Below are 60948 nucleotides of genomic sequence, written 5' to 3' on the forward strand. Positions count from 1 at the left end.
ACAGGATGGCTGGTTAGATATGAAACAGACAGGATTCAAGATGCTATAGCAAGTAAGTGTGTGCGTGCTTGTGTGTGTATGCCTGCGTGCAGGTGTACAGACCTTCCACGTCATTGAGGGGGGTCGAATCCAGGGGAGAGGATGAAGAACATGGGAGTAGACAAGCTGCTCTCCTCAAATTATTGTCAAGCAATGCATGCGTTACTTTCAGAATCATATCTCTACCGGGCATGTGTTTCCATGATCCGATCTCGACTTGTTTTCTCATTTAGTTCTCGTGCAAGCTCACCTCTGATATTTGCCATTGATCGCTTCTGTGATAGCAAATCCCATGTGGTCCTCTGTAGCTCAGCTGGTAGAGCACGGCGCTTGTAACGCCAAGGTAGTGGGTTCGACCCCCGGGACCACCCATACACAAAAATGTATGCACACATGACTGTAAGTCACTTTGGAAAAAAGCGTCTGCTAAATGGCATATTATTATTATAGAAGGCTTTTCCATCTAGTGGCAAGTGTGCTCTCTGTACATCTCTATGGGTCAGTGTCAGTGGAGACCCGTCATTTTTTTGGGGTGCCTGTTTTGCATGTTATTTTGGCATTAATACGTGTCACATATCAGTTTGCAAACAATGTAAAAAATAAATACAATAATTGAGTTAATAAAGCTGCATACAAACATGGTCTCTCCAAAATGTAGGTGGTTCAGCCTAGCTCAGTGCTTTCTGTGGTGATGGGGCAGCAGCGGAAAATACGGAGCGTAGGGGTTGGTAATGTTCTCTAGTTGCGCCGTGATTTGCTCAGTGTTCTGTCACTCATGGGGACACTACGTCACCGCAAAATCTACGGGGAGAGCTCGAACATTCAAGCCCCTTGGGTGCTGCCATAGTTACATTAGAAGTGCCCATCCAAGAAGGCTCAAGGTCATTGGCCATAGATAAAATGACGTCAAATCATGTTATATCTACCGTAGCTTTGAATGGACTGATCATGTCAACATCATACTTTCAAAATCTTAGCTAGCAAGCTAGTGTAACCGGTGCTGTACTGCACGGCTGCATCTCTGGCAGCAGTGTACATACTCCTTGATGTGTCTCTCCATTGCAGGCCAGAAAAACCTCTGTCTGGTCAGGGCTAGAGTTCTAGCCTGGCCTTGATGTCCTGCAAGGTCATGAATGCCGGTCATTGCTTTGAGTCGTAACACCTCTGGTAAGACACTTTCTCCGGTTTGTGTGACTCTCCTTAATGACACGATACAGAACTCCCTCTCTTAGGATCAAGCGGTCCCACTGCTTCATCAGCAACAACACTTCAGAAGAAACATCATATCGGTCTCGTCTGGTGGGCCGTTTCTTATTGAAGACGAAAGGGATGACCTTGGAAATCACAGAGTCTTGCAGCTGGAGACCTAGAAGTTCCTCATGCGAGAGTTCAGGCAAAGTGTCAGAACCAGGAGAAAGCAGCTGTTGGATGTTGGAACCAAGCTGGATTGCTTGCATCTCCGTTGAACATTCCCAGTCAATATGGAGCTGACATATAGCTTTCACTTCAGCAGTGGTCAAGGAGGTTATCTCCTGGGGATAAGAAGCCCACCGGAAGGCATCTTGGACATCATCATTCAGCGTCCCAAAAGCCTCAGACAGAAGTGCTAGGTAGGACCCTCATCAGTCTCTGCACGACAGTCACTGCTGTCTGGGATACGCTTCAAATCGAAGTTGTACGGTGCAGGCTTGGCAACCCATCTTTGCTTGCAAACGTCCAGCTTGGGTTTTGTCATGATGTACGTTAACGGGTTACTATCTGTCCAGACAGTGAACTCGTGCCCCTTAAGCCAGTGACTGAATTTCTCACACACGCTCCATTTCAGTGCTAGAAATTCAAGTCTGTGTGCTGGATACCTTCTCTGCGACTTACTCAGGGTCTTGCTCGCGAATGCTATGTGCCTTGCTTTATCTTCACCTTCAGGCACTTGACAAAGCACAGCCCCGAGACCATCCAAAGAAGCGTCAGTGAAGAGAATGAACGGCCTCTCAAAATCAGGGTGAGCCAGCACGACACAATTCAGAAGAGCATCCTTCAGCTTCTGGAATGCAACGACACACTCCTCAGTCCAATCCGATAGCGTCAGCTTCTGGAAAATCCCACTGTTGCCCTTCTTCCTCCCATCTCTTCCTCTTCTCTTTTGACCCCCAGTGAGTGCAAACAAAGGCTTGGCTATGGAGGAACAATCAGGAATGAAGTGCTGGTAATATAATACCATATCCAAGAAGGATTTCAGCCTCAGAGCAGAGGGAGTGCATCCGTCTGCCTCCATCAGCTGAGCTTGGCTCATCTTGGCAATGGCCTCCACCTTCTCAGCATCCACTGACACACCGTCCTCTTTAATGATATGTCAGACGAATTTCACTGTTCTTCGTAGGAAGTGGCATTTCTTGGGTGCTAGTTTGAGATTGTTGGCACTTAGATGGCTAAACACAACTTCAAGTCGCTGCAGAGCCAGTTCCTCGTGGGTGCAAAGACCAACAAGTCATCTAGGTAACAAAGGAGATTTGAGAAATGTAGGTCCCCAAATATACTTAACATAATTCTCATGAAAGAGGCCGGGCTGTTACACAGACCCTGTGGCATTCAATTGTACTCATAAAGTCCCATCGGTGTGGTAAAGGCTGTGTACTTCTTGTCCTCTTCATGAAATGGAATGTTATAAAATCCTAAGGTCAAGTCCATGGTGCTGAAAAATGCACTGCCACCAAGGGCTGCGAGGCAATCTGCTTGATGAGGAAGGGGATGAGCGTCCTTCACCGTTCGTGCATTCATCCACCTGAAGTCAGTGCATAACCTCAGACTCCCGTCTTTCTTCCATACCATGACTAAAGGGGAGGCATACTCACTAACCGACTTGCGTATAAGGCCTACTTCTTCCAGATCTGTTAATACCTTCCTCAGCTTCAGGTAATGAGCAGGCGGAATCCTTCTGTATGGTAGGCGGAAGGGTCTGTCATCAACCAGGTGGATACGGTGAACATAACCCCTGGCTTCTCCGCAGTCCAGATTATGTCTTGTGAAGATGTCTTCATATTTTGTATTCACAAGCTTCTCCTTCCACTGGTCAGTCACTTGGCATCCATCAATGTCGATGTATCCTAATCCTAGATCAAACAGTCTTTGTTTCAGGTTGTGGCAGCCATTGTCATCCTGCTTCTGTTCCACTGGGGTTTTCCTCACCTCATGAAGGCCCTGGACATTTGTTGCATCCTCAACAGCCAAGCATGTAGACACATCGGCCAGCTTCATGTTACGTCTTAGAGTGAGATGTTTATCTGAACAGTTTACTACCTTTAAAAGGACCCAGCCATCTCCCCACATGGGTGTAATAACTCTACCCACAAGTATGTTGCTGGGCATGACCTTTGACCTGGTAGGCTCGACTATTACAGTGCTGCCTGGAGACAATGCCACATTTTTAGGAAGATTACCCCAAACTAAGTGTTCAGTCTTGGGAAAAATAGTCAACTTGCTGTACCTTCCATCTTGTGACACTTGTCATCATCTGCAGAAACTGCTCACCCTCTGGTGAGTGAGTCTGGCCATCCATGTTGTTGACTAGCTTCCAATATTCGTCAGTGCCCTTCATCTCATGCAATAGATGCTTAATGACATTCAATCACAGGATAAGATCATCACACTGTCCAGGAACAACTAGGGTGGGCACTTTAACATCAATCCCATAGATTTGCATCTCCAAGTCATAGAAACACTTTGAGGCCTTCTTCCCCCCACAACCAACTAACACTAACTCTTTAGGAGGCTGATATTGCTGAGGAAGGGCACCTGCTTCCAAAAGTCTCTGCTCAGTATGTTCACTCAATGTACAGGCCATAGACCCAGTGTCAAGCATGCCCTACACTGCACTTTCCCATGTACAGACACAGAGGTGTAAAACAAATCTGAAAAAGCCTCAACCTCTTGTGAACCTAACATAACAATTTTCTCTCCTTCTTTCGCATCAGAGCACAAAATCTCATATATTTTCTCAAGATCATCAGATTCTTTCTTGGGGGTAGACAGTTGAACACCCCCATTTCCCCCCTTCACCTGTGGGCGTTAAACTGACACTCAGTTTAACGGTTGCTGCTGTGGTGGGTTTCTCTGCTGCTGTGTTGGGCGTCTCTCACCGCCGGGATTGGCATAGCGTTCCCCCTGTTTTGGACAATTTGACTTCCAATGATCTGGAGAAAAGCACCAGAAGCACAGGTTCTCATGTTTACAGTGCATCACAGTGGAGTGATCTGTTGAGCCACAAACCCTGCATTCCCTACGCCTGAAGGGCTGTGAAACCATAACAGGTGGTAAGCTCTTCTCTAAGGTACGTTCAAGCAGGTGAATGAGCCTCTCGATACTTGCACTCTGCCCATCTTGTGTCACTGCACGCACCAGCATTGGCCCCGCCTTCAAACAGAGTTGTCTGGGGATGTACTGTTACTTGCTTTGAGGATACAGCAGTAGAATGACACATAGTGGCCTTTCTGCGGCGTTCATGTTCATAGATTCTCTCCTGTACTTCACTCGCAGTCCATTTCTCAGCAGACTTGTATTGGAATACTGCTGCCAGTTTGGGGTCAGGGCAGTATGTTACAAACATCTGAGTTGGAGCTGTCAATCTTCTTACCTTGTCTCTTAAGACCCTCGTCAGCGACATCTACGGCCTTGTTCAATCGAACCCAATACTCCATAACAGCCTCTCCGGGTACAAGTTTAGTATTGTACAATTCAGCTAAAGGCATGCATGAGTAGGCCAATTCGCTGAAATTCTGTTTCAGAATGTCAAATGCAATCTCTGGCTTCTTTTTAGGATCAACAGTTGTCTCATTGCGTAAATGTATCTTTACCATGTCTCTTGCTTTGCCAGATAATCGACAAATCCTCTCATCCCATTGTTCTCCAACAGGACATCCCTTCCTCCTCAAGTATATTCTCATCAACTCCTCCCATTCATGAATGGAGCATTTGTCTGTACCATCTCCTCTATATGTAGGAGGTTCCTTCACATCTGATTGCATGATGAACTTCATTTTACTGAGGTCTACATATCCTGCTGACTCTGATTGATGATCACTTATCTTCTCTGTACTTACTGGTGGCTCATGAGTGCCGGACCTGCCACTCTGTATTTCCTCCCTAATGGAGCTCCCCTATTTCCCGGGCTAGCTGAGTGACCAGCTCAGCTAAACCATCTACAGGGGCATTTTTGATTAACACTAGATGAAGGGCTTTCATCAGTATTTTTAGTGGAGCAAAACATGGGGGAACCTACTGCATCTACACGCTTTACAGGGGTTTGATCAGGGTATGAGAAAAACCTCCCCCTCCCAGCAGTGATTTTGGGTTCATCATCACCAATATAAGATGCCATGTCACCAAACCACTGTTATGTTAACATTTCTGTTGATGAACACACTTCTATATTAGTTAACCATAAAACAGCATTCTCAATACATCGTTTTCAGAAAAAAATAAACAGGAGAGAATATAGACTGCAGATCCGCTTTTTGCCACAATGCGGCAGGAGTACCTCAATGATGTAAACAGAGTCTCTAGAGCAGCAGCGCCGTGGTGATTAAGCTGACGTCGATCAACGATGAATCCGGGTTTAGAAGGCACCAATGTAACCGGTGTTGTCCTGCCTGCTATAGCTCTGCGTTGTGTGTGATTGATTGGGACTATAGACATGGACTTCGGGATCAGGCTGTTTTAATAAATCAGAATTCTCTCTGCATCCAAAAGAAAAGACAAAACATTTGTAGAGCACAAATATGTTCTGCCCATTGTCGCAACTTTCTCTCATAGTGCATCAAAATTATTTTTAGAATACAAAAATGAGTACAGCCTCTCCTTATAATGTATCAACACACAACATACATTTTACATAGATAAAACCACATAGCTGATTCCAAAAGAAAATACAAAACATTTGTAGAGCACAAATATGTTCTGCCCATTGTCGCCTCTTTCTACAACATACATTTACGTCATTTAGCAGACGCTCTTATCCAGAGCGACTTACAGGAGCAATTAGGGTTAAGTGCCTTGCTTAAGGGCACATCGACAGATTTTTCACCTAGTCGGCTCGGGGATTAGAACCAGCGACCTTTCGGTTACTGGCACAACGCTCTTACCCACTAAGCTACCTGCCGCACAATACAAAGGACTGGGATCAGTCGAGGAGCAAGCCATCATTCGCACGCAATATCTTAGCTAGCTAGTAACCACATGTTGAATTCAGAATGTTAATATCATCCTAAAAAGTACCATTACAATTGCATCTTAACAATACCATCCACTTATGAGTAAACTCTAAATATACAACATTATTCATGAACAAAACACTGTGTGTATGACTTTGTGCTTAAAGGAATGTAACTTTCCTGAAGACGACAGAAAAAGCGTGCCTACCTCTCTATAGTATATCAAAATTATTTGAGCATGAGCACGCAGGGCAAAACGTAAGTACACACTCCCCTATTCCCAGGATGCAGGCATGCATAATAACAAATCACCATGCTATATTAATATATGAACCTGGTGATATTCTAGAAATACTTTAACAACTGTTACACTAGCAGTCATCATCATGAATCAAGTCGACAATCTACTGGCAAATCCTGTTCAATCCTTGTCATATGAAGATACATAATTAAGAGAAATTATAGATAAAACGGCCATTGGACATAAACATTACCCAATAAGTTGGAAATCACAAATTCAACAATGAGTGGTTTGGAAGGAATCAGTGGCTAACTGCAAGCATAGCAATCACTAGCCTGCTATTCAGTGGAGTGGGTGTGTGGTCCAAGTCTGGGTTTAACGGTCTCTTTTCCAAGCTTAAAAGGATAAACAGTCAACATTGGCCATGCTGTCAATCCAGCATGACTTCTACTGCATTCCAAACAACTGGAAACTCGGAACTGGGAAATCTCAGACTTCAGTGAGTTCAAGACAACTGGGAACTCGGAAAAAAGCAAGCTCCGAATGGGAAAATACGTTTTGAACGGTCATCCAACTCGGAATAGGAAGTCGGGAACTGGGCCTCTTTCTAGAGCTCCGACCTGAAGAACACTGACCTCATGATTCAACCTTGTTTTTTACTGAGTTCCCAGTTGTCTTGAAAGCACCATCAATCCAGAGAATGCCAGACTTTGATGACAAAGTTTGATGACAAATTCTGACCACGGGGCGCTGCGTAACCTTCCTGTTCAAGTGAGCACATCACAACAAGGTGAGTCCAAAATGTATTGTATGCTGCTGCATAAATGATGTAATATGCTAGGGAGATATGTATACTGTAGCCAAGAAAGTAATACTAAGTGTATGTTGTTTAGTAAGCTGTTAGTGCCCATGTGCCTCACCCTAATAATTTGGTCCCTTTTCCCCTCGTAACTTAGCCTACTGTTCTGACTTGGTGGTGCACATGTAGCCTATAGCCTGTTTTAGAGAAATGTCATCATCGAATATTGTAAGAGCTTTCATTATCTGCTTATATGCCCCCTTTATTTATCCTACGGTTCTGACTTGGTGTACAGGGAGAATACTGTAAGAACGACCCATGTCTGAATTCTGTCGCTGTACATTTCAAAAGTGCTGAACAAATAGTTATATTGAATATGTCCGTCCTAGCTCGCTCCTTAATCTATTTAATCCATTTTGAATTCACAACAAAATGTGGAATAAGTCAATGTGTATGAATAATTTCTGAAGGCACTGTAATTGTATGTGTGTGGTACAGAGATGAGGTAGTCATTCAAAAATCATGTTAAACACTAATATTGCACAAAGTGTGAGTCCATGCAACGTATTATGTGACTTGTTAAGCACATTTTTACATAATTCTACTTTGACATTATGGGGTATTGTGTGTATGCCAGTGACAAAAAGATCTCAATTTAATCCATTTTAAATTCAGGCTGTAACACAACAAAATGTGGAAAAGTCAAGGGGTGTGAATACTTTCTGAAGGCATTGTATATGTATATTAATGCAACACCATGGAGGACAGCAGTATTAATGCATTGTGTGGCTCAGAAATAGGAAATACGATTTCTTTACGTATAAGAGTAGGAAAAGTTCATTGGGAAAGTTCCTGGGAAAGTTCCAGTGGCGGGCTAAATGACCTTTTTTACAGAATAGCATTACAGAACTTGCAATTCCACATTTGGAAAAATTGTTACTGCAACATGTTCATGCCACCTTTTCCCATGTGAGGAGAATAACATTATTTCACCCCCACATGTGAACTTGCAATTCCACTTGTGAATCTGCAATTGACGTGAGGTGAAAACATGTTATTCTCTTCACATGTGAAAAGGTGGTGTTAACATGTGAACTTTACATTTAATACGTGAACATACTGTTTCACATGTGCACAACTGACCTCACATGTGCCTCTATTATATGTTGTTTTTACCCTAGCAAGTAGCAGGTCAGCAGTGCCAGGTAAAATATCACAAATAGAGCTAGATAAAGCCAGAAGAATGATTTACTTGTTGAGCATAGCTATACCCATCAGTCGTTTTCATGGTCATCACTCATTCACTGCTAAGTTTGTCAAGGTCCGGACATATTTATATTAACATATATCTGCTGCCTATTCAAAATAAACATATTAACGTGTATCTGCTGCCTTTTATAAATAAATACAAATATATGTGCTTTTTTTGTGAATTCTCAGTGTACAGCAATCAATAATTAAGCATTATCTGAAAATGTTTCAGTATATTGTAGCGATCTTAACCCAACACCTAGCGACCTTGTCAGGATGTTCAGACCTCTTGGCGTAACGGTTAAAGTGTTAGTTTGACAATTGCTAGACCAGGGTTTGAGTCCCGGTCGGGGAAACCCCCTGAATTTGCTACATTGGTGTCTGAACTGGGATGGAGGCCATCGGAGGAGGTAGAGGTTAATGTAGCAACCTTAACCCAACACCTAGGAACCTTGTCAAGAGGTTCAGGCCTCTTGGCGTTGAGGTGTTTATATATTTGTTAAGTGTCAAAATGTTATATGAATGGTGATAGTTCAAATGATATAGGAATATTTTATATCAATACATTTTCAAATATATTGTGAATAATACATGTAGAATATGGTCTCAACACTGGATATATTACCAAAAAGATATCTCAAATATATATTATTTATATATTATGTACAATATATTTTTGCATATTGTTACTCTAATATATTCCACAATACATTTAACAAAATGTAAATATATTCAAGATATACGGTACAGTGCATTCGGAAAGTATCCCTTGACTTCTTCCACATTTTGTTACTTTACAGCCTTCTAAAATGGATAAAATAAAATCCTCATCAATCTACACACAATACCCCATAATTACAAAGCGAAAAGTTGTTTAGACATTTTTGCTAAAAAATAAAACAAACAGAAATACCTTATTTACATAAGTATTTAGACCCTTTGCTATTAGACTCGAAATTGAGCTCAGTTCCATCCTGTTTCCATTGATCATCCTTGAGATGTTTCTACAACATGATTGGAGTCCACCTGTAGTAAATTCAATTGATCAGAGATTGACCAAGATTGAACACTTTGACCTGAATGCCAAGCGTCACGTCTGGAGGAAACCTTGCACCATCCCTACGGTGAAGCATGGTGGTGGCAGCATCATGCTGTGGGGATGTTTTTCAGCGGCAGGGACTGGGGGACTAGTCAGGATCGAGGGAAAGATGAACGGAGCAAAGTACAGAGAGCTCCTTGATGAAAACCTGCTCCAGAGCGCTCAGGACATCAGACTGGGGCGAAGGTTCACCTTCCAACAGGACAACGACCTAAGCACACAGCCAAAACAACGCAGGAGTGGCTTCGGGACAAGTTTCTGAATGTCCGAGTGGTCCAGCCAGAGCCCGGACTTGAACTCGATCTATCATCTCTGGAGAAATCTGAAAATAGCTGTGCAGCGACACTCCCCATCCAACCTAACAGAGCTTGAGAGGATCTGCAGAGAAGAATGGGAGAAACTCCCCAAATACAGGTGTGCCAAGCTTGTAGTGTCATACCCAAGAAGACTCAAGGCTGTAATCGCTGCCAAGGTGCTTCAACAAAGTACTGAGTAAAGGGTCTGAATACTTATGTAAATGTAATATTTCAATTTTTTATTTGTAATACATTTCTAAACATTTCTAAAAAACAGTTTTTGCTTTGTCATTATGGGGTATTGTGTGTAGATTGATAAGGGGAAAAAAAACAATTTAATCAATTTTAGAATAAGGCTGTAACATAACAAAATGTTGAAAAAGTAAAGGGGTCTGAATACTTTCCGAATGCACTGTACTGTAATATATTTAATTTCTGTAAGGTATCCCCGCAATACATTTCTGCCATTTGTCCGGCTTCAATTCTAGTGTTATTAATGTGACGTTCTGTAAAAACTCAACCCTCTTGTCTTCTCCTTCCATGTTATCTTAGTTTTTTGACAGCCACCGTCAGCTGTTTGCAAGCTAGCCAGCTAGTTATTCCCGCATTTTCGGTGGACATCAATCTTACTAGCTAGCTAAACATCCAAACTTCAACTGACAAAACGTTGTCCTAAAAATCTCAAGTTCACCCATTCCAAACGCTTTTTGTTCGGCCTGTCAATCAGCACAAAAGGCTTGCGCTATGAAACGTGGACCATACAGTGAGGGAAAGAAGTATTTGATCCCCTGCTGATTTTGTACGTTTGCCCACTGACAAAGACATGATCAGTCTATAATTTTAATGGTAGGTTTATTTGAACAGTGAGAGACAGAATAACAACAACAAAATCCAGAAAAACGCATGTAAAAAATGTTATAAATTGATTTGCATTTTAATGAGGGAAATAAGTATTTGACCCCTCCGCAAAACATGACTTAGTACTTGGTGGCAAAACCCTTGTTGGCAATCACAGAGGTCAGATGTTTCTTGTAGTTGGCCACCAGGTTTGCACACATCTCAGGAGGGATTTTGTCCCACTCCTCTTTGCAGATCTTCTCCAAGTCATTAAGGTTTCGAGGCTGACGTTTGGCAACTCGAACCTTCAGCTCCCTCCACAGATTTACTATGGGATTAAGGTCTGGAGACTGGCTAGGCCACTCCAGGACCTTAATGTGCTTCTTCTTGAGCCACTACTTTGTTGCCTTGGCCGTGTGCTTTGGGTCATTGTCATGCTGGAATACCCATCCACGACCCATTTTCAATGCCCTAGCTGAGGGAAGGAGGTTACCCAAGATTTGATGGTACATGGCCCCGTCCATCGTCCCTTTGATGCGGTGAAGTTGTCCTGTCCCCTTAGCAGAAAAACACCCCCAAAGCATAATGTTTCCACCTCCATGTTTGACGGTGGGGATGGTGTTCTTGGGGTCATAGGCAGCATTCCTTCTCCTCCAAACATGGCGAGTTGAGTTGATGCCAAAGAGCTCGATTTTGGTCTCATCTGACCACAACACTTTCACCCAGTTCTCCTCTGAATCATTCAGATGTTCATTGGCAAACTTCAGACGGGCCTGTATATGTGCTTTCTTGAGCAGGGGGACCTTGCGGGCGCTGCAGGATTTCAGTCCTTCACGGTGTAGTGTTACCAATTGTTTTCTTGGTGACTATGGTCCCAGCTGCCTTGAGATCATTGACAAGATCCTCCCGTGTAGTTCTGGGCTGATTCCTCACCGTTCTCATGATCATTGCAACTCCACGAGGTGAGATCTTGCATGGAGCCCCAGGCCGAGGGAGATTGACAGTTATTTTGTGTTTCTTCCATTTGCGAATAATCACACCAAGCTGCTTGGCGATGGTCTTGTAGCCCATTCCAGCCTTGTGTAGGTCTACAATCTTGTCCCTGACATCCTTGGAGAGCTTTTTGGTCTTGGTCATGGTGGAGAGTTTGGAATCTGAGTGATTGATTGCTTCTGTGGACAGGTGTCTTTTATACAGGTAACAAACTGAGATTAGGAGCACTCCCTTTAAGAGTGTGCTCCTAATCTCAGTTTGTTACCTGTATAAAAGACACCTGGGAGCCAGAAATCGTTCTGATTGAGAGGGGGTCAAATACTTATTTCCCTCATTAAAATGCAAATCAATTTATAACATTTTTGAGATGCGTTTTCTGGATTTTTTTGTTGTTATTCTGTCTCTCACTGTTCAAATAAACCTACCATTAAAATTATAGACTGATAATTTCTTTGTCAGTGGGCAAACGTACAAAATCAGCAGGGGATCAAATACTTTTTTCCCTCTATATCACTGTCTCTCTTTGTGTCTAGTGTGGTTATATCCAATGTAAAAAATAAAGTTTTTACTGTGTTAACCTCACTTGTCAAGTCAAATCTTAACCAAAGAAAGGAAAAATGAGACTAGCATCAGAGATTTATTTCTGGTAATCTGAAATCAAATGAAGAAAAACATGATGGCATAAGGGTATAAACAGCACAAACCTTTTTGATACAAAACCTTCACAATGAATGATATGCATTATTGGTAAATAAACTAATATAATTCAAGCTTGACTTGCGTTTCATAAATCAGTGCATTGAGAACAAAACAATTGGCGATTAATTTATTTGCCAATATAAAAACTAAAACACAGCCCTCCAAAGAGCACATTGATATGACAGAAATGCATCTCATATGATAACACATTTAACAGACAACTGTAATAAGGTATTTTATTTATTCACTTTCTCTGCAAACGTACTTTTAATTGTCACCATATCAGAATAAAACACTGAATATTTCAACCCTTGCTTTGTGTGCCATTCCTCCTCATTCCACTCTGCAGTTGTAGTAACAGAGGTATCAAAACTAAATGAAGAGCAGAACTAATACAGTGATGGCAGAGACAGGCTTTGGGCAGACAGGCTTTGGGCAGAGACAGATTTTTTCAACTATTCTGCTGACTGAGCTCCCATATCTCAAGCCCCAGATCACTGACACAGCCCAATTACTAGTGAACTCGTTTTCTCATGGCTCTCTTGTCCCTCTGCAGCAGACATTTCATGAGAAATATGTTTAGAACATCAAATCGCAATAAAATCTCAATATAGAATCATGATAATCGCAATACATATCGTATCGGCAGCTAAGTAGCGTGATATTGCATCGTGAGGTCAGTCCCTGGCAATTCCCAGCCCTGCCAATTACCCGGACACAATTTAATTTAATGTATGCACTCACTAACTATAAGTCGCTCTGGATAAGAGTATCTGCTAAATGACTAAAATGTAAATGTAAACAAACATGGAAACAAAGAAAGAAAGACAGAGAGAGAGAGAAAGGAGAAACAGTGGTGGTTTGTTATGGGAACTATTCAGAAAGAGATTATGCTCTGTAGTAACAACAGCACTATGAGAAGAACCCTCAGAAAAAGAGGTTTGTGTAAAAAAATAGATTCATGTTACCTTCCTCTGTTAATTTTGTATCAAAGCATAATATTGCATGACGTAACTTCCTGTAGAGGGCGCTGAAAAAAGGAAATCTAATCCTCTCTGCATTCCTGATCTCTGTCCCAAACCTGTGCCCCTTCATAATCCTTTCACTCCAGTGTTTGTGAATCTGAAGAAAGCAAGATCAATATGATGACAGCTTCCACCTAGACTTTCAACAGGCTTTGGGGATCTTCTGCTTTCTTGTGTACACAGTTCCATAGGTCCTTTAGTTCAGGTCCATGGGCACAAACACTGGGTTGTAGAGTGAGTGAGGCCTGCTCCTCCTGCTGAAGTGCTGGAGCCTGGGTCTTTCCTACAGGCTTGTCAGGGCAGACACCTTTTTCTTCCGGGCTGCCAGCATCTCGTAGAAGGGGTCCCTGCTGATGGCTTTTCTACATTAAGAGAGGGGAGAGCAATATGAATTTTCATTTTGGCATGATACTAGAGCAGGATCGCATAGAGGAAGGATAGGACATGACTTGGAAGTAAAAATAAGACTTTAGTCCCAAAACTCTCTCCTTTCTCCCAAAGTGTGCACTTGTTCACTTCCCCTGAATGGATTTGAAAGTAAATGACTGGTATATGGAAAGTCCCTCTAGCCCATGCCTACACCAATCCAATGTGAATGTATGTACACTTCAGGAAGAAGGAGAGGTTATTGGGACACCGCCAAGAATTCACTTGATGCTGGTGATCCACTCCTCCTTTTCCTCGGCTGTGGGGCGGAGATTCGATAGAAGGTGTGGTTGCCCTCGACAACACGTCCGTCCGCCTCGGTCTTACACGCCTTGATCACCTGATCCCTGTGGTCTGGGATGAACAGCTCAAAACAGTTCTGAGAGAGAGAGAGAGAGAGAGAGAGAGAGAGAGAGAGAGAGAGAGAGAGAGAGAGAGAGAGAGAGAGAGAGAGAGAGAGAGAGAGAGAGAGAGAGAGAGAGAGAGAGAGAGAGAGAGAGAGAGAGAGAGAGAGAGAGAGAGAGAGAGAGAGAGAGAGAGAGAGAGGAGAGAGAGAGAGAGAGAGAGAGAGAGAGAGAGAGAGAGAGAGAGAGAGAGAGAGAGAGAGAGAGAGAGGAGAGAGAGAGAGAGAGAGAGAGAGAGAGAGAGAGAGAGAGAGAGAGAGAGAGAGAGAGAGAGAGAGAGAGAGAGAGAGAGAGAGATGACTCAGAAGGCTTCTAAAAGGAAACAGGGAGAAAAGCAGGAGAAAGAGCACAGGGAAAGAGAGAGTAACTTACTGCTTTCTTGGAGTCGTCCACCTCTCTAATACTCAGATTCTCCAGAGGGATGATACCCCTAGGCTCCTTATCCTGGAGAGAGGGAGGGAGGAGAAACCAGGAGAGAGAAACCAGGAGAAAGAAACAAGGAGAGAGCATTACAGCTCACAACTGGTACATTGAATGTAATGGAGAAAAAAGCATAACAGAAAAAGAGCGAGGAATAGACAGAGAGAGAAAACAACTCACAGTAGTGTACTCAAAGTAGTACAGGCAGTTGTCTGTGAGGATGAACCATCGTCTCTTCCACGTCTTCACGCGCCCTCCTGAGGGGGTTAGAGGTTAAAGGTCAGAGTTCAATCAGGATTCATAAAATGAAAGGGTCAGAACAAGCAAAATGCACAGATTAAAAGGTGCCCCTAGACGGTCCAGACAGACAGATGGCAGCACAGACATTAGCCAGTACCAGGAAGGAGCTTATGGACGCGTTCCAAGTCGTCTTTAATGCAGTCATGCTTCTCAGAAGACACAGCATGACGGCAACAAAGTCGACCATGAATGCAATGCATTAGTTGAGATCATACAGAATGATAGAGGACTCTTCTTTGTATCTGTCCCATTATGGCGTCTGTGAGCGCACAGGCAGCGCCATTGAGGCCATCTCTATTTTGAAGTAGTACATATTCTTCTTCTACTACTTCTATGAGTTGGTAAACAAACTAAAAGTTTGCATACTGCCACCTGGAGTGTGTTACTTGAACTGGTATAAAGCCAAGGTTGGCGATTTACTGCCACCTGCAGTTATGGAACGTTTGCTCACAAGTATAATTAATTGGCTGATCCCTCCTGATGACCCGGATGGAATAGGCCATTTTCACGATGACGTCATCTAACTTCCGCCTTTCCGCGTAGCAGGTTAACTTCACTTCCGTTCGCCCGTAACCTGAGACTTCTCAACGAAAATACAACTGTTGACCACTAACTAGCAAGCTAGCTACTTGAAGAAATTCCAAAAGGTACGTTTAAGTTAAATTAGTAAAGTTAAGAGTAATAATGTTTACGTATATGCATAACTTGCTAACGTTATTGTTAATTCATAATTGTTCACTGCCTTAGTTACTTAAAAGTGGGCTAACGTTAGCTAACAACAACTTAGTACCAGATACCGATAACGTTAAAGGTAGCGTTACATTGCTGCCTGGCTGTAATGTAACAAGTTTACTTAGCTAGCTATCTAACCCTTTGTTAGGCAGTTAGTTTATTCATGAATGTATAGTAACTCACCTATTCAAATACTGTTGTGCATGATAGCTAGATAAATATTGATTCCTGGTCAAAGCTGAATGTTAAAAAAAATCTCCTCAGCTCAGCAGGGAGGACACTCTTAAGACCCCAGGCCATCGCCCGGCTGAGGATTTTAGTCGAGAGGGCCATACGGAGGGTGAAGGAGTACCATATCTGGGATGGGCTTGTTCCTCTTTCCACAGTGGGTTCAGTGAATCAGCTGTGGGCCATCTGCTGCCTCATGTCGAACTATCAGGGACCTCTTGACATTAAAGGAGACAAACCAGTCTGATGTTTTTGTCAACTGGAAGTTGTATATTTCCTGAGTAAGCTAGATGGGCTGTAAATAGAAGTACTTTTATATTACTGTATTGTATGTACAAAAAAATGTAAATATGAATTAACTTTGTTGGTAATTTAATTGATCTAATGTTATACTGTATGTTTTTGTTAAGGGTAATAACTTTTTCATAGCTATTAATGAACCTAATGTGATATATTGTAAAAATATCCAACTATTAACCATGTTATGTGCTTATGTGTCATGGCACTGATGGAACTATTAAATATATGTTTGCAAGCAACTGCTTCCAATCCTTTTGATTTTGGTAAGAGCATTTACAACATCGCAATCCTTTTCAAGATTTGTATTCAATACATAGATATACAGTATATAACACAATTAAGTTCATTTGCAGTTAAAGAAAAACATGTCGACATTTACATCACAATCCTTTTCAAAATGTGTGTTTCAGTACATAGGAGATATACAGTATATGACAAGTTAATTTGCAGTTAAAGAAAAAAATGTCAAAGGTTCACCTTCCACATTTACCTTAACACTATTTACACATAAAATTCTGCCTTATGTTTTATAACCAAGAAGACATCCATGTAGATGTTATAATAGAAATTATCAAGCTTCTGTCGCATTGAGTGGATAATCTCCTCATCCCTAAAGATTCTCTCAACTGTGAAGTCAGTGCGGGTATCTGTAATGAAGTCACACCACTGAAGTCCGCTTAAGGCGAGTTGGCCTTGAACCTGATAGTAGTATTTGTGGCTCTTCTTAAGGCAGGCCTGGCCTTTAACTGTGATCAGGTGTTTAACTTGGGTAACATTTTCAACATCGCAACTCTAACCTCAGCAAGACCAAATGGTGGTGCTTCTGTTGGGCAGAAGACTTTAGCATCCGGGCTGGCTGCAAGGTGAGGTGAATCAGGGTGGATGATGACCCCGCATTGTTTCAGAGAGACATCACAAAAATCAGAATATTGCCTCAGTATCTCAGGTTCCAGATCCAACCCTCTTCTCATAGCAGCTGTCTGAGGAGTTCCTCTCTAGAATGCGGGTTGCCAAAGCCTTGGCAGACAACTCCCCCACTGAACATGGCATATTTCACGGAATCTGCTGGCTGTCAGTCGGGGTTTGCGTACCTGGCTCCACAGCTGGCATTCTGACTGCATTCTTGTTTCTGCTTCAATAGCAGCAGACATCTCCTCTGACACAATCAGGCTGTCCAAATGACATTGTTGTATGTAGTTGGGCTCAAAATCAATGGGAAATTTAAAGTTGTAACCTTCAATAGGCAACTGAGGAAACTCACTGGCACCAGGGTGTTTAATAATATCTCTACTTAATTCTAGAGGGCACTGGTAAGAAAGCACAGACCCAAATGGCACAGGGCCAAATTTAGAGTCCACCAAATTAAGGCCCTCAAGCCCGTGCAGCAATTTGCAAATCCCCTGGTTGTGGACGGATGTCTTTCAGTTTCTCAGCACTGGCCATGACGTGAGGATCCGGAATAGGCCCTGGCATAAAAGTGAGATATGTCAAGTTTAGATTTCATTAAATGCCACCTTATCTTTTTCACTAAAAAGACAACCACACTCATCCAGTCTCGTACATGCTTCTAATACAAATAAAAAATATCCACTGAAAGTCTATATAAAAAGTAACAAATAATAATCACTTTTATGTTTGTATTATTTTAGAAAATGCACTAAAGTCTTTGTGCTCTAGTACAGGCGGGGGCTCATTCAGACTCACCATCATAGGCTCGGTACAGTGTGCACTTCACACCAGCTCTGACACTTGTTTTTTTCTTAGCCGCTGGTTTACACACCGCCATATCATTGGTGGCCTCTGGTACAATTCCCTGTGATATAATAATGATGAACAATACATTGTCAAAAGTCAATACAAACTGCAAAGTTCTGCATCAGTGTAACAAATAATGTCTGACCTGTGTCCTAGGCCGGTGCCAGGTCTGCAGTGCGCTGGTGCATGACAGAGGCAATGGCACTGTCTTAAAGCCCATGGTAACATAGTGAGCACTTTGAAAAGAAGTGCTACTATGTGATTACATAGTGCTTTCCCAGCAGAGCAGGAACATGACATGTGATTGAGTACCACAGGAACCTCTGCAGAGTCTAGTGTAACCTGTTCATAGAGACATAACAATTAGTGCTGTACTTACAAAACATTTTTTCATGCGTTTCATTATAAACTACTGTACACAATTTTCAAAACCCAATTTCTTTTTTTAATTAAGAAAAATTGGCTGTTCTGAAACCTTTGACAAGTAAGTGCCAACACTTATCGAAAATTTGAACATTTTGAGTTATCACAGAATCTTTCCCAGTCTTTATTGCCGTCAACAACCCACATCGGTTTGTAAGAATTTCGTTGTGTATTAAGTTTAATGATACAAAATCAGAGCTCAGACTGAGAAACAAACTGATCCACAGTGGAACTTTGTGGAATCATTCTTATTAAATCTGCAACCGCAGCAAAACACAACAAAAAAGAAAACTTATCTATCTTAACCTATCTTATCATAATGTTAGAGAACTGTTTATCTGAGAAACCTGAAGCCGATGAGCCTCCTCATTTTTCTTCATGGACCTGTAACATCGCCCTCTCACTGTCACCTCACCGTTAACTACACTTGAGACTGTTTCAATACAGTGATTGGGAGAAAGGGCGCAGCATTAGCCATTAATACATTACTGACTCTTATCTTACGGTCGATACAAACAGCAGTAATATTAAAAAGAGGCTGCAAAACAGAAACTTCGTCAGCTCATAACCTTCGCTAGCATAGGGCTAATTTAAGCTAAATAAAGATAAACACGTACCTTCATAATCAAACAGGTAACCTTCAACGAAGAACTTGTAGCCTTTATCAAGCTTCGATCTTGAAGTAAGGGACCACTTGTCAGCAAGTCGTTCTCACGTCGTTAAGTCGTATTGGTGGCAGATGTGAAAGGGACTGGGTGAACTCCATAATGATGTGCTACTAGCTAAGCGCGTTCTAAGCGACACCGGATGTAAACATAACCTGCATCGCGGCAGAACGGAAGTTGTCTGACGTCACGTGAAAAGGGCCTATTATGTGATCCTTCCTTAACCCATAGGAAGTCCCACCCAGTTGACTAATTCAAAATGGTAGTCCTCAATGGCGCTGCCCGCGCTGAAACTGGATTTTGAGCACTAGAGTCCTCTATATATCTCTATGGTTGAGATACTGATTGGATGGTAGGGTTAGGTTTAAAGGTTATTTGCGTTGAGGTCAATGACATCTTGCACAGATTAAAGAGCAGATAAATCCCATTTTACCAACAATTCTTTCATTCTTTATAATGAAATCATAGTTAACAGTAGATTTTCATTGGACAAAGCTTTGGGTAGCATGGCAGAGTATAGGAAGCAGTACCATGAAGCAAAGCACAGAGGCTGAGGAGGGTAACGCCTTGATCACACCGATAGTATTATTGCGCAAAATAGTATGCAGAATCATCTGGATATGTGTGCAACAAAGTTCAACATTCACCTTCTGCTACCATTTCTGTCAAGCCGTCTACGCATACAGTTTGACGCATACGTTAGATAAATCCAACGTATGCACCACACAGAACGCACTGCAACTGCCTCTGCAATGCAATGCTGCAAGGCAAACGCAGCATTCCCATCGGAAATGAATGTACTTCTGGTGTACCAAAATGCAATGATGCTGTCGGTGTGATCGAGGCGTCAGGTTTCCAATCCATACATATTTACATACCTCCTGGAGACCAAAATCACCCAAAACAAATGAGGAAGAAAAAACACAAAGTCAAACTACATTGAGTCATAAATACTTATACCCATTATATATTTTTATACTCATTATATAGGCTATATTCTTGGTATGAATGAGAAGGCCAAACAGGAGAGTGTAGTTCTACATCTGTCCACCCGAGGGAGTAGAAGCATCAATAAAACTAGCTGTCCTGTGCTCTACTAGACTTTTACAGCAAAGTTGACTCTCTCACCTCGTTTGAGTAGCCAACCCTCCCGGTCGGGGTTGAAGAAAGTGTGTGTGAGGTCATTCCCATCATCCTCTGGGATCTTAAAGGGCTCATTCTTTATACCCTCATACAGGTTCTACAGACAGACAGACAGACAGACGACAGACACAGAGAGACAGAGACAGAGAGAGAGAGAGAGAGAGAGAGATATATATATTTATATATAGAGAGAGGGGGATACGGAGAGAAAGAGATATGGAAAGAGAGAAATATGGAGAGAGAGAGATATGGAGAGAGATATGGAGAGGGAGAGATATGGAGAGAGAGATATAGATTGAGTTGAATTGAGAGAGAGAGCAATAGAGAGAGATATGGCGAGAGAGAGAGCGAGGGAGAGAGAGAGGGATAGAGATACAGTGAGATATGGAGAGAGAGAGAGGTATGGAGAGAGAGAGATATGGAGAGAGAGAGATATGGAAAGAGAGAGAGAGAGAGAGATATGGAGAAAGAGATTGAGAGAGAGAGTGAGTGAGGGAGAGATAGAAAGAGATGGAGAGAGAGAGTTTAATTGAATTGAGAAAGAGATATGGAGAGAGAGATATGGAGAGAGAGTTGAATTGAGAGAGAGCGATAGAAAGAGATATGGCGAGAGAGAGCGAGGGAGAGAGCAAGAGATATGGAGAGAGTTACAGTGAGATATGGAGAGAGAGAAAAAGATGGAGAGAGAAAGAGAGATGGGGATATGGAGAGAGAGAGATATGGAGCGAGATATGGAAAGAGAGAGCGAGAGAGAGCGAGAGAGCAAGAGAAAAAATCCAAACACTCTTAGATAGCTTTCTGGATACCACATCCACTCACAGTAAAGAAGGCATCAATCTGGCAGTAAAAAACATCAACAATATAGTCAGGCAAACGGCAAAAGAAGCACAACTGAAATTAATAAAAAACAAACCAAAAAAGACCACAGATGACAACTGTTTTGATGCAGATTGTAAAATTATAAGGAAAAAACTTAGACAACTATCCAACCAAAAGCACAGAGACCCAAATAATGGTGAATTATGCCTTCATTACTGTGAGACTTTAAAACTCTTTAAACATATACTCAGAACCAAAAAAGCCCAGTACAACAGCAAGCAGCTGACACTAATTGAGGAGTCCATAAACACAAACAACTTCTGGCAAAATTGGAAAAACTAGAGGAATTAGCAATACAAAATGGTGACATATGGACAACCCATTTTAAAACACTCTACAACACCGTTCAAACTGATGCAAACGCAGAACAATGCCAAATTCATGAGAAGTTGAATGGATTAGAAAAAACTATAAAAGAACAATCAAAATCCATTGGACACCCCAATTACTGACCAGGAGCTCTATAAGAAACTTCAGGCACTCAAATTAAAAAAAGCATGCGGACCTGATGGCATCCTAAATGAGATGCTCAAATTCACTAGTGCAAAATTTCAATTCGCTATATTAAAACTGTTTAATTTGATCCTGACTGTAGGTTATTTTCCTGACATCTGGAATCAAGGACTCATAGCCCCAATCTTTAAGAACAGGGACAGATTTGACCCTAACAATTACAGAGGCATTTCTGTGAACAGTAGCCTGAGGAAGGTTTTCTGTAGTATTATAAGAGTTCTAAACTTCCTTAATAAGCACAATGTCTTGAGTAAAAGCCAAATTGGATTTATACCAAAACGTCGCACGACCAATCATATTTACACCCTACACACCCTGATAGATAAACATGTCCACCAAAATAATACCAAAATGTACACTTGCTTTATCGACTTCAAAAATGCATTTGATTCTATTTTGCATACAGGACCGGAAGTTTTTTAAAGCGGTGTAGGGGGTAAAACATACAACATTATTAAATCAATAAATCAACTGGCAATACTACGTGCAGCATAAAAATTGGCAAGAAAATAACAATTATTTAACCAGAGGCGGGGTTGCAATCTGAACCCCACGCTCTTCAATATTTACATCAACGAATTGGCCACTATTCTAGAACAATCCTCAGCCCCTGATGTTAGTCTCCACAATTCAGAGGTTAAATGCCTGCTCTTCGCAGATGACCTGTGCCTGCTGTCACCCACAGCACATGGCCTACAGCAGAGCCTGGACCTGCTAGAGCAGTACTGCCAGACCTGGGCCCTGGCAGTATAACCAAATAGGACAAAAATAATGCATTTTCCAGAGAAGATCCAGATCTCAGGGAATTAGACCAAAGTTCTCAATTGGTACAAAATATATTGAGTACTGCACACACTAGAATTACTTAGGTTTAAAAATAAGCTCAACTGGACACCTAAATGAGGCAGTGAATGAACTGAGAGAGAAAGCACACAGGGCATTCTACGCCATTAAAAAACAAATTCAAATGTAAATACCTATTAAAATTTGGCTAAAACGAATGTAATGTGTCATTGAACCAATTGCACTTTATGGCAGCGAGGTGTGGGGTCCACTTGCAAAACAAGATTTCACCCAATGGGACAAACACCCCATTGAAACCCTGCATGCAGAGTTCTGTAAGATTGTACAGGGGAAAACTACAAACAAATAGCAATTAAGTTTTGGAAACATCTAAAATACAGTGACCCCCTCTCATATCATTACCAAGCACTGCAATGCCAAGAGCTGAGCAAAGAGTCCCCTCATCCAGCTGGTCCTGAGTTCACAAACCTGTTTTACTAACACACTGAAGCCTCAGGACCAAAGATCCAATGAATCAGAATAAACCAAATTACAACACAGTCAAAACAAAACTACATTACCTATTAGGTAAATACAAGCACAAAGCAAAATGCAGTACTATCTGGCCCTAAATCGACAGTACACCATGGCAAACTATTTGACCATGGTTACTAATCAAAACCTTAGAAAAACCTTGACAAAGTACAGGCCAACCAACCTGCACATGTCCTCTATGCCATTGTTATTGTATGTTTTTTTCCCCCTTGATTATTGTTGTTACTGATTGTCCCGTTGACAATCTTGATTCTTATTATTTTAACAATGTTAATATTGTACATTTAATCACCAAAGTATGCTTTGACAATATGTACATTGTTGCGTCATGCCAATAAAGCAAATTGAATTGAATTAAATTGAGAGAGAGAGAGAGAGATATGGAGTGAGAGATATATGGAGTGAGAAAGAGAGGGAGAGAGATATGGAGAGAGAGAGAGAGATATGGAGAGAGAGAGACTGCCCACAAAATGAGGTGGAAAGTGAGCTGCACTTCCTAACCTCCTGCCAAATGTATGACCATATTAGAGACACATATTTTCCTCAGATTACACAGACCCACAAAGAATTCAAAAACAAGTCGTGCCAGGAAAATAACCTCTCCCTCAACAAAACGAAGGAGCTGATCTTGGACTTCAGGAGACAGCACACCCCTATCCACATTGACGGGATCGCAGTGGAGGGTGAAAAGCTTCAAGTTCCTCGGAGTACAAATCACTGACAATCTGAAATGGTCCATCCACACAGACAGTGTGGTGAAGAAGGCGCAACAGCACCTCTTCAACCTCAGGAGGCTGAAGAAATGTGGCTTGGCCCCAAAGACCCTCACAAACTTTTACAAATGCACACTTGAAAGCATCCTGTCGGGCTGTATCACCGCCTGGTACGGCAACTGCACCTCCCGCAACCGCAGGGCTCTCCAGAGGGTGGTGCGGTTGGCCCAACGCATCACCGGGGGCACACTGTCTGCCCTTCAGCGCACCTACAACGGCCAAAGTCACAGGAAGGCCAAAAAGATCATCAAGGACATCAACCAACACCAACCGAGCCACGGCCTGTTCACCCCGCTATCATCCAGAAGGCGAGGTCAGTACAGGTGCATCAAAGCTGGGACCAAGAGACTGAAAAACAGCTTCTATCTCAAGGCCATCAGACTGTTAAATAGCCATCACTAGCCGACTACCACCCGGTTACTCAACCCTGCTCCTTAGAGGCTGCTGCTCTATATACATAGACATGGAATCACTGGTCACTTTAATAATCTTTAAATACTGCTTTACTCATTTCAATGTATATACTGTATTTTAGTCAATGCCACTTCGCTCATCCTAATATTTATATACAGTTGAAGTCGGAAGTTTCAAACTCGTTTTTCAACCACTCCACAAATTTCTTGTTAACAAACTATAGTTTTGGCAAGTCGGTTAGGACATCTACTTTGTCCATGACACAAGTCATTTTTCCAACAATTGTTTACAGACAGATTATTTCACTTATAATTCACTAACACAATTCCAGTGGGTCAGAAGTTTACATACACTAAGTTGACTGTGCCTTTAAACAGCTTGGAAAATTCCAGAAAATGATGTCATAGCTTTAGAAGCTTCTGGTAGGCTAATTGACATCATTTGAGTCAATTGGAGGTGTACCTGTGGATGTATTTCAAGGCCTACCTTCAAACTCAGTGCCCCTTTGCTTGACATCATGGGAAAATCACAAGAAACCAGCCAAGACCTCAGAAGAACATTTGTTGACCTCCACAAGTCTGGTTCATCCTTGGGAGCAATTTCCAAATGCCTGAAGGTATCATCTGGATATATTGAAGCAACATCTCAAGACATCAGTCAGGAAGTTAAAGCTTGGTCGCAAATGGGTCTTCTAAATGGACAATGACCCCAAGCATACTTCCAAAGTTGTGGCAAAATGTCTTAAGGACAACAAAGTCAAGGTATTGGAGTGGCCATCACAAAGCCCTGACCTCAAGCCTATAGAACATTTGTGGGCAGAACTGAAAAAGCGTGTGCGAGCAAGGAGGCCTACAAACCTGACTCAGTTACACCAGTTCTGTCAGGAGGAATGGGCCAGAATTCACCCAACTTATTGTGGGAAGCTTGTGGAAGGCTACCCGAAACGTTTGACCCAAGTTAAACAATTTAAAGTTTAAATGTATTTGGCTAAGGTGTATGTAAACCTCCGACTTCAACTGTACTTCTTAATTTAATTATTTTACTTTTAGATTTGTGTGTATTGTTGTGAATTGTTAGATACTACTGCACTGTTGGAGCTAGGAACACAAGCATTTCACTACACCCGCAATAACATCTGCTAAATATGTGCATGCCACCAATATAATTTGATTTGATTGATCTATTGGGTGCAAGATTTGTGACCTGTTGCCACAAGAAAAGGGCAACCAGTGAATAACAAACACCATTGTAAACACAACCCATATTTATGTTTATTTATTTTCCCTTTTGTACTTTAACTATTTGCACATCGTTTCAACACTGTATATAGCTATGATGACATTTGAAATGTCTCTATTCCTTTGGAACTTTTGTGAGTGTAATGTTTACTGTTCATTTTTATTGTTTATTTCACTTTCGTTTATTATCCATTTCACTTGCTTTGGCAATGTAAACATACGTTTCCCATGCCAATAAAGCCAATTGAATAGAGAGAGCGAGAGCGAGAGAGAGAGAGAGAGAGAGAGAAACGTTTGCTGCAAACAAAGGATGGTTTCTCATGTGTGACCAGGTCCTCAACCTCTAGTATAGTATGGGTGGAAGAGACAGAGATAGATAAAGGGAGGGGAAGAGAGAGAGCTTTCTAGAAGGACAGAGGGATGGAGAAAGTCATACAGATAGTATAGAGTGTGATAGTTACCCTGAGTAGGTCCTCAGGCAGGTCACCTCCATCGTTGATTCCTCTGTTCATGGCGGTGAATCTCTGGTGGGAGGGTTTGTCCTTCACATTGGGGTTATGGAGACTGGTGTTCAGCATGATTACAGCAAACGACAACACATAACACGTATCTGGAACACAGACAGGGACGGGAAGGTTAGTGTATGCGTGTGTATGCGTGTGTGTGTGACTGAATGGTGGCCTTTCTATACCGCTGTGCTGGAAGACCCCAGGGTTACAGTGACAGTATCTCTGGGCGAACGCCTCCATCATCCTGTCAATCTTCTGAGCTTCGCCTGGCAACCGGAAACTCCAAAGGAACTGCCTGGGTGAGAGGACATGCAATCATAAGAGTGTGTGTGTGTGTGTGTGTGTGTGTGTGTGGTGAGCGTGTGTGTGGTGAGCGTGTGTATGTTACCTGAGTGCCTGGACCAGGTTGAGGTCTGTGAATTCATGCAGCTCCACGAAGGCATGTAGAACCTCAAGATTGAAGTCATTTCTACAGAAAACGCATACCAACAGACAGTATTCAGGTTTATGGACATTTTAAAACCAGAAATGAGCCTTTCCTGTTCATTCTGTTTCTCCTTGTTTCAAAACATTTGTGAGATTTCTCAGAGAACAGCTCTGCAACCAGAAACCCAAATATAATCTATAATCTCCTAATACTGACCTCCTTTCTGTGGCCAATGTGTGTGTGTGTGTGTGTGTGTGTGTGTGTGTGTGTGTGTGTGTGTGTGTGTGTGTGTGTGTGTGTGTGTCTCTAGGGAAGATGGGCCAAATCAATATCACTGAGTTGAGAATGCATTAACCCACTTAAGAGGTCATCCATCAATCTCTCTCACTCTCTTCCTCACTCAATGTTGCTCACCCACCCACCCACCAGTTTCTCACCTCTCCCCCAGATAGTCTCCGATGGCGGTCTTGTTAAGCCCCTCCCCTTTGTATAGGAACTGGGCGATGTCATCGCTGGTGTTCTTCAGCAGACCGCTGTCAATCAAAAACCGGATCCCCTGATTGATGGTACACACAACCAATCAGAACACAGAACCACAACCATAGCACAGAGTGGGGGCTAGGGGCTGGTTTGCGATCGGGTTTCTCTCTCACCTTCTTGGGGTCCATGTTGAACTTCTTGCGGCCCATGGACACCTGCTTGTTTCTCTGCATGCTTTTCCTACAGCCACAACACAGTTATGAAGTCTGTTTAACACATTCATAGAGCCTACGTAAACACTACATAGGACCTTCAAACACAATTCCAATGGCCTTTATAACAGACTGAAAAATCTTTGTAAACTGTTTATAGAATCTTTGTAAACCATTTATAAAGCCTTTATACACACACTTCATACATGTTATTAAGACCATCACTCAGTTAACAGCCCCATTAACCCATTCAGGTGTCTGTAGTTTCGGGGCAACCACTGGCCCAGACCCATCACTCTTAAAGGAGATACACAGACACCACCACACACACACACCCGATCACTGACATCATTACCAATACCATGGGTGGGGGTATGGGGACTCTTCACTAAGGATGATTCTTCTCCCTCTCCCAACATTTTTTACATTTTAGTCATTTAGCAGACGCTCTTATCCAGAGCGACTAACAGTTAGTGCATTCATCTTACGATAGCTAGGTGAGACAACCACATATCACAGTAGTAGTGAGTCATTCTTTCCTCAATAAAGACGTAGGAAAAGACAAGTGGGGTGGGACGGCCCTTGAGACCAGAGGTGGCAGAACAGAGTGATTGGGTTGGGTGTAGGGTTTGACCATAGCCTGAAGATAGGGAGGGGCAGTTCCGCTACACCCAAAGCCATCACCACATAAAGGGTAGAACACACACAAAGGGTAGAACACACACAAAGGGTAGAACGCACACAAACACACACGTCAAGGGTAGAACACACACAAAGGGTAGAACGCACACATAAAGGGTAGAACGCACACATAAAGGGTAGAACGCACACAAACACACACGTCAAGGGTAGAACACACACGTCAAGGGTAGAACACACACAAAGGGTAGAACGCACACATAAAGGGTAGAACGCACACATAAAGGGTAGAACGCACACATAAAGGGTAGAACGCACATAAAGGGTAGAACGCACACAAAGGGTAGAACACGCACATAAAGGGTAGAAAAGGGTAGAGAAAAGGGTAGAACGCACACATAAAGGGTAGAACGCACACAAATAGAATGCACACATAAAGGGGCACACAAGGTAGACGCACACATAAAGGGTAGAGACAAGTACATAAATAGAAGCACCGTAGAGACACATAAAGGTAGAAGCACGTAGAACGCACATAAAGGGTAGAACGCACACAAAGGGTAGAACACACACATAAAGGGTAAAACACACAGACACAGGACATTCCTCAGTAGAGTGACACACAATCACAATAACAGACATGGAAACACACACACACAGATCATACCTCTCTTTGGTAATGCCCAGGTTGTCAATTTCATTCGTCACCTCTGCTATCTCATCCTTCAGCCTCTAGAGAGAGAGAGAAAAGTCGGTACAGTGAGATCACATTACTCCATCTGTCTCGTGATGTCTGACCATCCCTCAACCCCACAGAGCAGCTTTGATGCAGCCTCAGCTAATCCTCATACCCATGGCACTAAGGGAGGGAGGGAGGGAGGAGAATAAAGGCGGGAGAGAGAGAAGAGTGAGAGAAGTTTGTGGTGTATGTGTAATTGGTGTATAGATGGAGTGTGTGTTAACAAGAAGTAAACCAACTGAAATATCTGCCTTTGAACAAGGGGTTTCCAGGGTTCTGACAGGAGACATACTTTATATGTTGTGTGGGAGGAGTTAAGTGGAGACAGTCCTATGGGTTGTGTAGGAGGAGCTAAGTGGAGACAACTCCTCCCACACAACCCATAGGACTAAGTAGGGGAATCTTCTATAGATGGTCCCACTGGGAACTGATGCACCTGCTGCTAGCTAGGGTCAAACCAGACAACCCTCCCCCTCTCTTTCCATACCTCCCCCCCTCCCTCCAGCCTACTCTCCTTCACCTGACCCAGATCTACCCTTTACCCCCATTTATCATACTCTCTCTGTCGCTCTCTCTCTCCCTTTCACCAGAGTTGTGGACTCCAGTTACATGACTTGGACTCGAGTCTGACTCTAGTCACAAATTTGATGACTTGAGACTCGACGTGATAGAAAATAAAATAACTTGAGACTTGACTTGGAGCCTCAACATTCGGGACTCGACTTTGACTTGAGACTGATTACTTTTAATTATCTGGCCAGGTTTTGTAATGTTTCGTCACTCACTTTGTGGCACGGAGTCTATGTGGATTACTCTACAACCAGCCAGAGACAGTAGCCGCAGCATCGCCCTTGCAAAAGAAACCTGCAATAGATTGGCTAGCGAAACTGTCAATCAACACAGGTCGATGAGCTAGCGAACAGATTGCTGATTTGCTGTAGCATACAGCTGTAGGGTCGGGTGCAGCGCAAACATAAAATTGTAGGAAGAGAGGATTGCCATAATAAATAAATATGCAGCTCCAAAAATTGTTTGGTGATCAAGAATATGAACTGTTTACTTTGCAAGCTCACCAGCAATGGAGCAACAATTACTAGCATAGGCCTACTGGTCTTTTGGTATGTAACAATTGCTTGAAATTGATCATTTAGTTATGAAGCTTGCATTTGGAATTTGCTGTTAAAATAAATTATTACTGTGGCGGAGACGCACCATAGGCGAGGTTCTTCACTTGCGCTCGCCAAACTCCACCAGTGGAGAGGGCTTTTTTCTCTTGTTGAAATGTTTGCTGTTGCTTTCACACATTTAAATACATAGGCCCTATGTGGTCAATCTATATTTCATCCAATACTACAATAATTGCTAGCGTTTCATCATTCCATCCCTGTACCATTTATTGCAACACAGACATTTCTGTTTCATGTTTGATAGGCCTACAATACATTTTCATTTAGCCAACCATTTTGTACCCTACTCTGAGTGGGCGCAATGTTTACAGTGCACATGAACGTTCGCAAGATTAATGAGGTAGAAGTTCTGTTTATTTAATTCAATGTACGGTTTCCTTCGTTCATATTTTCCGGGTTATGTCGGAGTTCCGTGTGTCTGTGTCCTTTGTCTCTGCCATTATGGTTGTGCGTAATAGGAGCGCATAGTGCTCAGTGGCCTTCGCTCCACGCTTTGGAGTCAGAACATTGAATAAGAGAAAAGGATTGTTCCATGTATGCATGTTGTTGAAATATCATTAATAATCATTAAGTCTGATTAAGACGAATGTACCAATGTAACAATAGATGTGGAAATTCCCATTTACATTGTAAAACCAGTTTATTGGTTGTAATTGCCAATTGGGTAATTGTATGGTCCTGGGGGCCAAGTGCTTATATTATGTAGGCCTACCTGTTTAAGCTCCTGTTAGACAGATATATTTTCTCAAGGGGAGGCTGTACAGCGTTGCCCTCTACCTGTGTCTGTTCAAATTGTATCAGGCTTAACCTGTCCTGAGGCTATTTATTTTGGGCTATTGCCTGTGTATATTTGGTAAATCTACTTGTATGTTTTGTATGGCGCTTTCACCATTGGATCACCAAGACCTGTAAATAAATCTACGCTCTGAGCACGTCATCCTGCCTTGCCTTCTGCTGATTTCATGCCCTTATGACTGCTACAAGGTTCATATTTTACAATTACATAGGCTAGTCAAAATGTGTTGGAGACTAAATCATGAAAAGGGCTGTCTGGTAGCCTCAATAAATAGACAAAGATTTGGAGTTGAACAAGTCGTTGCATGTATAGATCTTTTTTAAACTTGATTTAAGACTTGAAAACTTCTGACTCGACTTGACTTGCTCTTAGAATGCACGACTTGGACTTGACTCGAGTCTTGACCTATTATACTTGGGACTCGGACCTTGTGACTTGAGACTTGCTTGTGACTCGGATTATAGTGACTTGGTCCCACCTCTACCTTTCACACACAAACACAGTCCCTTTCAGGGTCAGGTTAAAGGGCGGGTCAAGATCTAAGCCCCTAGCTGGCTAATCAGAGCCACTGAGATCAAAGACACAAAAACAGAGAGACGAAACAAAGAGGAGGAGGGGGGGGGGGTATTGAAAATATATTTTTATGAATGTAGAGAGAGGAGGAACAGTCAGAGGGGGGTAGAGAAACTTGAGAGCGATAAATAAGGTGGAGAGAGCAACAGAGAGAGGGAGGATGAAGGAATAAGAGAGCGAGGGTGAGATGAGATGAGACACATAGCGCCTGACTGATGTATCCTTCATCTGTGTATGGGTTACCATTTCGACAGCCCCGGCTTCTGTCCCCTCACCATGGAAACCACCACGGTCGCCAGTCTTGGTTACAGGGACATTACACACTCCATTACCCATCAGTCCCCCTGGGGCCCTACCATCCTTTATCAATAGACTCAACTCTAACACAATACTAATACTAACTAATACTAATGTTTGCACACACCCACAGGATAAGAGCGTCTGCTAAATTAATTTAATTTACTGGCTTATAAATATAAAAATGAGTAATTTAGCAGACGCTCTTATCCAGAGCAACTTACAGGAGCAATTACGGTTAAGTGCCTTGCTCAAGGGCACATCAGCAGATTTTTCACCAAGTCGGCACGGGGATTCAAACTAGCGACCTTTTGATTAGTGGCGCAACGCTCTAACCACTATTGCTACCTGCCGCTTCTGTGCTGCCAGTAATTTTCAGTAACCTACTGGCTACCGTTCCATTTAGCGTTATTGCATCAAATCTACTGAAACACAAATGTACAGCATATTACTGGAACACCTGTCTACAGCAACATGCTGTATTTCTAGAATTTACAGTGCATTACTGGAAGCACAGTGGTAAGTAAACTGTTGCAGACTTACAGTCCAGGCAACTAGTGCCAACGATGGGCAGTATTTCTGTTCCATGTATTTGATATAGGTATTTCAATAGTTTCAATAGCTATTTTGTCATTTGTATTTCACTGGCCTGAACTACAATTTATGTATTTTGTAACAGTTTAATTAGAATGCATGATTTCCTAATACAAAAATAAACTTGCAAATAGCCCACTTAACTATAACAACATTCTCGGTAACAATATTTTTACTTGCTATGACTGTGCTATGTTCTTGTTTATTTACCGGTACCTTAGTTTAATGCACTGACTGTAAGTCACTGTGGATCAGAGTGTCTGCTAAATTACCTAAATGTAAAAATGAACACTTGCAAAGAACACGCCTGGGTATCATTCTAATTAGCTCCGCCCCCGAACTAGGGCTAATTTGATCAAAATACAAATAGTCTAAGGGTGGATCTCAGAATAATACCCAGCTGTGTGCTTTGCAATTTAATTTTTACATTTAGGTAATTTAACAGGCGCTCTTGTCCAGAGCGACTTAGTCAGTGCATTAAACTAAGGTTGATAAGAAAACACGTCATAGCATGTAAAACCTTTCTGTAACCATTACTGAGAATTTTGTTGTAATTAAGGATACATTGGCCTTCAAGGTATTTTGTATTTCTAACAAGATACCTTTTGGCTAGTGCCAAGTACATTACTGTAATATTCACAGGAACTTGCCACCAGCTTCCTGTAAGTTACTGTAATATCAGAGCAACGATAGAGTACAAAACTGTAGAATTAACCTACTATACTGTAAGAAATGCTACTATACTCATAATATTGGTATTTTTCCAGTATTTTACTGTAATTACATGAGATTGGTGCAAGCAGGTTGGCTGCTAGGTATTTGTAAATTACAACATATTTATGAATATTTTGTGTTTTATATCACTTGCACCTCTAGAGGGCTAAACAAAGGCTTCCAAACTGGCCGTGACTACAGCACAAAACAGACAAAAAGGATTTGCCAAAACACGTAAAGGTTTAAGACTTGCTCCCCTATACACATTGAATTGATAGGGCACTATGACCACATATCAGTTCAATTGGTACAGCATTCTCACTAACGGGTGCAACAAATATTGCCACGACTCGAAATATGTTAATGAGGTCAGCAATTCTTTCCCTTCCTACAAAATCTTTTCACAAAACACCATAATTTACAGAATGCAGCAGTAAATATACAGCAAAACAGCAACAGTATTTTATTGTTAAACTGTACTGTAATAAAATTACAGCAATTGCTAACAGTGTAATTATTTTATTAGGTACACTACCCCATTTATGAAAATGGTTCGCTCCTACAGACAGTGAGTCAAGTGGCCGTGGCTTGCTATATAAAGCAGGCAGACAGGCATCCACTTACTGTTCAATTGAACATTAGAATGGGCAAAACGAGTGATCTAAGCGACCTTGAGCTTGGTATGATCGTTGGTGCCAGGCGTGCCGGTTCAATTATCTCAGAAACAGCCGGCCTCCTGGACTTTCCACGCGCGACAGTGTCTAGGGTTTACCGAGAATGGTGCGACAAACAAAAAACATCCAGTTAACGGCAGTCCTGTGGGCGAAAACAACTTGTTGATAAAAGGTTGAAGGAGAATGGAAAGAATCGTGCAAGCTAACAGGCGGGCCACAAACAGGCAAATAACGGAACAGTACAACAGTGGTGTGCAGAACGGTATCTCGGAACGCACAACTCGTCGGGGTCCTTGTCACGGATGGGCTATTGCAGCAGACGACCACACCGGGTTCCACTCCTATCAGCTAAAAACAAGAAGAAGCGGCTCCAACACTGGACAATTGAGGAGTGGAAAAACATGGCCTGGTCCAATGAATCCCGGTTCCTGTTGCGTCATGCTGTTGGCAGAGTCAGGATTTGGCGTAAGCATGATTCCATGGCCCCAACATGCCTGGTGTCAACGGTACAGGCTGGTGGCGTAATGGTGTGGGGAATGTTTTCCTGGCACACGTTAGTCCCTTGATACCAATTGAGCAAAAATGCCATGCCCCGAAGAATTCAGGCTGTTCTGGAGGCAAAGGGGTTCCGACCTGGTACTAGGTGTATTTAATAAACTGGCCACAGTGTATATTTTACATTTACATTTTAGTCATTTAGCAGACACTCTTATCCAGAGTGACTTACAGTTAGTGAATACATATATATATATATTTTTTTTATACTGGCCCCCCGTGGGAATCAAACCCACAACCTTGGCGTTGCGAACGCCATGCTCTATCAACTGAGCTACATCCCTGCCGGCCATTCCCTCCCCTACCCTGGACAACGCTGGGCCAATTGTGCGCCGCCCATGAGTCTCCCGGTCACGGCCGGCTGCGACAGAGCCTGGATTCGAACCAGGATCTCTAGTGGCACAGTTAGCACTGCGATGCAGTGCCTTAGACCACTGCGCCACTCAGGAGCTTATATATTACAGCATACCAATTAATATTTGGTGTTTTATATCACTTGCACTTGTAGAGGCCTTAACAAAGGGCTACAGACCAAAAGGACATGGCTAAACACTCAACCATTAAATGTTTGAGACTTGTTGCCACTCATCTGTCCCCTATACACATTCCATTTTTAGGGAACTACTACCACATTTCAGTTAAATTGGTACAGCACTCCTTGTAGCTCAGTTGGTAGAGCATGGCGCTTGCAACGCCAGGGTTGTGGGTTCGTTTCCCACGGGGGGCCAGTATGAAAAATTTATGCACTCACTAACTGTAAGTCGCTCTGGATAAGAGCGTCTGCTAAATTACTAAAATGTAAATGTAAAATGTAGTGGGTGCAACAAATATAGCCTCTTACAAGGCACGCCACAAAATATGTCAATAAGCCAGAAAAAACAATACCATGCACCCACTAGTGTTCAAAATGTATTTGGCGCTCCAAAGATACAGTATGGTACTGTATTCTGTGGGGCGGTACTGATTTACAGTAAATTACAGGCAGCACAGTAGCCAGTAAATTACTGTTGATTTACAGGAAAAGGTTTTTAGATTCCAAAATTATGGTATGGTACTGTATTCTGTGTGTACAGCTTTCTCATTAATAGGTGCAACAAATTTTGCAGGTTTTCCTACTTACAAAGCATGTAGAGGTCTGTCATTTTTATCATAGGTACACTTCAACAAAAATCCAGAAAATCACATTGTATGATTTTTAAGTAATTAATTTGCATTTTATTGCATGACATAAGTATTTGATACATCAGTAAAGCAGAACTTAATATTTGGTACAGAAACCTTTGTTTGCAATTACAGAGATCATATGTTTCCTGTAGGTCTTGACCAGGTTTGCACACACTGCAGCAGGGATTTTGGCCCACTCCTCCATACCTTCTCCAGATCCTTCAGGTTTTGGGGCTGTCGCTGGGCAATACGGACTTTCAGCTCCCTCCAAAGATTTTCTATTGGGTTCAGGTCTGGAGACTGGCTAGGCCACTCCAGGAACTTGAGATGCTTCTTACGGAGCCACTCCTTAGTTGCCCTGGCTGTGTGTTTCGGGTCGTTGTCATGCTGGAAGACCCAGCCACGACCCATCTTCAATGCTCTTACTGAGGGAAGGAGGTTGTTGGCCAAGATCTCGTGATACATGGCCCCATCCATCCTCCCCTCAATACGGTGCAGTCGTCCTGTCCCCTTTGCAGAAAAGCATCCCCAAAGAATGATGTTTCCACCTCCATGCTTCACGGTTGGGATGGTGTTCTTGGGATGCAACTCAGCATTCTTTGTCCTCCAAACACGACGAGTTGAGTTTTTACCAAAAAGTTATATTTTGGTTTCATCTGACCATATGACATTCTCCCAATCCTCTTCTGGATCATCCAAATGCACTCTAGCAAACTTCAGACGGGCCTGGACATGTACTGGCTTAAGCAGGGGGACACGTCTGGCACTGCAGGATTTGAGTCCCTGGCGGCGTAGTGTGTTACTGATGGTAGGCTTTGTTACTTTGGTCCCAGCTCTCTGCAGGTCATTCACTAGGTCCCCCTGTGTGTTTCTGGGATTTTTGCTCACCGTTCTTGTGATCATTTTGACCCCACGGGTGAGATCTTGCGTGGAGCCCCAGATCGAGGGAGATTATCAGTGGTCTTGTATGTCTTCTATTTCCTAATAATTGCTCCCACAGTTGATTTCTTCAAACCAAGCTGCTTACCTATTGCAGATTCAGTCTTCCCAGCCTGGTGCAGGTCTACAATTTTGTTTCTGGTGTCTGACAGCTCTTTGGTCTTGGCCATAGTGGAGTTTGGAGTGTGACTGTTTGAGGTTGTGGACAGGTGTCTTTTATACTGATAACAAGTTCAAACAGGTGCCATTAATAAAGGTAACGAGTGGAGGACAGAGGAGCCTCTTAAAGAAGAAGTTACAGGTCTGTGAGAGCCAGAAATCTTGTTTGTAGGTGACCAAATACTTATATTCCACCATAATTTGCAAATAAATTCATAAAAAATCCTACAATGTGATTTTCTGGAGAAAAAAATTCTCAATTTGTCTGTCATAGTTGATGTGTACCTATGATGAAAATTACAAGCCTCTCTCATCTTTTTAAGTGGGAGAACTTGCACAATTGGTGGCTGACTAAATACTTTTTTTCCCCACTGTAAATGATCATAACAAAACATATTTGGTAGTGGAATAACATTTGGGGAAATCGGTTCTAGACTGTTTTCCTTATCTATTATTATTATTATTATTATTATTATTATTATTATTATTATTATTACTTTTATTAAATAGCCTGCCTAAAATATATCACGAGTCTTGTAAAACCAGGTAGAATTGCAGGAAATTAGGTTCAAAACTCCCAGAAATGCATAGGCCCCTCAAATTAAACAAAATCAAGCTGGTGGTATATTTAATATAGGCTATCTCGATAAACAATACTACAAAAGTGAATAAGGGGGCCCTGGGGAAAACGGTTAGGAACCCCTGATCTAGAGTGTAACGCTCTATTGGACAAATGTGTTCCTTCAGCACCCTCCCTCTTCCTCTCTCCTTCTCTACCGCTTTCATGATCGGCCAGTGAAGAGGGCATACCGTGCGAGTAGAAATCAGGCCCAGCGTGGAGGAGGTCGTCCTAATTCTCAGGACATGCTCTTTCAGGTTTAAACAATTAAAACCGCAGAGAGAGAAAATTGACATTCAATAACAGAATCAGCTGCTTTGCATTTGGCAGTAATGGTTTGAGGCTCCATCGGCCGCTACTGAAGTGTATGTTACCTGTATGTCCTGCAGTAGTTCTTGTTTCCTGCGGCGTATGCTCTCCAACTCCTGTTTCTCCTCGGGACTCAGATCGTCAGGCACTGAGACAGGGAGAGGAAGAGAGATAAAGGGAGAGAGAAGTAGAGAGTGAGGATAACAGTGCTCTGGGTCACCATGGCAACGCACAGCCTACATCCATCAAATTACACCCCAAACTCCAAACATGAGTAGCAAATCCATGTGCTATTTCATCAGGGGAGGAGAAGAGAACAGAATGGATTTACATACAAGCTTATGAAGTAATCTCTCTCATGGCAGCTCCTATCAGACCACAGCGGCATAGTTTAGAGGTCAATGTGTGTAACAGGCCCCCCTTTCATAGCACTACTGCCACTGGCTGTGTGGTGGCTACACCTTCAACACTGTAGGCCTCTGCCTGTTTACAGTCCTTACACACACACACACACACACACACACACACACACAGATACAATTGAGAAATATCCACGAAATGTACAGAACCACAGGTAGGTTATTTAGGCTACTAAACAACAGTTGCAGACTTCTCAAGGTATTCTACAACATAAATTGAAATGACCTGCTAAAGTTCTCAAACGTTCTCAATTTTATCTATTGAAGACTGGTGTGACGTGTCTTTTGTACACGTAGGCCTAGTACTCAACTAAGAGGTGTGTATACAGTGCATTCGGAAAGTATTCAGACCCCTTCACTTTTTCCACATTTTGTTAAGTTACACCGTAACTCTAAAATTGATTAAATAAATAAAATCTACACACAATACCCCATAATGCCGAAGCAAAAACTGGTTTTTAGATATTTATGCACATTTATTAAAAATAAAAAACTAATACCTTATTTACATAAGTATTCAGACCCTTTGCTATGAGACACGAAATTGAGGTCAGGTGCATCCTGTTTCCATTGATCATCCTTGAGATGTTTCTACAACTTGATTGGAGTCCACCTGTGGTAAATTCAATTGATTGGACATGATTTGGAAAGGCACACACCTGTCTATATAAGGTCCCACAGTTGACAGTGCATGTCAGAGCAAAAACCAAGCCATGAGGTCAAAGGAATTGTCCGTAGACACTCAATTAGTATTCGGTAGCATTGCCTTTAAATTGTTTAACTTGGGTCAAACGTTTCGGGTAGCCTTCCACAAGCTTCCCACAATAACCTGGGTGAATTTTGGCCCATTCCTCCTGACAGAGCTGGTGTAACTGAGTCAGGTTTGTAGGCCTCCTTGCTCGCACACACTTTTTCAGTTCTGCCCACAAATGTTCTATTGGATTGAGGTCAGGGCTTTGTGATGGCCACTCCAATACCTTGACTTTGTTGTCCTTAAGCCGTTTTGCCACAACTTTGGAAGTATGCTTGGGGTCATTGTCCATTTGGAAGACCCATTTGCGACCAAGCTTTAACTTTCTGACTGATGTCTTGAGATGTTGCTTCAATATATCCACATAACGTTCTATCTATTTTGTGAAGTGCACCAGTCCCTCCTACAGCAAAGCACCCCCACAGCATGATGCTGCCACCCCCGTGCTTCACGGTTGGGATGGTGTTCTTCGGCTTGCAAGCGTCCCCCTTTTTCCTCCAAACATAACGATGGTCATTATGGCCAAACAGTTATATTTTTGTTTCATCAGACCAGAGGACATTTCTCCAAAAAGTACAATCTTTGTCCCCATGTGCAGTTGCAAACTGTAGTCAGGCTTTTTTATGGCGGTTTTGGAGCAGTGGCTTCTTCCTTGCTGAGCGGCCTTTCAGGTTATGTCGATATAGGACTCATTTTACTGTGGCTATAGATACTTTTGTACCTGTTTCCTCCAGCATCTTCACAAGGTCCTTTGCTGTTGTTCTGGGATTGATTTGTACTTTTGGCACCAGAGTACGTTCATCTCTAGGAGACAGAACGCATCTCCTTCCTGAGCGGTATGACGGCTGCGTGGTCCCATGGTGTTTATACTTGCGTACTATTGTTTGTACAGATGAACGTGGTACCTTCAGGCGTTTGGAAATTGCTCCCAAGGATGAACCAGACAAGGTCTACCATTTTCTTGGCTGATTTCTTTTGATTTTCCCATGATGTCAAGCAAAGAGGCACTGAGTTTGGAGGTAGGCCTTGAATAATAATCTGTCTGTAAACAATTGTTGGAAAAATTACTTGTGCCATGCACAAAGATGTCCTAACCGACATGCCAAAACTATAGTTTGTTAACAAGAAATTTGTGGAGTGGTAGAAAAACGAGTTTTAATGACTCCAACCTAAGTGTATGTAAACTTCCGACTTCAACTGTATCTACAGAAATAAGACAGATTATTTTAATTTTATTTTTAGTCATTTAGCAGACGCTCTTATCCAGAGCGACTTACAGGAGCAATTAGGGTTAAGTGCCTTGCTCAAGGGCACATCGACAGATTTTTCACCTAGTCGGCTCGGGGATTAGAACCAGCGACCTTTCGGTTACTGGCACAACGCTCTTAACCACTAAGCTACCTGCCGCCCTAGATCCTGCTTCTGTTGCCTGTTTGAGTGTTTGGTTAATAGCCTACTGATTCCGTGAGCACCAAGCCTCAGGCAACCACAACATGTCGGAGAAACAATCTTTGCTATGCTCTAATAAAGGCTTTACACTTTTTTTTTCATTAGACCAGCCTCTCTGGTATTATTTATAATTTATTTAGTGTTGTTTACACTGTTCCAAATTGTCAGGAAAAGTATATTTATAATAATAATAATAATAACCCTCCTTTTCCCTTGATCTTCTTATTGTTATTATTACTATTATGATCATCATTATAATAATAAGTAATGTCATCATTAGTAGGCTTAGTATAGCAGCTTTGTATAACCACCATCAAGCTGTAGGCCTAAGAGCGCATCCTGTTTAGTCTTAATACCGTAACAATATTTTTTTTTACATTGGATAAAAGCAGAGACACAGAGCTACAAAATTGTATATCATACAGTGCATTTGAGGAACAATGGGAAAGTAATTCTGCTTTGAAAGTTTATAAACTTGTAACCTCACTTTTGAGAAAATGGCCTTTCAATGTTTTGGTACATACTGGAGAGCTCTTCTTTGTCTACACCCATTCAGCATCGCTCACACCCTCTTAAAGCTCCAACAATCTCTCTACGGGTTGATCCGAGCGTTCTGTCCTAACAACAGCAGTCAAGCACCCAAGCTAACTAGGTAACGTTGGCTAGCTTGCTAGCAACTTCCAGACACAAATGAGAGAACAGCTCACTGACCATTTTACTCACCCTAGCAGAGCTGGTTAGGCTGTTTTTATGTTATCCAGAGCATTGGTGACTGCAACTGTGCTGCTTGCAACAATTTACGCTTTTTTGCCAACGTTTACTGACACCGGCCATTTTCAACGGGTGTTGAGCATTCGTAAATTCGTCAGTTATTCTGCGCTCTGGCACACTCAGACGAGAGTGCTCTGAAATCGGAGTAGATAGCCAGAGCGAATTTACCAGCTACGTCTATCAACTGTTGTCGCAGTGTCATTCTATTGAAATTGATACTTGCATAGTGGAGTTTTTTGTTAAGACATGTAGCTAGCTAAACAATGAACCATAACCCCAACTCATTACGTTACTACCCTGCATGAATCTGCAGGTAGATAACCAACCAGGTTCAATGTTTGCTAGCTAACATTAGGCTATAACTAGCAAAGCAAATGGCTCTGAGATACGAATAATAAGATCATACATGTAACGTTAGCTAGCGAGCCAGCCAGCTAACAGTAGCTAGCTAGCTAACAGTACACTTTAACTTGAAATGAAAACGACTGTCAAAATTAGAAACGTGTAATATCTGAAAATGTAGATAGCTAGACTATCTTACCCGTATACATCATGGTTGGACGCTTCTCCCTGTCACGGATGCTATGGTTGCCCTTAGTTTGAAGATGTAATCCGGAGACAGGTGTTTTCTCCATCTCCTCAGCTATCATACTCCAATTCCACTGATTTCAAAACTCTGTCCTCCCGAAAGTGGAGAGCAACACTTATGCAGTTCTACTACACGATGTATATATTTTTTTAAGCAGCGTTAGACAGGATTACCTACACATACTGACCAGCCTAATAGACAGAAGCTTGCTATATGGCAGACCAATCCAAACTCATCTCTCGGCATGTCCAGCCCACTCATTATCTCAGCCAATCATGGCTGAGATAATGAGGTTGAGGTATTTTTCTGTGGCTAAACCAACTACGCTTGTAATTTAACAATTTTATACATATTCACAGATAATAACAAACTTGTATGCTAAGGCACATAAAAGTTCACATATTCCAGAAGGTATATCTGCCAAAAAACGGCTCTACTGTGAAGTAGTGACCCGCGACATATGCCAAGTTTCCTGAAACAAGTCACATATGCTATAGGTCAGGCCCTATTGGTCACATGCGATGCATACGTGTCACGTAAAGAGAGCAAGGGTTGAAGTAATGTTTTTCCTAAACAAATTAGGGATTTCGGTAACATAACTTTTCAGTCAATAATAGCTGTAATTATGTTGCAGTTTCAGCAACATGGACAGCGCGATACACACTATTGATGTTCTGTGGTGGTCGCTGCAACAGGGAGGAGTAAGAGACAACGGGTGCTAGTCACACAGTCACTCGTTGTTTTTTTTAACACAGTGCAGCAAGTTTGAGCCAGGTCCAGCACAATCAAAACAATTGCGGTCGGACTCCCTCTAGTCAATTGTGTGTCTTAATTATTTCATCAAACAGTTTGCTTAAAGCATCAGACAAGCTCAGTGCATATAGTTGATTTGATTAAAACACATAGGATGTGTCTATATATGGAAAAATACACGTTTAAACATTTTGACCACTCGATTGGTTGAAAGAACAGACGACTATGGATCAGCTTAATATTGCAGATAGATTGTATCTTCTATCAATGTAATTGTCTGCATCACTTCCAATCCCCCATGTTTTTTATATATATACTCCCCTTTATTACTTTTCAACCCCGCCATCCTTTCCCTACTTGGAGTAAATTAGTGAACAACAATGCACAGGCCTCTACTTCCGATCTATACTTAGTATCTACACCTTATGGACAGAGTTAATTTTACAATAATTATATTATATATATATATATAATTATTATTATTTTTTGCTCCTGAACTTCTTCTACTCTCAACCTCTCCGATCATTTTCATGATGTCCTATTGTTTATTATTTTTGTCGGACAGCCCTAGTACACACATTTTACATTTACGTCATTTAGCAGAGTGACTTACAGTGGTGAGTGCATACATTTATTTTTTTTCGTCTCCATACTGGTCCCCGTGGGAATCGAACCCAAAACCCTGGCGTTGCAAGCGCCATTCTCTACCAACTGAGCCACACACACACACACAAACACACACACACACGTTCCTACCGGAGTGAGTTTGTCTCTCCCAGTCCTCCCACTGTTCCCAGTCTAACACAGGTCCAGACACAGGTGTCTCCCAGTACACCCTTTATTCTGTCTACGAGTATCCACAGACCCCACTCTCACACACTCTCTAGCCTTGTCTACTGTGCCAGGAGACGTGCAGTTCCAGTAGTAGACAGTTGTCCCAGTCCAGCCCAGAAATACTCCAGTCCAGCTCAGGATAGCTCACTAGTATCAGCGAGTCTCGCAGTTAAGAGTTATGCCCGAGTCCAGTCCAGTTTAAATATAGTCCAGTCCAGTTTAAAAATTAGTCCAGTCCAGATTAAATCTAGTCCAGTTTAAATCTAGTCCAGTCTTAGTCCTTGTCTAATCCATTCTCACAGTAGCAGTACTCTCTCAATAATATAGTCCAGACTTTTCTCCCAGTACAGCAACCCAGTATTAGTTCTTCTTTCCCAGTATAACCCAATTGTATCCCAGTCCAGTCCAGTACTGGCTGTATAACCGACTGTCCCAGTCCCTCTGAGCCTCCTGCCCCAGTCTGGCCCTCCAATCCTGTGGTGCGATACTAAAATAACCAACACGGCCCACCTCTCCCCTCAGCAGCTGGGCAGACTGTCCTTAACTCTTAACCTACCAGGCTTACCATCTGTCTGTCACACCACCACACTACATACTCCTAATCCAACACAGAGACAGAGAGAGACACAGAGAGACACAGACACAGAGAGACAGGAGGATGACAAAGAACAAGGTAAGAGGCTAGCTGCTCCACCCCACCAGAGACAGAGAGCGAGAGCAAGTGTGTGAGTGTGAGCCAGAGGAGTGTTCAGCTCAATCGCTCTAACCTTTTGTTGAAAGACCACTGAAACCCTCCCTCAAGCTCAACTCCTCCCTCTTTCCTGCCAAGCATTAGGCCTATACACAGTCTCCATCCTGTGGACACACACACATAGGCCTAGATATGTGTGTGTGTGTGTGGTTCTACTCTACACTCATGACTGTCGAATTGTACACCAATATCCTCCAGCTCTGAATATGATCTCTGACTTATAAACAAACCATCATGTAACAAGGGGTCCTCTGTTCCACAAAATCACATGAATGTGAACACACACACAGCTCATATGAACAGTGGGTGAATTATTTCATTATCTACTATTTTTTTAATCAGGCAACATGAACAACTTGCCCTCCAAGAGACGCTAAAAAAAACTATTCAGTGGTGGTCGGTGCTGTTTAACATGAGAGAGGATGATTATTTTTTTTATGAGCATGACTGTCATTCATATTCCATTCACCCAGCTCAATGTAACATTGATAGGTTTAGGCTACTACATGATACTTGAATTTTCCCTGTACCCATCATGAGGTTGCTACAACCTAGCTTATGAATTAAAGTTTACAACATGGATAGGTGCACAGGTCGAGATAATTTTGAGTCATCAAGGTGGAAAGACAGTGACACATTCAATACCGCCTTGCACACTCCTGCCTGCATCGAGCTGATCTAGGGTGTAATCATTAGTCCAACAGTTGCAAATTAATTTATATTGGAGGAATTCAGGTATGTTTATCCCCGTTTCAGAAATGTTTTTCAACAGAATCGGTGGAATGAATACACCCCTGATCATACGCAAACACAGTTCACTTTCATAGCAGCATGATCACTTTGCTCATTCTATATATATATATAATTCCTTCTAGCAACTATCTACGCACTCTCCTCTTCTCACCTTTTCCCTTCGCTTGTGGACTTCAGTGCACAACAAATCAGCAGTCTGTGACCAGCCGGAAAAAAAACACAACCTACACACAACCTACATCGTTGTCACGTCAAAGTCAACATAGCTACTAGAACTAGTGCGTTAGTAAATGCACTACAATCATGCAGTACAGCGTACAGTCAGAAAGACGTTTAGCAGTTACAACGGCGGGCCCTGGTGGCAATACATTAATACAACCAAAAGCTTACCTTGACTTGGAAGAGTTCCAGTATTGGCTAGCCATAGCCAGCTAGCTAACATAGCATCCCTCTCTGTTTGAGCCGGGTATTTTGAGTAGGCTAAACTAGCTATCTGCATTCACTAGCTAAGTGAACGTTTTAAAAAATACAAACAAACCTCTCTCTGAATAAATTAATTTGTTAAAAACTGTTCAACTATTGTCTTTCTCTCTTTGAGTCAACTACTCACCACATTTTATGCACTGCAGTGCTAGCTAGCTGTAGCTTATGCTTTCAGTACTAGATTCATTCTCTGATCCTTTGATTGGGTGGACAACATGTCAGTTCATGCTGCAAGAGCTCTGATAGGATGGAGGACATCCTCCGGAAGTTGTCATAATTACTGTGTAAGTCTATGGAAGGGGGTGAGAACCATGAGCCTCCTAGGTTTTGTATTGAAGTCAATGTACCCAGAAGAAGACAGAAGCTAGCTGTCCTCCGGCTACACCATGGTGCTAACCCTACAGAGTGCTGCTGAGGCTACTGTAGACCTTCATTGCAAAACAGCGTCTTTTAATCAATTATTTGGTGACATGTGATATATTTAGTATGTTTTATCTAAAAAGGATAACTTTAATGTTTCACTATTTTTATTTTGCTGAAATTCACTATTTTCACTATTTTGCTGATGGTCCTCCCCTTCCTCCACTGAGCAGTCTCCTATTACTCAATGTGTGCTCTTAGGTTGGACTGCTGTGTCTCAGTTTCTGATATAAATCTGCAAAGAACCTATTAAGTCCTGGAAAGACCTGTATAGGCCTATTAGCAGTGTCAAAATGCTAGATATAGTATTAGTATTGATACTGTTATTCAGCCACTAGGGGTCCCCCTCTCCTCACTGCACCACTGAGCTCAACTCCAGTTAGGTGAACTAGACATGCATTGGTGACTAACCTTGCCTGAGACCTGAAGACTTGTGTTAGCGCACTGATCTGCTGATTGCTCATTAAGGTGTTGTGTGCCATGACTGAGAGGTTCCCCAACCACTGGCTAACTGGCACACACACACACAATCATGTGGTTGTGGTGAGCTCCCTGGTCACACACACCCTCTGTGTCTGATACTGAGAAAGATGAGGCCAAAGGGAAAGAGAGAGGGATGAGAGGAGATTCAGATAGAGTGGAGAGAGAGAGAGACTGGGAGAGAGAGATATACAGATAGAGTGGAGAGAGAGAGAGACTGGGAGAGAGAGAGATACAGATAGAGTGGAGAGAGCGAGAGAGAGGAGTGGTCCTCTGTAGCTCAGCTGGTAGAGCACGGCACTTGTAACGCCAAGGTAGTGGGTTCAATCCCCGGGCCCACCCATACACAAAAATGTATGCACGCATGACTGTAAGTCGCTTTGGATAAAAGCGTCTGCTAAATGGCATATTATTATTATTATTATTATTATAGATACAGATAGAGTGGAGAGAGAGAGAGGAGAGAGATACAGATAGAGTGGAGAGAGAGATACAGATAAAGTGGAGAGAGAGAGATACAGATAGAGTGGAGAGAGAGAGAGACACAGAGAGAGAGAGAGAGAGAGAGAGAGAGTGGGTAAGTCTCAATAAGTTTTACTCGACTCCTATCGCCTCTCTCCTCCATCCTCTCCTGCTTTTGAAAAAGGTCAAAGGTAATCGAGGAGAGGGAATGTGGAAACAAGTGCCCTTGTATGAAATGAGACTCTCCTCCACTCGCAGGTCATCAGGCAAATTACGTTTACAGGGGTGGAATCCCAAAATAAATGTGTAAAGTGATAAAAACAAATGTAGCTAGATGTGCAAGACATTTTATAGATAAAAGGAAAAGTATGGTATCATTATTAAATGTTTGCATGCTTTTCTCCTTCGAGAAAACAACAGCCAATTCAATGGGCGTGTGGAGGATTTAAAATACTTCCGCGCTAGTTGCCGGGAGGATACTCTAGTGCATCCTCTGCTGAAGTAGGCAGGGATTTTTCTGCCATAGAAACCCTTGTAAGCGTTTTTTTTTTTTTCCCAATGTTCGGGATGGAAAAACGCTTTCAGTGTAAACTTAAACCAGATATAATGTATGCAGAAAAGATAACAGACCTTTTTTTTTTTTTTTTTTATCTTTGAGAACTAACAATCACCAAAATAAAAAAGCTAGACAGTCAAGGGATTTGAAAATTCCCAAAACAATTAATTTAGCAGTATTGATTTTGTTATTAAGTTCGAGCAAAAGAACACAGCATTAGCCATGGCAAAATGCATAGAATTGCAGCTCAACTCAGCTCCATGGCAGAATATGTAGAATCCCTAGAAATTAGCTTGAAAACTGCAACATTCTCTCTCATGGAAAATTGCAGGAAATTGGCAAAAAAAATATGCAAATTGCACACACAAAAAATAAATACAAGATGGGGGCCTTTAAAATGTTCTCTAAAATTCTCACTGTCTGTCTGTCAATTGGGAAAATTCATATTGATCCAGGCACACATATAGGCCAAAACAAACCACTCACCAGTGGCAATACTGCACACAAATCACACACACTTTGTGACAACTGTTTACCTATACAAATACACATTTGATTGATTAAATTGACACCTACCACCCCACACAACACAACCTTTAAGAGCAGAAGAGCATCCCCACAACATATGTGTACACACACACACACACACACACACACCTTTAAATGCAGCCTCTGTATATCCTTTTAACTTAATCAATGGACCCTTTCATCATATTTATAGACACACGCATTATGAATTCAGTGTTACACAATGCACACATAGTTGCATGGCCTCAATTCAGTCCGCTCAATAAACCTATTGTTCTAAGGTCGTCTGGAAATTAGCATAAGAAGGAAGCCAGACTATAGACCTGTTGCTCTGAAGGCTGCGTAAATTAACTTTTTAGCCAGTCAACCTGAAAAGGTACAGCTAAAACATTTGACTAACAGCCAACAGAAACAATGTAGCAATAACTTAGATGAAAGAGAAATAGCCTACAAGTATTAACTGTTTATAAAGCTAGGGCCTACATCAAATAGCCTCAGCTAGATAACGTTAGGCTAATTAGGTCGATCGCTACTTACCCACTCCGTCTTCCGACTTCAGAACCATCGTCTAGCCTTCCTGTAAACTACGAATCCTTTCAAAAACTTTACAGATTGCTACTTACGTAGCACCACTTTATTGGAGAGCTCAGATTAGAAATAATTTTGAGGAATTCTTTTTGTCGACTTTCTATCTTCAAATGTAACAGCTGTGAATTGAATCTGAACTGGGGCGTCCCATGCTGTAGAAACGAGGCGTGGTTTAGGAACAGTTACTACTGGGTAGAGAATCAGATGCTTTTCTATATGGAGCGAGAGATAGAAAGAGAGCGAGGTGAGAGTATACAACGACAGTAGAAAATGATAGACGAGAGAGGAAGAGAAAGAGTAAGAGGGAGAAAAATGGGACAATGGAGGGAGAGGGTTTTTATAGAGCAGCTGGGTGCTTGAATCAGAGCTTCATTCACTAAGTTTGGCCACAGAGAGAGGAAAACAGGATATGCTGCATGCTGAGAGAGGGGAGGAATATAGTCATAGAGAGCATTACAGGATATGCCACTGATATCTGCAGAACCAAGGAGGAAAAGTGTCTTAAAATAAGGTATACATCTGTATATATACAGTGCCTTGCAAAAGTATATAGACCCCTTGGATTTCTTCGAATGTTATTGTGTTACGAAGTGGGATTGAAATAGATTTAATTGTAATTTTTTAGATTTAAATTAATTAAAATATAGTTGTTGCATAAGTGTTCAGCCCCTTTGTTTAGGCAAGACTAAAATAGTTCAGGAGTAAAATTTTGCTTAACATATCACATAATAAGTTACTTGGACTCGGTTTGACATGATTTTTTAATGACTAACCCTTCCTCTGTCAAGGTTTGAATTTCAAGCACAGATTCAACTGCAAAGACCAGTGATTGGTAGATGGGCAGTGATTGGTAGATTGGTAACAATAACAAATCAGACATTGAATATCTCTTTAAGCATGGTCAAGTTAATAATTATGTTGTGGATTATATATTAAACCACCCAGACGCATCAAAGATACAGTTGTCCTACTGAACTGAGGTGCAGGACAGGAATGAAACTGCTCCGGGATGTTACCATGATTTGAAAACAGCTACAGAGTTCAATGTCTGTGATGGTAGAAAACTGATGATGGATCAACAACATTGTAGTGAATCCACAATAATGACGTAAATGGCAGAGTGAGAAGAAGAATACAAGTATACAAAATCATTTATATTCATCTTTTAAAAAATATATACTTTTTTCTTCCTCTTTGACATTACAGAGCATTTTGTGTAGATTGTTGACAAAGAATGCCAATTAAATACATTTTAGTCCCACTTTGTAACACAATAAAATGTGACGAAATCCAAGGGGTCTGAATACAGTGTCTTCGGAAAGTATTCAGACCCCTTGACTTTTTCCACATTTTGTTAAGTTACAGCCTTATTCTAAAATTGATTAAATAAATACAAATCCTCAGCAATCTACACACAATACCCCATAATGACGAAGCGAAAACTGGTTTTTAGATATTTATGGACATTTATTAAAAATAAAAAACAGAAATACCTTATTTACATAAGTATTCAGACCATTTGCTATGAGACACGAAATTGAGGTCAGGTGCATCCTGTTTCCATTGATCATCCTTGAGATGTTTCTACAACTTGATTGGAGTCCACCTGTGGTAAATTCAATTGATTGGACATGATTTGGAAAGGCACACACAAGTATTTGATACACTGCCGATTTTGGAGGTTTTCCTACTTACAAAGCATGTAGAGGTCTGTAATTTTTTATCATAGGTACACTTCAACTGTGAGAAACGGAATCTAAAACAAAAATCCAGAAAATCACATTGTATGATTTTTAACTAATTAATTTGCATTTTATTGCATGACATAAGTATTTGATACATCAGAAAAGCAGAACTTAATATTTGGTACAGAAACCTTTGTTTGCAATTACAGAGATCATACGTTTCCTGTAGGTCTTGACCAGGTTTGCACACACTGCAGCAGGGATTTTGGCCCACTCCTCCATACAGACCTTCTCCAGATCCTTCAGGTTTCAGGGCTGTCGCTGGGCAATACGGACTTTCAGCTCCCTCCAAAGATTTTCTATTGGGTTCAGGTCTGGAGACTGGCTAGGCCACTCCAGGACCTTGAGATGCTTCTTACGGAGCCACTCCTTAGTTGCCCTGGCTGTGTGTTTCGGGTCGTTGTCATGCTGGAAGACCCAGCCACGACCCATCTTCAATGCTCTTACTGAGGGAAGGAGGTTGTTGGCCAAGATCTCGCGATACATGGCCCCATCCATCCTCCCCCTCAATACGGTCCAGTCGTCCTGTCCCCTTTGCAGAAAAGCATCCCCAAAGAATGATGTTTCCACCTCCATGCTTCACGGTTGGGATGGTGTTCTTGGGGTTGTACTCATCCTTCTTCTTCCTCCAAACACGGTGAGTGGAGTTTAGACCAAAAGCTCTATTTTTAGCTCATCAGACCACATGACCTTCTCCCATTCCTCCTCTGGATCATCCAGATGGTCATTGGCAAACTTCAGACGGGCCTGGACATGCGCTGGCTTGAGCAGGGGGACCTTGCGTGCGCTGCAGGATTTTAATCCATGACGGCGTAGTGTGTTACTAATGGTTTTCTTTGAGACTGTGGTCCCAGCTCTCTTCAGGTCATTGACCAGGTCCTGCCGTGTAGTTCTGGGCTGATCCCTCACCTTCCTCATGATCATTGATGCCCCACGAGGTGAGATCTTGCATGGAGCCCCAGACCGAGGGTGATTGACCGTCATCTTGAACTTCTTCCATTTTCTAATAATTGCGCCAACAGTTGTTGCCTTCTCACCAAGCTGCTTGCCTATTGTCCTGTAGCCCATCCCAGCCTTGTGCAGGTCTACAATTTTATCCCTGATGTCCTTACACAGCTCTCTGGTCTTGGCTATTGTGGAGAGGTTGGAGTCTGTTTGATTGAGTGTGTGGACAGGTGTCTTTTATACAGGTAACGAGTTCAAACAGGTGCAGTTAATACAGGTAAAGAGTGGAGAACAGGAGGGCTTCTTAAAGAAAAACTAACAGGTATGTGAGAGCCGGAATTCTTACTGGTTGGTAGGTGATCAAATACTTATGTCATGCAATAAAATGCTAATTAATTACTTAAAAATCATACAATGTGATTTTCTGGATTTTTGTTTTAGAATCCGTCTCTCACAGTTGAAGTGTACCTATGATAAAAATTACAGACCTCTACATGCTTTGTAAGTAGGAAAACCTGCAAAATCGGCAGTGTATCAAATACTTGTTCTCCCCATGTCACACCCTGGCTCTGGGACTCTATATGTTGAGCCAGGGTGTGTGCATTCTATGTGTTCATTTTCTATGTTGGGTGTTCTAGGTTGTCTATGTCTATGTTTGCATGTGTGACTCCCAATCAGAGGCAACGAGTGTCAGCTGTCGGCTGGTTGTCTCTGATTGGGAGCCATATTTAAACTGTGTGTTTTCTCTTGGGTGTTGTGGGTTTTTGTTCCTTATTCGGTCAGTGTAACCGTGGACTTCACGAGTCGTGTTTTGTTTGTATTTAGTACTTTAATTAAATAAAGTCATGTTCGTTTCACACGCTGCGCCTTGGTCTACTCTCCTTTACGACGATCGTGACAGAAAAACCCACCGTACAAGGACCAAGCAGCGTGTCCAGGAGCAGGCAGCCTGGTCATGGGAGGAAGCGCCAGGAAAGGAGATGGAGAGGCTGGCGATGGCCCAGGTGGGCAAAGTGTGGTCCTGGGAGGACATGCTCGGGGGCAAGGGACCTTGGGGTAGGATCAAGGCCCTGGCGAGAGAGGAGCAGCGGCGTCAGCAGTGCCATCGTCGGACGGACGAGAGGCACCCCCAATCATTTTTTAGGGGGGGGCACACGGCATGGGCGACTGGGCAGCAGGAGGCTGCCACAGGGCGAAATAGGAGAAGAGGAGAGAAGGCCACCGGGTTACGGGAGCCATTGGCGAGAGGAGGGAAGGAAGTCGTAGAGGCACGGCGAGAGGGACTGAGGTGTATTGCCAGTCCGGTCCGGCCCGTTCCTGATCCCCGTTTAAAGCCAGTGGTGTGTGTTCCCAGTACGGTCCGGCCTGTCCCTGCTCCACGCACCAAACCTACGGTGTGCGTCGCCAGCCCAGCCCGGCCTGTCCCTGCTCCACGCATCAAACCTACGGTGTGCGTCGCCAGCCCTGCCCGGCCTGTCCCTGCTCCACGCATCAAACCTACGGTGTGCGTCGCCAGCCCTGTCCGGCCTGTCCCTGCTCCACGCACCAAACCTACGGTGTGCGTCGCCAGCCCAGCCCGGCCTGTCCCTGCTCCACGCATCAAACCTACGGTGTGCGTCGACAGCCCAGCCCGGCCTGTCCCTGCTCCACGCACCAAACCTACAGTGTGCGTCGCCAGCCCAGCCCGGCCTGTCCCTGCTCCCACGCACCAAGCCTACGGTGTGCGTCGACAGCCCTGCCCGGCCTGTTCCTGCTCCACGCACCAAACCTACGGTGTGCGTCGCCAGCCCAGCCCGGCCTGTCCCTGCTCCACGCACCAAGCCTACGGTGTGCGTCGACAGTCCTGTCCGGCCTGTCCCTGCTCCACGCACCAAGCCTACGGTGTGCGTCGACAGCCCAGCCCGGCCTGTCCCTGCTCCACGCACCAAGCCCACGGTGTGCGTCGTCAGCCTGGTCCAGCCCGTTCCTGCCACTCGCACCAAGCCAGGGGTGCGAGTCGTCAGCCTGGTTCAGCCCGTTCCTGCTACTTGCACCAAGCCCGGGGGGCGAGTCGTCAGCCTGGTAAGACCGGTCAGCTGCTCCACAACGGAGCGTAAGCAATCCGCTCCGTCAATGTCCAGTCCAGATCCAGCCAGCGGGTCAGACCGGACCAGGGGCGCTACGGGGAATTATGGAGGGTGGTGGTCAAGGCCGGAGCCGGAGCCGCCTCCGAGGAGGAATGCCCACCCAGCCCTCCCCTGTTTGGGGTTTTGTTGAGGCGCGGTCGCAGTCCGCGCCTTTAGGGGGGGGTACTGTCACACCCTGGCTCTGGGACTCTATATGTTGAGCCAGGGTGTGTGCATTCTATGTGTTCATTTTCTATGTTGGGTGTTCTAGGTTGTCTATGTCTATGTTTGCATGTGTGACTCCCAATCAGAGGCAACGAGTGTCAGCTGTCGGCTGGTTGTCTCTGATTGGGAGCCATATTTAAACTGTGTGTTTTCTCTTGGGTGTTGTGGGTTTTTGTTCCTTATTCGGTCAGTGTAACCGTGGACTTCACGAGTCGTGTTTTGTTTGTATTTAGTACTTTAATTAAATAAAGTCATGTTCGTTTCACACGCTGCGCCTTGGTCTACTCTCCTTTACGACGATCGTGACACCCCACTGTATCTATATAAGGTCCCACAGTTGCCAGTGCATGTCAGAGCAAAAACCAAGCCATGAGGTCAAAGGAATTGTCCATAGAGCTCCGAGACAGGATTGTGTCGAGGCACAGATCTGGGGAAGGGTACCAAAACTTTTCTGCAGCACTCCACCAATCAGGCCTTTATGGTAGAGTGGCCAGACGGAAGCCACTCCTCAGTAAAAGGCACATGACAGCCCGCTTGGAGTTTGCCAAAAGGCACCTAAAGACTCTCAGACCATGTGAAACAAGATTCTCTGGTCTGATGAAACCAAGAACTCTTTGGCCTGAATGCCAAGCGTCACGTCTGGAGAAAACCTGTCACCATCCCTACGGTGAAGCATGGTGGTGGCAGCATCATGCTGTGGGGATGTTTTTCAGCAGCAGGGACTAGGAGACTAGTCAGGATCGAGGGAAAGATTAACAGAGCAAAGTACAGAGAGATCCTTGATGAAAACCTACTCCAGAGCGCTCAGGACCTCAGACTGGGGCGAAGGTTCACCTTCCAACAGGACAGCGACCCTAAGCACACAGCCAAGACAACGCAGGAGTGGCTTCGGGACAAGTCTCTGAATGTCCTTGAGTGGCCCAGCCAGAGCCCGAACTTGAACCTGATCGAACAACTCTGGAGAGATCTGAAAATAGCTGTGCAACAATGCTCCCCATCCAACCTGACAGCGCTTGAGAGGATCTGCAGAGAAGAATGGGATAAACTCCCCAAATACAGGTGTGCCAAGCTTGTAGCGTCATACCCAATAAGACTCGAGGCTGTAATCGTTGCCAAAGGTGCTTCAACAAAGTACTGAGTAAAGGGTCTGAATACTTATGTAAAAATTTCTACGAACCTGTTTTTGCTTTGTCATTATGGGGTATTGTGTGTAGATTGATGAAGGGAAAAAACAATTGAATCAATTTTAGAATAAGGCTGTAACCTAACAAAATGTGGAAAAAGTCAAGGGGTCTGAATACTTTCCGAATGCACTGTATTAATAGATAAGTCTCTGAAAGGAATATATTTAAATAGCAAATCTGACTTTTTGCTTAAGGAGTTTATCAGTAAAATTATTTAAACCATGGTGAATGGTGAATTTACCACAGTGGCAGGAGAGGGCAAACGCTAAGAAAGAGAGAGGACTAAAAACCCCTTCAATGGACATTTTTATTGAGCATGGTTTTAAGTACAGGAATAGGCACTAGATAGAATTACTGTTCTTCAAGCTCACTGTTAAATTATATTTGGTGAGTTTGTTTTAAAACAGCTACATTTGTCTATGCATAAATGTGGCACACAGTGGAGAATGTCAGGTTCTATGGCTCTGGGTGGAGCAGGCAGAGTGAAGAATAAGCAAATTGTCATTTGAGTTTTAACATGTACACACAAAACAATGATGGTTCTAAATAGTACCAGATAGGGGTTATTTGGCTTGTAACCATAGCAGAACCCTTTTTGGTGCTACTGTATATGGAACCCTTTTTTGAAAGTTCTATATAGAACCATGCTCATAAGGTTCTAAATGGAACCTGTATGGTGCTATAAAGGACTCTTTCCTAAGGTTCTATAAATAACCATTAAAAAGGTTCTATATAGCACCAAAAAAGGGTTCCGCTATGGTCACAACCCATTTTGGGGCTATATATAACTATTTTTTTATGATTCTTTATAGAACCTTTATGGACAATGGTAGATCCTTTTGAAGAACCATACTGGGTTTTTTATTCTGGTCAGCCATATTATATTGTTAATATTCCATAGGTGTTATTATTGTGTTCATTGACAATTTGAATCAGGTGAGCTACCTCTGAAACAGCTGGGGGTCCCCGAGTAGAGAATTGAAAACCACTGTCTGATTTAGTCAACCATTCTCATTTGACATAAGGCCATACCAGAATCTTCCACAGGATAGCTTCACTGGCCATAATCATATATAATGTGTAAAAGCATAACACAACACATTAGATAAGCTGGAATGACACCATCACTCACGGTTGCACAAAAAAAGCTGTGCACAAACCACTCCCCAAAATCAACGAATGAGCCGCCTCCACTTACATTTAAATTATCATTAAAAGAGCAAAGAACCCTTTTGTGAACTGTAAAGAACCATTGAAGACCTCAAAGGGTTCTTTGAGTCATTATGGTTCCACATACACTGAGTGTTCAAAGCATTAAGAACATCTTCCTAATATTGAGTTGAAGAGCTCAAAGAGTTATTTGAGTCATAATGGTTTCACATAGAACCATCACCCTTCCCAAAGAACCCTTGAGGAACCCTAATTTATTTGTGTGTATATGACATTGTATTGTTCAGTCGACCCTTTCTATCAGCTAAGTAATGGCATTAGCTAGCAAGCAAGAACAACAACAATGAAATGATGCGGAATTTAAGCTTTCTTTAACAAACAAAAAACAAATTATGAAATGATCAACCACAACCAGAAGAAAAAGATGAGGACAATATCGGAGATACTGCTACCGATCCATAAAAATATCTACATGTTTCGAGAGGGGTTGGTTCGCGAATTCAAGTGGCTAAGGAGGGACAAAACTAGCAGCACAATGTTCTGTGAGTACTGTCGAAAGTGTGGAGTAATAGCAGCAGGGAATACTTATTTTGCTACTGGGTCTAGCAACCTAAAACACTAGTCTAAAACATAACGTAAGCCATAAGCACATCAAGTGCGGGGACAAGTGCTTCGGGGCAGGGGCTGGAGTAGCTCTCGAAAACTCTAGGTGGCATTCTGCCTTTCCCTACAGTTTTCAGCGGTTAGCTTCGCCCACGACTGGCTCATGTGAACTACAATCCAGACGCTGTGTTTTAACTTTAACGTTTAGAAACGTCAATCATTGCTTGCGATACGGGTTTCGAAACATATGGCCCTCATCTTTTTCATCAGCGAGAAAGAATCCTTCAAATAAAAAAGATACACATACTGTAGCAGTTTTGCACTGATCCAAACAGCTAAGGGTGCCTCCATCCAATGAAACTATACTTCCGCTACACTTCCCGAGTAGGGTCGCCTCTGTCTTCCGTCTGTTTCCCGTAAACTAGTGCTGTAACATGGAGATATGGCCGTGGGGGAACACTAACCTTAACCCTATAAAAGGTGTTTATCAATTTAACGTGTTAATATTCAACAACAAAACTCCCCCATACAGAAGACGCCTTTGTCCAATGACTCTTATGTGTAATGTAATGGAAATGAGAGTCATGTTCAAGGGCTAAGGCTAGAGCAGCATCAATATGTCTACTACCAGGTAGCCGTATTTGACAGGCAACAGGTGGCAGCCCAAGCTGGTTTAACAGGCGGAGCTAACTGAGCTAGAGATTAAATTTAACACTGACATATGGAAACGAGGTGTCCTGCGCAAACATTATTGGCACCATTGAGGACACTATCTGGGAAAACTTTTACAGATGCACAATTGAGAGCATCCTGTCGGGCTTTATCACCGCCTGGTACGGCAACTGCACCACCCGCAACCGCAGGGCTCTCCAGAGGGTGGTGCGGTCTGCCGAACGCGTTACCGGGGGCAAACTACCCGCCCTCCAGGACACCTACAGCACCCGATGTCACAGGAAGGCCAAAAAGATCATCAAGGACATCAACCACCCGAGCCACTGCCTGTTCACCCCGCTATCATCCAGAAGGCGAGGTCAGTACAGGTGCATCAAAGCTGGGACAGAGAGAATGAAAAACAGCTTCTATCTCAAGGCCATCAGACTGTTAACTAGCCATCACTAGCACATTAGAGGCTGCTGCTGCCTATTGAAATCACTGGCCACTTAAAGAAATGGAACACTAGTCACTTTAATAATGTTTACATATCTTGCACTACTCATCTCATATGTATATACTGTATTCTATAATATTCTACTGTATCTTAGTCCATATATGTATATATTCATAAATTCCATTCCTTACTTAGATTTGTGTGTATTGGGTATATGTTGTGAAATTGTTAGATATTACTTGTTAGATATTACTGCACTGTCGGAGCTAGAAGCACAAGCATTTCGCTACACCTGCAATAACATCTGCTAAACACGTGTATGTGTCACGCCCTGGCTCTGGGGACACTGTTATGTTGAGCCAGGGTGTGTAATTCTATGTTTGTATTTCTATGTTGGCCTGAGTGACTCCCAATCAGAGGCAACGAGTGTCAGCTGGTTGTCTCTGATTGGGAGCCATATTTACATTTACATTTTAGTCATTTAGCAGACGCTCTTATCCAGAGCGACTTACAGTTAGTGAATTTTTTTATTTTTTTTATACTGGCCCCCTATGGGAATCGAACCCACAACCCTGGCGTTGCAAACGCCATGCTCTATCAACTGAGCTACATCCCTGCCGGCCATTCCCTCCCCTACCCTGGACGACGCTGGGCCAATTGTGCGCCGCCCATGAGTCTCCTGGTCGCGGCCGGCTGCGACAGAGCCTGGATTCGAACCAGGATCTCTAGTGGCACAGTTAGCACTGCGATGCATTGCCTTAGACCACTGTGCCACTCAGGAGTTGTTTTTTTATTATTTATTTAACTGTCTGTATTTCACTTTGTGTTTGTGGTTTCTTGTTCTTATTTGGTTTGTGTTCAACCGTAGACATCACGTTTTCGTCTGTTGTTTTGATCGTGTGATCATTCTAATAAATATAATGTTCGCATTCAACGCTGCGCCTTGGTCTCTCCCTGACGATCGTGACAGAAGAAACCACCAAAACCGGACCAAGCAGCGTGTCCAGGAGCCATCGCTAGCAGATCTCCGTGGCAACCTCGACTGGGTCAAGCCTAGTGAGGAGCAGAGAGGGTGGACTTGGGAACAGTTGAGGAAGAGCTTCAACTGGGTCAAGCCCATTGAGGAGCTGAATAGCGGGAGTTGGAGACAGAAGAGCGAGAGTTGGGCGAGAACGATAGAGGCCTGGCCCACGGGGAGGAGAGACCCCCAGACATTTTTTAGGGGGGGGCTCACGACGTCGGGGCAGCAGGAGGCCGCGATAGAGCGGTCCAGCGGGTTGGCAGAGGAGGCCGCCAGGTTACGGGGGCCACTGGTCGAAGAGGGGATGGAAGGTGGAGAGGCACGGCGAGAGGTACTGGGGTGTGTTACCAGTCCGGTCCGGCCCGTTCCAGATCCCGGTGTAGGGCCAGTGGTGTGTGTCCCCAGTACGGTCCGGTCTGTTCCTGCTCCCCGCACCAAGTCAGTGGTGCGCTTCGTCAGCCCGGCTCGGCCCGTTCCTGCTCCCCGCACCAAGTCTGTGGTGCGTTTCGTCAGCCCTGTCCGGCCCGTTCCTGCTCTCCGCACCAAGTCTGTGGTGCGTTTCGTCAGCCCTTTAGGGGGGGGTACTGTCACGCCCTGGCTCTGGGGACACTGTTATGTTGAGCCAGGGTGTGTAATTCTATGTTTGTATTTATATGTTGGCCTGAGTGACTCCCAATCAGAGGCAACGAGTGTCAGCTGGTTGTCTCTGATTGGGAGCCATATTTAACTGTCTGTCTTTCACTTTGTGTTTGTGGTTTCTTGTTCTTATTTGGTTTGTGTTCAACCGTAGACATCACGTTTTCGTCTGTTGTTTTGATCGTGTGATCATTCTAATAAATATAATGTTCGCATTCAACGCTGCGCCTTGGTCTCTCCCTGACGATCGTGACAGTATGTGACAAATAACATTTGATTTGACTTGAGTAATGAATAACAGTTTGCAGTTGTACTTTTAAATACATAAAGGTATAAATATGTTTGCTGTTGCACTTTTGAATACAATCAATATTCAGTTTTGTATGTTACATTCTACATTAAGAAAGAATGATAGGACAGTTATTTGTAGTAAAAAATAATAATAATACTTTTCTTGTTCTCCTAAATTTTGTCTGGTGCCCCTTACTTTTTAACATTAGGAGCACCAGTGCTACCAATTAAAAAAGTTCATTTAGAGCCTTGACCCTAGCCCACTGTTAATTGATATACTGTATACTGTGTTAACTAGCCAACACTGTTAGCCCAGCCCTGCTAATGCTAGTTGTTGCGTATATTGTTTATATTGAGTGCTACGTTTAGCCTGCTAGCCTGTGTTGCCATTAGCCACTATGTAGGCCCTATGCCATACCTGTCTTTGTACTGCTTCCATTGCACTGCTAGCCTACATATCATCTTGTTAGCATACATTGCTGTTAACCTGTTATTACATATTTAATACGTGCTGTCGGGCACCAGATTGCTATATCATATGATGTGGTTAGCTCATTGCTGATATGTTAAATACCTATACAGGTGTTGTAAGATTTGGCATGTGTCTGCAATGTTGTCGGGCAGGAATGCGACCATTATGTAGAACAAACATGTTAAATAAATATGTTTACTACTTTAATCTCTTTACTAGTACTTTAAAACACTCTTTACTAGTACTTTTTCACTTTTGATGTGATTATTTTGGTTCCAAGCACCCTTTCATTTGCAAGAGGGTAAGAGTCGAGTGTGTTCTCTCCCTTTATTACCATGCTATGATACAGTACACACATGATACAGCAACATATCACATTAAGTATATGTATATAGAGGAATGCTTACCTGCCATACTAGGTTGAAAATCTGAAAATGTCTTGTGTATGCTCCTAGTCAGCGAAAGATTCACTGTAAAAAAAATCCTTTCATCTTTACTGTAAATTACTGGCAGCACCGAAGCCAGTAAATTACTGTAGATTTACAGGACCTTTACTGTAACACAAATTTACAGCATATTACTGGAAGCACAGTGTTAAGTAAACTGTTGCAGATTTACAGTGCAGGTAGCTAGTGTCAACGACGGGCAGTATTTCTGTTACATGTATTTGATATACAGTACAGTAGGTTTTTCAATACTTTCAATACCTATTTTGTCATTTGTATTTCACTGGCCTGAACTACAATTCATGTAGCCTATTTTGTAACAGTTTACTTACAGTAGAATACAAGTTTTTTGTATTTTCTAATACAAATATATACTTGCAAGTAGCCTGCTTAACTACAACATTCTCGGTAACAGTAACACAATATTTTTACTTGCTATATTCTTGTTTACCTTAGTTTAATACACTGACTGTACTTCGCTCTGGATAGCAGCGTCTGCTAAATGACCAAAATGTAAATGTAATAAAAATATAGTTACATATTCACTGTTAGCAATTGCTAACAGTGAATATGTAATTATATATTTGGTGTTTTATATCACTTGCACTTGAGAAGAGAGACCGATAAACAGGATGGAAGTAGAGAGGGACTTAGCAGCTTTGTGCTTGAATTATAACTTTCTTTACAGAGTTCGGCTTCAAAGAAAGAAATGGCAGAGTGTGAGGGAGAGAGAGGTAGTGGGAGAGAGGGGGGTGGAAAGCAAGACAAAGATAAATACTCATCTCACACTCAGACACACTTTCTCTCTCCCTCTTGTGTTATCCTGGATGATCAGAGGTGAGAGGTGACCTACCTTTAGTTGCTGCAGGTCTTGCTGTTGGACAGAGAAACGTCTGGAAACTGGAGGCACACAGCTCGCTAACCGTCCCCATAATTGCACTGTGTGTGTGTGTGTCTGTGTGAGTTGAACTAGGTGTTGAAGCGAAGAGCCCCAACGTTCTTAGCGTCTCTCCTCTTTTCGCTGTCCTCTCTCTTCTTTTTCTCTCTTCTTGTGTCTCTGTCTGTCCCTCCAGGCAGCCCCCCCCATGCACAGAATCCCAAAGCCGAGGCACCGTCTCTAGGTTCAGCTCTCCAGACTCCAGTGCTCTCTCCCCTCCTGCCACACACTGTCTCTACTATTAGTGCGCTCTCCTTTTCTCTCTCACCCACCTCTCTCTCTCTCTCTCTCGCTCTCTCTCTCTCTCTCTCTCTCTCTCTCTCTCTCTCTCTCTCTCTCTCTCTCTCTCTCTCCTCTTCAATCTCATTCATTCATTTGACCTCTCTATTTTTCAATGTACTGCTTACCCACACTCTCTCCAGCACCCTCTCTTTCTAGCAGTTGCTGAGATATT

The 60948-nt window shown here is 42.8% G+C and overlaps 1 protein-coding gene across 1 annotated transcript; it reads right to left on the reverse strand.

Moving 5' to 3' along the window:
• Positions 1–13724: 13724 nt before the first annotated feature.
• On the reverse strand, positions 13725–60501 carry LOC121575429 (cytohesin-1). The gene is given in 14 exon segments (XM_041888549.2): positions 13725–13844; positions 14134–14173; positions 14176–14287; positions 14685–14756; positions 14913–14989; positions 20264–20375; positions 25895–26043; positions 26125–26237; positions 26331–26411; positions 26807–26925; positions 27023–27089; positions 28368–28432; positions 37085–37167; positions 60411–60501. Coding segments are annotated over 14 exon segments (1248 nt in total). The 5' UTR covers positions 60490–60501; the 3' UTR covers positions 13725–13765.
• Positions 60502–60948: the final 447 nt, after the last annotated feature.

Source organism: Coregonus clupeaformis, chromosome 1 (assembly GCF_020615455.1).
Source record: "Coregonus clupeaformis isolate EN_2021a chromosome 1, ASM2061545v1, whole genome shotgun sequence".
NCBI classification, from domain to species: domain Eukaryota; kingdom Metazoa; phylum Chordata; class Actinopteri; order Salmoniformes; family Salmonidae; genus Coregonus; species Coregonus clupeaformis.